At 52.3% G+C, this 69203-nt stretch overlaps 4 protein-coding genes across 6 annotated transcripts in view; 3 read left to right on the forward strand and 1 right to left on the reverse strand.

Moving 5' to 3' along the window:
- The first annotated feature begins 7321 nt into the window (after nt 1-7321).
- Nucleotides 7322-9344, forward strand: NKX2-6 (NK2 homeobox 6). The gene is made up of 2 exons (XM_036396554.1): nt 7322-7409; nt 8806-9344. The coding sequence occupies exons 1-2, from the start codon at nt 7322-7324 to the stop codon at nt 9342-9344; spliced, it is 627 nt and encodes a 208-aa protein (XP_036252447.1).
- A 3579-nt stretch (nt 9345-12923) lies between these two features.
- Nucleotides 12924-16926, forward strand: NKX3-1 (NK3 homeobox 1). Its single transcript, XM_036396553.1, is given in 3 exon segments — nt 12924-12993; nt 12996-13235; nt 16544-16926. Coding segments are annotated over 3 exon segments (693 nt in total).
- Nucleotides 16927-35554: 18628 nt separating this feature from the next.
- SLC25A37 (solute carrier family 25 member 37) lies at nt 35555-54244 on the reverse strand. 2 transcript variants are annotated; one of them, XM_036396681.2, is made up of 4 exons: nt 54044-54236; nt 42441-42669; nt 39944-40000; nt 35555-37824 (listed from the first exon to the last, which is right to left on the reverse strand). In XM_036396681.2, the coding sequence occupies exons 1-4, from the start codon at nt 54224-54226 to the stop codon at nt 37340-37342; spliced, it is 954 nt and encodes a 317-aa protein (XP_036252574.1). In that variant the 5' UTR covers nt 54227-54236; the 3' UTR covers nt 35555-37339. The 2 variants fall into 2 exon arrangements, with proteins under 2 accessions (XP_036252574.1, XP_036252573.1); XM_036396680.1 differs by having other exon boundaries at nt 37344-37964; nt 54044-54244.
- Nucleotides 54245-65836: 11592 nt separating this feature from the next.
- ENTPD4 (ectonucleoside triphosphate diphosphohydrolase 4) overlaps nt 65837-69203 on the forward strand; it is a 25821-nt gene continuing 22454 nt past the window's right edge. The window contains exons 1-3 of one of the 2 annotated variants that reach the window (XM_036396710.1): nt 65837-65892; nt 66974-67079; nt 67825-68010. In XM_036396710.1, coding sequence (XP_036252603.1) covers nt 67006-67079; nt 67825-68010 — 260 coding nt within the window. In that variant the 5' untranslated portion in view covers nt 65837-65892; nt 66974-67005. Of the gene's footprint in view, nt 65893-66913; nt 67080-67824; nt 68011-69203 lie in introns of those variants that run through there. The other variant, XM_054517520.1, reaches the window with a different exon arrangement.

Consider the following 69203-nt stretch of genomic DNA (forward strand, 5'->3'; position numbering starts at 1 on the left):
CTGGAAATCCCAGAAAACCACGGAGCCATGGAATGGGTTGGGTTGGATGGGACCAGATCCTCCAGCTCCATCCCTGCTGTGTTCCTGGGCAGATCATAGGGAGGATTCCCTGCTTCCAGACTCCCAAAAAGTCACTTTTCCCAATAAATTTCCACCTTTTCCAAGGAGCCAACCCTTCCTCAGTGCACAAAGCTGGATTTCCAAAGGCTTTTCCTCCCCAAAAAAGCCAAAATCGGTGTTGGAAAGAACATCAGAGAGATTTTCTGTGACCCCCCAGATCCAGCCAGAGACGCTGGAGAACCTCAGGCACAAAATACTGGAAGAGACCCAGGAGTTTTATTTCAGGAGAAGTTGGAATAACCAGTAAAACCAGTATGAGCTTATGGGGGGATGGCATATTTCCCCACAGACGGAGTTTTTTTGTTTTTCCTCTTTGATTTCCATTTTTAAGCGGAGTCAAAGTCCAGGATAAGGCGGATTGTGGCTCCAAAGGATGATCCCTGTTTCCTGTGCATCCATGTTTCCCTCTCCAGCCTTTCCCCTGCTCTAGATGGAATCTTCATGTCCTAAAAAACCAAACTGGTCATGGTTAGTTAAAGGGAAAAGGGTTAAGGTTAGGGTTGTGGGTTAGGGTTAGTGTTTAAGGTCATGGTTTAGGATTAAGGTTAAGTTAAGGTCATGGTTTAGGGTTAGGGTTATGGTTAGAGTTAGGGTTAAGGTCATGGTTTAGGATTAGGTGTAGGGTTAGAGTTAGCGTTAGGGTTAAGGTCATGGTTTAGGATTAGGTTTAAGATTAGGTTTAGGGTTAGAGTTAGGGTCAGGGTTAGGGTTAGGTTTATGTTTAAGGTCATGGTTTAGAGTTAGGGTTACGGGTTAGGGTTACAGTCTGGGTTTAGAATTAGGTTTAGGGTTAGGGTTAGGGTTACAGTCAGGGTTTAGGGTTAGGGTTAAGGTCATGAGTTTGGGTTAGGTTCAGGGTTAATATTAGTGTCAGTTTTTGGTTCATCCACCTCCACCTGGGACAGGAGGCTCAGTCCCAGTTTGGAGTTCTTGGGTTAGGGTTAGGGTTAGGGTTAGGGTCAGGGTTGAGGTTAGTGTCAGGTTTTGGGTCATCCACCTGCGCCTGGATTCAGGAGTCGCTGTCCCAGTTTGGAGTTCTTGGGATGCTCAAGCTCTCCCAGCCATTCCTCATCTTTTGATCAATTTCTGTCCATCTCTGACCTTGGGTTTGATTTCTTACCCTCATGATGGAGTTTCTAGCCCTGAGCAGGCTCAGCTTTCACCCTTCTGGTCTGAAGGAGCCTCTTTGTCTTGGCAGCCTTTGGAAGACCCCAGCTTCTCCTCAGAGTCTTGGCCTTCACCAGGGTTTTTCAATTTTTTTTATTTTAATTCAATTCCTGGGCTTTTTGGGGTGACCTCCAGCAGGCTCAGAGGTGTCCGTGCCCACAGGTGGATTTGAAGTGTGGGAGAGGTGCAGAGTCAATAACTCCTGAGGCATTTCCCTGCTCTGGGAGTTCTGGGGTTGGATTTAAGCTGGGCCATGCTTGGGATTTCAGCGTGGGATGACATCAGAGAAACAGAAATGAAGCAGTTCTGGGTTTAGGAGCTTATTTAATCCAGATATTTTCAGTTACGTTTTTGGGCCAGAATCCAAGGGATCTTTCCTTAATCTAAATAAATCTCCCGTTAAAAAACAACAAACCCAAAAGCAAAACAAAGCCCAAACCCAACAGATGTGGCCAGAGTTCCAGAGCTGGAAGCAAATCCCAGCACTCCTGCCATGGCTTTGAAATCCCAGAATCGTGGAATTCTGGAATAGTTGGGCTTGGGAGGGGCCTCAGAGCCCGTCCCGTGCCCCCCTGCCATGGGCAGGGCCACGGAGAAATTCTCTGGGAATTCCATTCCTGTCCCACCCCACCCTCTGAGGGGGGAGAACCGTGCCCTTCCCACCTCCACTCAGGGATGCTCCAGGCCGTTTTCCAGCAGGGAATTTCCGGGAGACGCCGGCCAGGCTGGAAGGGACCCACGCCTGAAGCACCCCAGGGGTTTTAGCCTGGATTTTATTTTGGTTTGGTTTGGTTTTTTTTCCCCAGGAGATTTTTATCCACGGCTTTTAGTTGTTTTCTTTTTTTTTTTTTTGTTTGGTTTGGGTTTTATGTTATTTTGGGGGTTTTTGGGGTTTTTTTTGTTTTGTTTTGGTTTTGGTTTTTTGGGGGGTTTTTTGTTTGGTTTTTGGGGTTTTTTGGTTTTTTGTTGTTGTTGTTTTTTGGGGGTTTTTTTTGTTGGTTTTTTGTTGGTTGTTTTTTTGTTATTGGTTTTTTTGTTGTTTTTGGGTTTGGTTTTTTGTGGGTTTTTTCTGTTTTTTGGGAGTTTTTTTGTATGTTTGTTTTTGGTGGTTTTTTGGGGTTTTTTGGTTGTTGTTTGGTTGGGGTTTTTTTTTGTTTTTTTTGTTGTTGTTATTGTTTTTGGCGGGTTTTTTGTTGGTTGTTTTTTGTTGTTGGGGTTTTTTTTTGGTTTTTTGGCGGGGCTTGTTTGGTTTTTTTATTTGTTTGGTTGGTTGGTTGGTTTTGGTGTTGTTTGGGGGTTTTTTGGTAGTTGTTTGGTTGGGGTTTTTTTTTGTTTGTTTGGTTTTTTGGTTTTTTTGTTGTTGTTTTTTCCACTCCTCTTGTGCCACCTGCTGACCGAGGGCTCCGTGTCCCCGCAGCCCCGGAGCCTCCCCGCTCCTCCCCCGGCATCTCCCGCTTCCTTCCCTCCCTCACCCCGCTCCCACCGCCAGCCCCCACCCCAATTATCCACGAGGCTTCACCGAAAAAATCCCCTTTAAAAATAACTCCGAGCACTTTGAACCCCGCTGGATTTTGTCTCCCGTGACACAGCAAAGCCCCAAAAATCAGCAATTCCCGCTCGCAGCCGCCACTGCCCCGCTGCTCTTTAACGGGGGCTGGATGAGCACAGAGGGATTTTCCCACCTTTTCCGTCCCCGATTTTGGGGATTTGGAGAAGAAGCAAAGCTGCAGATCCCGGCTGGCCAAGCAGAGGGCACTGCTGGCTCACGATTCCAGCCAGGGCTCTGCTCTTTGAGCCCATCCCAAAGCCCAGAAATCCCAGGAGCAGCAGCTGAGAAACCAAACCTGTGTCCCCTTCATCCCCCTGATTCCAACAGGTCCTAAAAAATCCAGGAATAATAAGTTCAAAAGTGGGAATTACTCCCAGTCGAACAGTGAGCAGTGATGGAGAGCACTGGGCAAGTGCTCAAAATTGAAAAATTGGGGAAAAAGAGATTAAATGGCCACAGGAGATGAGAGCCTGGCCCAGTTTGGGGTTCATCAGGATGTTCTGACACCCAGCTCCATCCCAGAGTCACAGAACGGGTTTCCCAAGAAAATGCACTAAAGTTTCATATTTTTATCCCATGGATTCTAAAATGGAAGATTTTTTTCTTCTTTTTCCCTGCTGATGTTCATTAGAAAGCCCTGGGGAGGGAATGTCCTCCCCTCATCCCCCTGCAGCTCCTTCTCACTCCCATCCTCTCTGCTTTTGCTTTTATTTTGCAGATGGAAAAGGACAGAAAGCAGCCGGGAGGAAGCAGAGGATGCAGAAAACCCCTTCAAGTTGGATTTCAGCTGCACCAGAGCATCCCCAAACCCCTCGGAGGTCCCCCCAGCCCCCTGTGCACCACCTCATTACTCCTTTCATTTATTCACTCCTAGCATTCCCAGTGTCCATATTCCCATGATTCCCTCACTTCTGACCGCTGAAAACCCCAAAATGCGGCAGGGCTGAGGTTCTGGGGGGGTGTTGGCTCTCCTGAGAGGCGGATTCGGGTTTCCAGCGCTTCGGATGCTGCTCGGCCGCCGCAGCTCCTGATGCATCCCAGCGATAGCTCCGAAATCCGACACCGCGGGAGCTGCGGGGATGCGGCTGCCATGGGAACGCTCCCGTCCCAGCCCAAAGTGGTTTTCTCCCTGTTTCATCTAACCTGGTTAGAGAGAGGAGTAATGGCCCTGGAGAGCCGTAACCGGATCAGCCCCGCCCGGAGGGAGCCGGGATTGAGGAGCGCCGGCCATGGATCCTGCCAGGAATTTGAGATGGATCCTGCCAGGAATTTGAGATGGATCCTGCCCGGCTCTTCCCAGGAACTCCCCGGGGACATCCCGGCCCAAACTCCGGCCCAGAGCTTTGGGAAGCACTTGGGAAGGGCCTGATCCCCCTTGGGAAGGGCCTGATCCCCCTTGGGAAGGGCCTGATCCCCCTTGGGAATGGCCTGATCCCCCTTGGGAAGGGCCTGATCCCCCTAGGAAGGGTCTGGTCCCCCCTGGATGGCGTTTGGGAAGAGCCTGAGACATCTGGGAATGGTCTGAGCCCCTTGGGAAGGGCATGGTCCCTCCTGGATGGCACTTGGGGAGGGTCTGATCTTCCCTGGGAAGGGTCTGATCCCTCTGTGAAGAGTCTGATCCCCCCTGGATGGCACTTGGGAAAAGCCTGAGACCACTGGGAATGGTCTGAGCCCCTTGGGAAGGGCCTGATCCCCCCAGATGGCACTTGAGAATGGCCTGTGTCCCCTGGGAAGGGTCTGATCCCCCTGGGAAGGGTCTGATCCTCCCCTGGATGGCATTTGGGAAGAGCCTGAGACCCCTGGGAATGGCCCAAGCCCCTTGGGAAGGGTCTGATCCCCCTAGGAAGGGTCTGGTCCTCCCTGGATGGCACTTGGGAAGAGCCTGAGACACCTGGGAAGGGCCTGAGAACCCTGGGAGGGGCCTGATCCCCCGAGATGGCATTTGGGAATGTTCTGATCCCTCCTGGATGGCACTTGGGGATGTTCTGATGCCCCCTGGATGGCACTTGGGAAGGGTCTAGTCCCCCTAGGAAGGGCCTGATCCTCACTTGGGAATGGTCTGAGTCCCCCTGGGAAGGGTCTGGTCCCTCCTGGATGCCACAGGGAAAACCCCAAAAAGGCTCCAGGAAGGCTCAGCAGCAGGTTTTGGCCTGTGAGGTGATTTAGGAGCCTCACGCAAGGCTCTGGATGCTGCAGAGGCCGCCTGCCAGCAGGGGAGGGCTGGATGTGACCTGTGGGATGCACACGGAGAGGGGTGGGGGTGGCCACAGCCCCAGAGCCATCCTGGGACACCGATGCTGGGTGCAAATCCATTTTCCATCCCTCAGCCCGGCCGTGCCTCGTCTTCCCGCGGGGGCCGAGAGCCAAACCCCGCCCGCCCCTTAACCCCGGAGTCACCAGGGGCGGATGAAGCCACTTCCCCCAATTCCTTCCTGCTCGGCTCCATCCCAGCCGAGCATTTCACCTCGGCGCCGAGGTGGAAAATGAGCCCTGGTCGCTCGCAGCCCCAAACAAAGCGGCCAGAGCCGGCCATGGATCCCCGGGCACCGGGAAAGGGCTGGGGGCGAGCGGGACACGGGCCTGGGCTGGGGAGGGGCAGGGAAACTGAGGGAAGGGAAGGGAAGGGAAGGGAAGGGAAGGGAAGGGAAGGGAAGGGAAGGGAAGGGAAGGGAAGGGAAGGGAAGGGAAGGGAAGGGAAGGGAAGGGAAGGGAAGGGAAGGGAAGGGAAGGGAAGGGAAGGGAAGGGAAGGGAAGGGAAGGGAAGGGAAGGGAAGGGAAGGGAAGGGAAGGATCAGGGAGGGGAAGGGAAGGGAAGGGAAGGGAAGGGAAGGGAAGGGAAGGGAAGGGAAGGGAAGGGAAGGGAAGGGAAGGGAAGGGAAGGGAAGGGAAGGGAAGGGAAGGGAAGGGAAGGGAAGGGAAGGGAAGGGAAGGGAAGGGAAGGGAAGGGAAGGGAAGGGAAGGGAAGGGAAGGGAAGGGAAGGGAAGGGAAGGGAAGGGAAGGGAAGGGAAGGGAAGGGAAGGGAAGGGAAGGGAAGGGAAGGGAAGGGAAGGGAAGGGAAGGGAAGGGAAGGGAAGGGAAGGGAAGGGAAGGGAAGGGAAGGGAAGGGAAGGGAAGGGAAGGGAAGGGAAGGGAAGGGAAGGGAAGGGAAGGGAAGGGAAGGGAAGGGAAGGGAAGGGAAGGAAAGGAAAGGGAAGGGAAGGGAAGGAAAGGAAAGGAAAGGAAAGGAAAGGAAAGGAAAGGAAAGGAAAGGAAAGGAAAGGAAAGGAAAGGAAAGGAAAGGAAAGGAAAGGAAAGGAAAGGAAAGGAAAGGAAAGGAAAGGAAAGGAAAGGAAAGGAAAGGAAAGGAAAGGAAAGGAAAGGAAAGGAAAGGAAAGGAAAGGAAAGGAAAGGAAAGAGGAGAGTGTAAGAAAAAAGAAAAAACCGTGCAGAGTCTGGGCTTCCCCCACCAAAGGGATTCAGGAGATGCTGAGGGGATGCTGAGCCCTGAGCCTGAAAACCTGGGGAGGGGAGCTCGGTGATTCCCGTGATGTGTCCAGCCAAAATTCTCACCTTACACTGGGAAATGGGAATGGTGGAATACGGAAAGGCTGGGAAATGCCTCAGATAGGACCCCATGGGCAGGGATGTGAACCCGACCCGTGGGGGGCTCCGAGCCCTTTCCTCCCCCAGCCTCTGGATTTATTTTCCCTCCTGCTGCAGCCCCTCACTTCCCTGCCTGCCTGGGGCCGTTTATTTACCCACCCTCCCCTCCTGGGCCGCTTTCCCTGGGCGGAGGCACCGGCTCAGCCCGGCCGCGGCCGGCCCGGCTCTGTCAGGGCTATCAGCGAACACCCGCCCTGAGCCCGGCTGGAATTTTAATGGCAATCGCCGCTCCCTGGGCTCAGATAAGGCGCAGCATCACCCCCGGCCCGAGGGGCTCCCCAGGACCCCCGCGCTGTCCCACGGGGTACCAGGACCGCAATTCATGGGGGTACCCTGACCCCTCTGCACGCCCAGCTCTGAGCTCTGCCAGCTCAGCCGAGGAAGCGCTGGGACAAACTGGGACAAACTGGGAGGGATCTGGGCCCGGAGCTGTCCCTGTCGCAGCGTCCCCTCCCCTCCCGCAGGAGCTTGGTGGTCTGCGCTCCTTATCAGCGCTTATCTGCCGGAGCCGCTGGCTAATGTGACCTTAATGGAGCTCAAATGGACTCGATTTGTTTTATTGCGGCTCAACCCAAAGCCCGGCACCCCCTGCCCCCCTCCCTCCGCTCCCTTGTTTTGGAAACACGCAGGGAAGGGAAGGGAAGGGGCTGCTCCTTCCTGGGGCTCAGGGGGCAGCGCATGGGGAGCCGGAGCCCCCCGGGCGGCAGGGAGAGCCCCCCCAGCCCTGCCCCTGCTCCCCCCGCTCCCCCCGGGCCCCGCGGAACCCCCGCGCCGGGGCTGCTCCGTGCAGGGTCGGAGCCGGGAGCGGGGCTGGCAGCGCCCGGCGCCCCCCGCGCTCGGAGATGCTGCCCACGCCCTTCTCGGTGCGGGACATCCTCAAGCTGGAGGCTCCCGGGGACCCCCGAGCCGGGCAGGACGAGCCGCGGCCGCGTAAGTGCCCGCGGGACCCTGCGGGACGGGCGGGGAGGCACCGGGGGGACCCCGCGGAGCCGCTCTCGTTCCCCCGGCGCGGATCCCGAGGGCAGCGTCACAGCCTCGCCCCCGCCGGTCCCGCTGGTTCCCCTTTTCCCTCCCTTTTCCCTTTATCTCCCTCTTTTTTACTCGCAGGTTTGGTTTTTTACGGTTGTTTGGGGCATTTTCGCGCATCCCCGCAGCTCCGGCTGCTCTCAGGGAAACGGGACGGTCCGGGGGTGGATGGAGCTGGGGCTGGATTTGGGATTTTTAGGAGTTTTTCCTGCCCCAAGTCGCCCATGGCCGCCGCTTTCGATGTCACCCCCGTGTCGCGCTCCGTGAGCCGGCCCCGCTGGGGACACGCCCGGCCGGGAGCGCAGGGGATCCCCGAGGAGGATCGGGGCTGTCCCGCTTCTCTAAAATCCCCAAATTTCCTCTGCTCCCGTTTCCCGAACCCCCGGCGGCGGCAGAGGGGGAAACCAGTGGGGACAGAGCGGGAGCACTGGGCAGACTGGGAGAGGGGGACCCGGGGCGGATTCTGGATAAATTCTGGATAAAATTAATTCTGGATAAAAATCTCCTTTTTTCCCCCCTCCTAATGACGCCTCTGATGTTTTGGGGCTGCCACTGTCCGAGGGGTACAAAGAAAGGCGGGTACACAGCAGGTTCGAGCATTCCAGATCCCAAATCCCCTTTCCCCACTATCCTGCTTCCAGAGCCTTCAGCACCGCCTGGAACTCCCGAATTCCCTGCCGGGGTGTCCCAGAGCATCCCAGCCGCAGCCGGCCCTGATCCCGGCAACTCCTCTGCCGCACAAATTCCTTAAAAAATCAGAAATCCCCCTAAACCAGCAACTCCTCTCAGATTTAAGGATTTTCCCTCCTCCACTCCCAGCTCCTTCGGGGGTTTTTGTTTTGCCGAAATCCAGAGAAATGTGGGATTCTCCTTTCCTGGAGCTGGAGGCAGATCCTGCCGGAGGTCGGGATTCCACAGCAGGATAGTGGGGAAAGGGGATTTGGGGTCTGGAATGCTCGAACCTGCTGTGTACCCGCCTTTCTTTGTGCCCCTCGGACAGTGGCAGCCCCAAAACATCAGAGGCGTCATTAGGAGGGGAAAAAAGGAGATTTTTATCCAGAATTAATTAAAAAAAAAAAAAAGGAAAATAGAAAAAAATGGGGGCAATTTATTGAGTTCTCAAGAAATATTATGGGAAAATTCATATTAAATTTACCACGTCTCAACCTTTACTTTATGAACTGTCAGCCCTACTCCATCCTGTTCCCAGGGGGTTCCATTCCCGATTTGAGCCCTCCCTGTCGCTGGGAACAGAGCCGGATTTGGGTCTGACTTTGCTTTGTTTTCCTCCCTGCCGCAGGGAAATCTCTGCTCGCCCCGCGCTTGGAGGCCGAGGAGGATCCGGGGGAGCCCCGAGAGGCGCCGGGGCAGCGGCAGCGGCGGAGGCCGCGCGTTCTGTTCTCGCAGGCTCAGGTGCTGGAGCTGGAGCGGCGCTTCCAGCGGCAGAAATACCTGTCCGGGCCCGAGCGGGAGCAGCTGGCGGCGCTGCTGCAGCTCAGCCCCACGCAGGTGAAGATCTGGTTCCAGAACCGGCGCTACAAGAGCAAGCGGCAGCGGCAGGAGCCGGCGGTGCCCGCGCTGCCCCCGCGCACGGTGCCGGTGCCGGTGCTGGTGCGGGATGGCGAACCCTGCCCGGGGGGCTCCCGGCCCTTCCCGGCTCCCTGGGCAATCCCGGGCCCTTTTTCCTTCAGCTCCTGCCCCGGCGGCGGCGCTTGCGGGGCGGGGTGCGGGTACCCCGCGGTGTCGCCCGGTGCCGCCCCCGGCGGTGCCACCCCCGGCGGTGCCCAGCGCCCGCGCCCGGCCCTGCCCGCGGCAATCGGCGCCGGGAGCCGGGGCTGAGCGGGGACGGGCACCGGGAGAGCGCCCGATGCGCCAGAGCCCGGCCCCGACCGGGCAGCGGCCACATCCAAGGGATTCCCGCCGGCCCAAAGGATTTCAGCATCCACACCCAGAGGATTCCTATTATTGACGATATTAATGCTTTGTGTTCCTGTAATTTCTAGATTTATTTTTGAAATCTCAAAGGATTTCAGCCGCCAAATCCAAAGGATTCCTGCCACCCCAAAGGATTTCACCATCCAAATCCAGAGGATTCCCGCCAGCCCCAAGGATTTCACCATCCAAATCCAAAGGATTTCTGCCACCCCAAAAGATTTCAGCAGCCACATCCAAAGGATTCCTGCCAGCCCCAAGGATTTCAGCATCTGAATCCAAAGGATTTTTGAAATCCCAAAGGATTTCAGCAGCCACATCCCAAGGATTCCTGTCATCCTAAAGGATTTCAGCAGCCAAATCCAAAGGATTCCTGCCAGTCCAAAGGATTTCACCATCCAAATCCAGAGGATTCCTACCACTCCAAAGGATTTCAGCAGCCACATCCCAAGGATTCCTGCCACCCCAAAGGATTTCAGCAGCCAAATCCAAAGATTTCTCTCAGCCCCAAGGATTTCATCATCCAAATCCAAAGGATTTTTGAAATCCCAAAGGATTTCACCATCCAAATCCAAAGGATTCCTGCCAGCCCGGACAGTGGAACCACCCCTGGAAAGGGAGAAGGGGACGCTGCCCCACTGCCCCACAGCCCCACAGTGACTTCTGGCACACAACAATTATAAATTATTTATTATTAAACAATAATTCGGAGTCTGGCCCCTCTCGCTCCCGAGGGATTTGCTCTCCCAGGATGCCACCAGGACTTTTCCTTCCTCAGGATAACGGGAAAACAGGGGCTGTGCACATCCCTGTGCTTTTTTTTTTATATTACTGACAATATTTAATGCTTTGTGTTCCTGTAATTTCTAGATTTATTTCTGGTTTGTTTTTCTTAATAAGTCTCAGCACAGGTATGGATTTCTGCCTTTATTATTAATATTATTGTTACTATTATTATTGTTATTATTTGCAAGTAAAAACTAATCAGTGAAATTGTGGTTTCACTCTCTCGTCATTTCTCACTTTGTATTTTGAATTTTACCATCTGCAATTTGCACCTGAGCCTCCAAACCTGAGCCAAAGAAAAATAAAAATCAAATCAAATCATAATAATCCAGGCAAAAATTACCTTGTAGTCCAAGTTTGGGAATTCCACAGGGTCCTTTTCCTTGCAGTTCCACAGGGAATTCCTTTCCCCTACAATTCTACAGGAAAATCCCTTTTACCTGTAATTTCACAGAGAATTCCCTTTTCCCTGCAATTCCACAGGAAATTCATTTTCCCTGAATTCCACAGGGTCCTTTTCCCTGCAGATCCACAGAAATTTCCCTTTTTCCCTGCAATTCCACAGGGAATCCCCTTTTCCCTTCAATTCCACTGGGAATCCCCTTTTCCCTTCAATTCCAAAGGGTCCTTTTCCCTGCAATTCCACAGGAAATTCCCTTTCCCTGCAGTTCCCCAGGGAATTCCTTTTCCCTGAATTTCACAGGGTCCTTTTTCCTTCAATTCCACTGGGAATTCCCTTTTCCCTGTAGTTCCCCAGGGAATTCCCTTTCCCCTGCAATTCCATAAGGAACTCCTTTTCCCTGCAATTCTACAGGGAATTCCCTTTTCCCTGCAATTCCATAAGGAACTCCTTTTTTCCCTGCAAATCTACAGGAAATTCCCTTTTCCCTGCAGTTCCACAGGAAAATCCCTTTTCCCTGCAATTCCATAGGGAACTCCTTTTCCCCCTGCAATTCCACAGGAAATTCCCTTTTCCCTGAAGTTCCACAGGGAACTAATTTTCGCTGCAATTCCACAGGAAAATCCTTTTCCCTGTAATTCCACAGGGAATTCTCTTCACCCTTGAATTCTCAGGGAATTCCCTTTCCCCTGCCCTGGGAGTCGCTGCTGGCACTGGGACAAGCCCTGGGCTCACCTGAAATCCCCAACAGCACCGGGAGTTTTCCTTGCAGGTCCAGCCACAAATCCCGGGAAACTCTCCCAGATTAAGGCAGAAATAAAGCAGGGAATGGCTTCCCTCAGGAAATAAAGCCTGGAAATGGGAATGGTGAGAGCTGGAGGAGCTCCGGGCAAAGCCCCCAGGGATTGCTGGGATTGCCCAGGGCAGGGCCAGGATTTGGACTCGATGATCCCTTGGGTCCCTCCCAGCTCAGGATATTCCCAATTCCTTCATAACTCTGCCCAAATTCCCTTTCTCTGCCTAAACCCAGGCTGAGCCATTGCAGCTCCTGAGCTTTCCCAAGCGTTCCGTGAGTTTGGGGGGACAATTCCCAAACCAGAGGCTGCGGAAGGAAAAAGGGCTGGGAAAGCCAAGTTTGGGGCACGTTTGCTGAAGCGCTGGCGGCTTCGGGCGGCCGTAACCAAACACCTCCTGTAAAATCAACAAAGTCCGCAGGGGATTTGAGGAAATCTTTTGTTTCCCTTTTTAAGGGTAAAAAACCCCAGGCCCGGCTGAAGGGGCTGGGTTCGGGAATTAAAGAAGGCATCAGGGCTGATATTCCAGCAGGAAAAGGGGCTTGGAGCCAGCAGAGCTGCAGGAGGTCACTGATAAATTCGTATTTAGAGATTTAGAGATTTATTTAAAGAGAAACTGCCCGCAATTCCCAGGGATTCTGCTCATGAGCATCACCAGAGCTCCCACGGGACCTTCCCCAGAGATGGATTTGCCTTGGGATGGCGCAAGGGGAATTTTTAATCCCGTGTTCCCCACACTGGGGTTGTTTTCCAGCAACCACAAATCAATCAGGTCCTCGGGACAGAATCTGTTCCTGCAGGCGCCTCCCCTCGTGGTTTTTCTTGGGTTTGAGAAGGTTTTGCTCCTTTTGGGTGACCACGACTTTGTTGTTAAAGTTGTTCAGGCTTCTTACATGAATTGAGGGATTAGTCTGAGCTGAAGACTTAAACTTTCAGCCTTTTCCATGCCAGGATTTGCCTCTGGAGCTGCTCTGCCTGGCTTTTAAATCATCCCCAGGCTCTCGTTGGAGCAGCTTTGCAAAGCTTTGACATTTCCCCGTTTTCCGACACGCTCTGAGTGCATCAAAGTGGAGGCATTTGAGGAAAACCCTCAAAATAAATGTAAAAACCACCCAACCCTTTTATTTCTCTACTTTTCCCCCTGGAAGCAGCATTTTCCCGAAGAGCTCAGGGGTGGAAATCATTCCCATCAGCAAGGGAAGCAGAGCTGGGATTGGGGTGATGGATGCATCCTCCAAGGATGCTCTTCCAAAAAATCCCAGTCTGGACTCATTTGATCCCGAAATCCGCGTCCCCATCTTCAGGTCCGGGGGGGATCTGTGAGCAGAGAGGGCAAGGGAGGCGCAGAGGGGCGGTGGGACCCCACAGATCCACAGGAGGGGGAAGGCAGCGCCCGAACCCGGCGGGAGCCGAGCCCCGGCCGAAGGGCGTGGACCGTGCCGGGCGCTCCAATCAGCCCCGGGAGGTTTGGCCCGGGCCGGATAAATGCGGGCCCGGGCCGGATAAATGCGGCGAGCCCCGGGCAGCGGCAGCAGCCGGGCAGGAGCGGCCGGGACGCGGCAGAGCTCGGCCCGCACCCCCCGGCCATGAGCGGCTCCCCCGGGCCGGCCCCGCGGGCCCAGCCCGGCCCCGCACGGCCCCGCAGCTCCTTCCTCATCCAGGACATCCTCTGGGAGCCCGAGCCAGCCCCGGGCAGCGGGAACGCGCAGCTGGGAGCGGCCAGCGAGGAGAGCGGCGCGGCCAGCCCGGCCACGGGAGCGCCCCCCGCGGGTCCCCAGCGCCCCGGAGCCCCGGGGACAGCGCCGGGAGCCGAGCCAGGTGACACCGGGGAGCGGGAAGGGCTGGGCTGGGCGGGGAGGGAGCGGGGATGGAGAGGGGATGGAGCAGGAATGGATTGGGAATGGATCAGGAATGGATCAGGAATGGATCGGGGATGGATCGGGGGAGGGATCGGGGGATGGATCAGGGAATGGATCGGGGAGGGAGCAGGGATGGAGAGGGGATGGAGCAGGAATGGATCAGGGGATGGATCAGGGGATGGAGAGGGAATGGATTGGGGATGGATCAAGGATGGATTGGGAATGGATCGGGGAGGGAGCGGGAATGGATCAGGGGATGGATCGGGGAGGGAGCAGGGATGGAGAGGGGATGGAGCAGGAATGGATCAGGGGATGGATCAGGGGATGGAGAGGGAATGGATTGGGGATGGATCAAGGATGGATTGGGAATGGATCTGGGAGGGAGCGGGAATGGATCAGGGGATGGATCGGGGATGGAGCAGGAATGGCTGTGCTTGGATCAGGGAATGGATTGGGAATGGACCAGGGATGGATCGGGACAGTCTGTGCTTGGGTCAGGGAATTGATCGGGGATGGATCAGGAATGGATCAGGACAGTCTGTGCTTCGGTTGGGGATGGATTGGGAATTGATCAGGAATTGTCTGAGTCTGGGATAAGGAATGGATCAGGAAGGGCTGTGCTTGGATCAGGGATGGATCAGGGGATGGATCAGGGATGGCTGTGCTTGGATCAGGGAGTGGATCAGGAGTGGATCAGGGATGGATCAGGGGATGGATCAGGGATGGATCAGGGATGTCTTAGCATGGGTCAGGGAATGGATCAGGATCCAGACCTGGAGCTGCTCCCAGATTAAACTGCAGGAATGTCTGAGCTGGAGCAGAGGAGAATAAGGAATTCAGAGACTGAGTGAGAACCTTTCCCCAGTGTCCCAAAGGGCTCCAAGCTCAGAATCTGCCTCAAATGTTGCTTAAAAACCCAGTTTGATGCATTTCTACAAAAACTTCTGAAAAAAATTCCCTTTAATGCAGATACCAGGAAAGGCCCCTTAGGAAGGGGCTGCCCAGAGGGGGAGAAGCAGCGTCCCAAAGTCCCAGTGGGACACAGGATTTTGGGACAAGATTTTTGGGGAGGGGACTCAGCCTTTCCCTGCCCAAACATCCCAGGCCAAGCTCAAACAGCCCCAAATCCCTTTGGAATTCCCCAGTGCCAGCTCTCCTCAGACAGCCCTCCCTGCCAGGGGAATTTTGGCTTTCCAGCCCAATTCTGTGAGCAGAAATTCCTACATAAAAGCTCTGGGGTTCCAGGGACAACCAGGATTCACAAAGTTGGGAATTCAATCCCTTGGTTTTTTCTTGAGCTTCTGTTCACACCTTAAGAAAATAAACGGAGAAATGACCAAAAGCCAAAAGAATTGGCCGATTTCCATTTGGATAACGCTCAAAAAGGGATTAACTCCAGAAGTAAATTTATCTGAGGGGTTTTAGCTCTTGTGGGTGAGACTTCCCTGGAGCTCAGCACCTTCCTGGCTCCTGACTCTGGTGATCCATCAGGAATTAGCTGGAGATCCAAGGCCAGGTCTGAAGTTTGAGATGCAAAGGGTTAAAACTGCCCCAAAATCTCTTGGCATTGCCTTGGAGTTATGGGATGGAAAAGGCAGGAATTCATTCCCTGCTCTGCCCCTGCACCCTGCCCTGAGCTGCTCCCATTGCCCGTTCCCATGAGGACCGAGGAGCTGGAGGATCCATTTCCTTTGGGAATTCTGATTTTCCCACAGGGAGGATATTCCAAAGCAGGGCTTGATATGAATCCTGCAGAAAAAAATCCTTTGGTACCATTTTGGACATAACAACAGAACCTTGGGATTGAGGGAGACGTCCACCAGCACTGGAAAATTTCCCTTTTGGGGATTTAATTCCATCCTATCCTATCCTATCCAGAGATTTTATTCCATTCTGTCCTATCCTTTTTTATTTTAGGATATTATTCCTATCCTATCCTTTTTTATTTTAGGATAGTATTCCACCCTATCCTATTTCATTTGGGGATATTATTCCACCCTATTCTATTTTATTTCGGGATATTTTCCCATCCTATCTTATTTTATTTGGAGATATTTTTCCATCCTATCCTATTTAATTTGAGGACATTATTCAATCCTATCCTATTTTATTTGGGGATATTATTCCTATTCCTGCACTGGAAAATATCCCTTTTTGAGGATTTTATTCTATGCTATCTCCACTCTTATCCCTATTCCCATCCACCCCTTGGATCTCGGTTCCTATGGAATTCTGGAGGATATTAATTAAAACCTGTAATTTAGGAAGACAAAACTCCTCTACATGACTCTCCCACCATCAAATTAAACCACAGGAAATATGAAAAATTGGAATAGAAAATAGGAATTTTTTTCCTCTCTGTAAGGAGGAAAACCAAGTGATTTTGGTGGGATTTTGTTTCCGAGTGGGCATTTTTGTCCAGGTGAGGATTTTTGTCCAATTGGGAATGTTTTTGTCCAATTGGGAATGTTTTTGTCCAGGTGGGGATTTTTGTCCAATTGGGAATTTTTTTGTCCAGGTGGGGATTTTTGTCCAGGTGGGGATTTTTGTCCAAGTGGGAATTTTGTCCAAGTGAGAATTTTTGTCCCAGTGGGGATTTGCGACCAAGTGAGAATATTTTATCCAAGTGGGGATAAATTTTTGTCCAGGTGGGGATTTTTATCCAGGTGGGGATTTGTATCCAAGTGGGAATTTGTATCCAAGTGGGAATTTTTGTCCAGATGTCCTGTCCTATCCTATCCCAGGTGGGAATTTCTCTCCCAGTGGGAACTTTTGTCCAAGTGGGAACTTTTGTCCAAGTGAGAATTTTTGTCCAGGTGGGAATTTTTATCCAGGTGGGAATTTTTGTCCAGATGTCCTATCCTGTCCTATCCTGTCCTATCCTGTCCTATCCTATCCTATCCCAGGTGGGAATTTCTCTCCCAGTGGGAATTTTTGTCCAGGTGGGAATTTGTATCCAAGTGGGAATTTTTGTCCAGATGTCCTATCCTATCCTATCCTATCCTATCCTATCCTATCCTATCCTATCCTATCCCAGGTGGGAATTTCTCTCCCAGGTGGGAATTTCTGTCCGGGTGGGAATTTTTGTCCAGATGTCCTATCCTGTCCTGTCCTATCCTGTCCTATCCTGTCCTCTCCTCTCCTCTCCCAGGTGGGAATTTCTCTCCCGGTGGGAATTTTTGCCCAGCTGGGAATTTGCGTCCGAGCGGGGATTTTTCTCCATGTGGGAATTTTCCCAAGCCGTTCTTTCCCGTTTCTCCCTTCCAGAGGTGCCGCTGCAGCCGTTCCTGCCCGAGCGCGGCCCCGCCGCGGCCCCGCCGCCCCCCAGGCCGGGCAAACGCTCCCGAGCCGCCTTTTCCCACAGCCAGGTGATCGAACTGGAGCGCAAATTCAGCCACCAGAAATACCTGTCAGCCCCGGAGAGAGCGCACCTGGCCCGGCACCTGCAGCTCACCGAGACCCAGGTCAAGATCTGGTTCCAGAACAGGAGGTACAAGACCAAGAGGAAACAGGTGGTGGCCGGCATGAGCCGCTCGGACTCGCGCCAGGAAGCGCCAGAATTCCCGGGAATGTCGCTGCTGGCGCTCAGGGGTGCCTGGCCCTACCTGCCCTGCCTGTACTACGTCAATTCCTGGAGCCCCTCCTGGTAGAAATGGCTTTGTTAGGTGGCTTTTCCTTCAATCCAGAAGGGAGAGATTGCAGTGGCAGCGTCTTGTACACTGAAATAAGTGAAAAAGAGCCCAAATTTTCATTGCAATGCCCTGGGAATTCCCAGGGAATCCGTGGCTGCCCCATCCCTGGAAGGGCCCAAATCCAGGCTGGAGCTGAGGGCACCTGGCCTTACCTGCCCTGACTCTACTGCGTCAATTCCTGGAGCCCCTCCTGGTAGAAATGGCTTTTTTAGGTGGAAAATAGAATTTTCTCCCTAAGTTTGGGGTGGTTTAGCTCTGTGTTGCTCTTCCTAGAGCAGATATGGGGTGGGACTTTCAGTGGCAGCAGACGCCACTAACACTGAAATAACCAAAGAAAAAACAAACCAAAATTTTAATAACAGTTAATTCAGTGTTTGATTGCAGTGCTCTGGGAATTCCCAGGGAATCCGTGGCTGCCCCATCCCTGGAAGTGCCCAAATCCAGGCTGGAGCTGAGGGCACCTGGCCCTACCTGCCCTGGGGAATTCCTGCAGCCCCTCCTGGTAGAAATGGCATTTTTAGGTGGAAAATAGAATTTTTTCCCTAAATTTGGGGTGTTTTAACTCTGTGCTGTCCTTCCTAGAGCACACTGAGGGTGGGATTTTCAGTCCCAGCACAAACCACTAACACTGAAATAACCAAAGAAATTTTAATTGCATTTAATTCAGCGTTTGATTGCAACACTCTGGGAAGTCCCAGGGCTGCCCCATCCCTGGCAGTGCCCGGATCCCTCCCGCAGCCGGAGGTGCCCCGGTGCCAGCCCGCAGGGACAATGGGGCGGTGACAGACGAGCTTTGCACATCCGGCTGCTGGCCCTGCCGAGCAGCAAATCCCCGCCGCAGCTGCAGCCTGGGGCTTGCAGTTGTGTTTTCCCGGCCCAAATCACCCGGGATTCCGTGGATCAGCCCCATTCCCAGCGCTGGGGCACCACAACAGCAACAGGATCATCCCAACAAGTCTTTTTTTAGGGGGAAATTTCCCATTTGCACTCAGAGAATAGCAAAAATTCAAAATTTCAGAAACTAATTTTCCTTAAAGTCTCATCAATTCCATGAGAAAAGGAGATTTCCTTTATTGCTTCCCTTTTTTAGATGGAAAATATCCTTAACATTGGATATTAAGGAGTATTTCCTTAAATATTTCCTGAATACTTCCTTGCATGAATTTTAATGGACTTTCTCAGCTGAAAGTGCATTTTCTCAGCTGGACTAACTCAGCAAACTCTGTTGGAGCAGATTTCATCTCCTGGGACTAAAATCCACCGAGGTTTCTTCCCTGGGAAGCTCCAGGAATGTTCCTGTGATTCCTGCTCTTCCCATGGAAATGAAAATTCCCTCCTGGAGCAGGGAAATGCAGCCAGCAGAGAACGGGAAGGATCTGCCCGGATTTTCCCCTTTTCCACGGGATTTTTTTGGGATTTCTCTTTCATCTGCCGAATCCTCCGAGCTCCCAGGCAGAGGAGGCAAAAATTCCAGGGGCAAAATTGCAGGGAAGGGAGGGCAGGGAGTGGAGGACACCGAACTCAGAGCCGGGAATTTTTCTCTCGCTATCAGAATTCCTGTGCTCCGGAGGCCGAGCCGTGCCTCTGGCATTGCCTCTTTTAGGACAGGAACTTTTTAGAAAAGTAACTTTTCCTATCTCCGGCTCCATTCTTCTGCCGCCCTCGGGCAGCCCCCGAGGATCCCGGATTCCAGAGGGAAGGACAGAGGGAAGGACAGAGGGAAGGACATCTCCTCTCGCTGTTGCAAAATGTTCCCATCCCTGCTCTTATCCACTGGCAACAACAAAAATCCCTTTATTCACCTCCAAATAAAAATAAAAATAAAAATAAAAATCCCTTTATCCCCCCCCGAGGGCACCTCCTGCCCAAATCCCGCGGGTTTCGCTCCCAGAGCCTCGGGGCTGCTGGGATCCGGCACGGACCGGGCTCAAGCTAAAACCGGCTCGGACACCGAGCTTAAACTAAAACTGCCACGGACACCGAGCTTAAACTAAAACTGCCACGGACACCGAGTTTAAACTAAAACTGCCACGGACACCGAGATTAAACTAAAACTGCCACGGACACCGAGTTTAAACTAAAACTTGCACGGACACCGAGCTTAAGCTGAAACCGACTCGGACACCAAGCCTAAACTAAAATTTGCACGGACACCGAGCTTAAACTAAAACCTGCTTGGACACCGAGTTTAAGCTAAAACCGGCTCGGACACCGAGTTTAAGCTAAAACCGGCTCGGACAGGCACGGACACTGAGCTTAAACTAAAACCGGCACGGACAGAGTTTAAACCCAGCTCGGACAGGCACGGACACCGAATTTAAGCTAAACCCAGCTTGGACAGGCACGGACACCGAGCTTAAACTAAAACCGGCACGGACAAAGAGTTTAAACTGAAACCAGCTCGGACACCGAGTTTAAGCTAAAACCAGCTCGGAGCATCCCGCACTGCACGGGCTGGGATGGGAACGTTAAACTGGGAGGGGCTGGGCTGGGAAAAGGGGATTAAACTGGGAATGAGAGCTGAACTGGAAAATAAATCTAAACTGGAAATTAAATCTAAACTGGAAATTAAATCTAAACTGGAAAATGAGATCTAAACTGGAAATGAGATCTAAACTGGAAAATGAGATCTAAACTGGAAAAGAGATGCAAAATAAAAATTAGATTTAAACTGAAAAAATCTAAACTCAAAATAAAGTCTAAACTGAAACTGAGATCTAAACTCAAATGAGATCTAAACCGGAAATGGGAAATAAATCTGAACTGAAAATTAAGTCTAAACTGGGAATGAGATCTGAACTGAAAATTAGAACTAAGCTGGAAATGAGATCTAAACTGGAAATGAGATCTAAAATAAAAATGAGATCTAAATTGAAAAAATTCTAAGCTGAAAATAAAATCTAAAATAAAATTGAGATCTAAACTGGAAATGAGACCTAAACTAAAAATGAGGTGTCAACTGAAAATAAAATCTAAACTGAAAATAAAATCTGAACTAAAAATGAGACCTGGACTAAAAATTAGATCAAAACTGAAATTGAGACCTGAACTAAAATGAGCTCTAAGCTGGATTTCCTGGGTGCTTTTTGGGAAATGTCTCTGTCACAGCTGATTTTTGTTCCTGCTCGGGGTCTGCGAGCCCAGAACTCCTGGTGGTGCTGCAGGTCCCGAAAGCTCTGCCCAGACCCCACAGTTTTATCTGGTTTCATCTCTGGTTTTATCTCTGGTTTATCTCTGGTTTATCTCGGGTTTTATCTGGTTTTATCTCTGGTTTATCTCGGTTTTATCTCGGGTTTGTCTCAGGTTTTATCTGGGTTTTATCCCTGGTTTTATCCCTGGTTTATCTCTGGTTTATCTCTGGTTTATCTCTGGTTTTATGTGGGTTTTATCTCGGGTTTTATCCTGGTTTTATCCCTGGTTTTATCTCTGGTTTATCTCTGGTTTATCTCGGGTTTTATCCTGGTTTTATCTCTGGTTTTATCTCTGGTTTATCTCTGGTTTATCTCGGGTTTTATCCTGGTTTTATCTCTGGTTTTATCTCTGGTTTTGGCCCCGTTCCCGCTGCTCTGGGACCCTCTGGAATAAAACTGCAGGAGCTGGGCCAGGAATGAGCGGCTGCCGAGGGTTTCTGTCCCGGCTTTGGGGTTTTTATCCTGGCTTTGGGGTTTTTATCCTGGCTTTGGGGTTTTTATCCTGGCTTTGGGGTTTTTATCCTGGCTTTGGGGTTTTTACACTGCGGTTAGGGGTTCTTTCCTGCAGTTGGGGGTTTTATTCCAGGTTTGGTGTTTTTATCCCAGGTTTGGGGTTTTTTCCCTGGTTTTGGGGTTTCTGTCCCGGGTTTGGGGGTTCTGTCCCGGGTTTGGGGGTTCTGTCCCAGGTTTGGAGTTTTTGTCCTGGGTTTGGGGTTTTTTGTCCCGCCTTTGGGGTTTTTATTCAAGGTTTGGAGGTTTTTGCCCAGGTCTGCAGTTTTTATCATGGGTTTGGGGGTTTTTATCCCAGGCTTGGGGTTTTTGTCCCAGGTTTGGGGTTTTTACCCTGGGGTTGGTGGTTTTATCCTGCCTTTGGGGGTTTTTATCCCAGGCATGGGGTTTTGTCCTGGGTTTGGTGTTTTTATCCCAGGTTTGGGGTTTTATCACAGATTTGGGGATTTTGTCCTGGGTTTGGGGTTTTTATTCCAAGTTTGGGATTCCTTCCATCCCTGTTCCTGCTGCGAGTGACCCTGAGTGTCGCAGCAGCACCAAAAACTGGGACACAACTCCCTGGAGTGAGGTTTGAGTGAGGAATCATCCCAAAACCCTCATCCATCCCTATTTTTAGGTACTCAGCACCCAATCCTGCCCATCCCTCCTCCAACCAGGCAAAAATCATCCCTGAGCACCCCTGATCCCATTTCCAGCTGATTATTCCCCAAAGTTGGGATTTATGAGTGAAATTCTTTCCTTATGACACCCAAACCCCACAATTTCAGCACCATCCAGGGTTTTGGAAGCCCCATCCTGGTTATTTCTGGTCCTGCTTTCCACAGTCCTGGAATCCCAGTCAGGGGCAGGTTTGGGGTTTTTTTAGGACCATAAATTCAGGGATTTGTCCTGGGAATTCTCGCTGTGGATGTTCCCCCTCGGTCCCAGCTGGCCCCACACTCCCTCCCTCCCTCCTGCTGCTCTTCCCAGATGGGAAATCAGCCCCAGTCCCTTCCTTATTCCCAGGTTCAATTCCTATTCTGGTAAATGAAAAAAAAAAATTACCAAAAAAAAACCAAATCAGGAATTAAATGGGAAAAAGGAGCTGGAGAAGGAGCCCAGCCCAGCAGATCCCATCAGTGGGGATGGGAAAAGCTCCTCTCCAGGGAGGGATGGTTTGTCCCGGGACACCCTCGGCCCCACAGCCAGCCTGGATTTGGGATTTCCTGCTGGAAAACCCTGCTGAGCATCCCCTGCTCCCTAATCCAGCTGCATCCCAAATTTGGCTGCCAAACACAAAGTGCAGGTGGGATCCTGCCAAAAACTCCTGGGATGAGCCCGGCTGGAGCAGGGATGAGGCAGCAGCCCCAGATCCAGCCCAGCTCTGTTGGGAGAAGCCCCTCGGGTGCCTCTGCCCTGCCCTCCCGGCTCCCCTCCCATCCCAAGGGGGTTTTATGGACATAAATCACACCTCCAGGCAGTTTTCCCTTTATTTTCCAAGCACAAAACAGCAGGACAAACAAAGAAGGGGCCGAGCTGTTTGATAAGGAAATCCCTGGGGAGTGTGAAGGCATCAATCACTCCCAGGGGATAAATATCCCCGTGATTAATGGGGACTGGGAAAACCCCACACCTGACTCCAGAGCCAAGGGGCTCCACCCGCCCTGAGGAAGCAGAATTCCTGTTTGTGCCCAAGTGGGAAGGGAAAACATCCTTTAAATCCCTCCTGATCCACGGGGATTATCCCAGGGCTGGTGCTGACACAACGCTGCCCCTGCTCGGGGCCAAAATCGTTTCTTTAAAGGATAAAAAAACTCCCCAAAAATACAAGAGGGAGGGAGGAGGCGGCCTGCGGATAATGGAGCTGCTGAGCAACATTTGCAGGGCCTGAACCGCATTCCTGGCAGAAACCCAGGGACCGGAGCCAAGGAAAGGCTCGGCTGAAGGGCTGGCAGGGCAGCGGGAACGGGTTTGGGGACGGAGCTGGGGAGGGGCAGGAAGGGCAAGGACACCCCTGGGGCTGCAGCAGGGAGGGATCAAAACTCTTGGGAATGGGAATGGATCCTCTGGGACGTGGGGATCCTCCAGGGGGAGAGTGGGAAAGCTCTTGGGAATGAGGATGGATCCTCTGGGATGTGGAGACGTTTCCCAGGAGAGGAGCAGCAAAGCTTTCAGGAATGAGGATGAATCCTTTGGGACGTTTTCCCAGAAGAGCAGGAAAGCTCCTGGGAATGGGGGTGAATCCTTTGGGATGTGGGGGTGTTTTCCCAGAAGAGGAGCAAAGCTTTCAGGAATGAGGATGAGTCCTTTGGGATTTTTTCCCAGGAGAAGATCAGGAAAGCTCTTGGCAATGGGAATGAATCCTCTGGGATGTGGGAATGCTCTGCCAGGTGAAGAGAGGGAAAGCTTTCAGGAATGAGGAGGAATCCTTTGGGATGTGGGGGTGCTCTCCCAGGAGAGCAGGAAAACTCTTGGGAATGAGGATGAGTCCTTTGGGCCGTGGGGATCCTCCAGGGGAGAGAGAGAAAGCTCTCAGCAATGGGAATGAATCCTTTGGGATGTGGGAAGGAGAGCAGCAAAGCTTTCAGGAGTGAGGGGGAATCCTTTGGGATGTGGGAAGAAGAGCAGGAAAGCTCTCAGGAGTGAGGATGGATCCTTTGGGATGTGGGAATGTTCTCCCAGAAGAGCAGGAAAGCTCTCAGGAGTGAGGACGGATCCTTTGGGATGTGGGAATGTTCTCCCAGAAGAGCAGGAAAGCTCTCAGGAGTGAGGATGGATCCTTTGGGATGTGGGAAGAAGAGCAGGAAAGCTCTCAGGAGTGAGGACGGATCCTTTGGGATGTGGGAATGTTTCCCAGGAGAGAGGGAAGCTGAGCCATGGGGACTCCCCAGCCCTGGCAGTGTCCAAAGCCTGGAGGAGCCCCCAGGGATAGGGGAAGGTGTCCCATGGGAATGGGAGGAGTTCTAGGGTCTGTCCAACCCATTCCATGATCCCACAGGGATTTCAAGCTCTTCAAATCCCCCAAGGATTTTCCGTGCTGATTATTCCCATTGTGGGTGCTCCTGTTATCCATGGAAACTCCTCATGGATCCACCTGGTGCTTCCTCCACCCTTGGAAGCAGCAATGCCAAAGGGATTCAGGGAAGAAGGGGAAAATCCAAGTGGCACAACCATCCAGGCAGATTTCCACCAAATAAAAAAGGGGGAAAAGGGAGAAAAGGGGCTTGGAGAGGTGGAAAATGCAGCTTTGGGGATTGGCATTCCCATGGGAAACTCCTGCAAAAAATCCAAGGTGAATTCCTCATCTCCCGTCACAACCTGGGCACCTCAATTCCCAAAAAACAGCGACAAGCAGGGAGAAATCCAAGGGAGAATCCCTGGAAGTGCTTCCAAAGCCAGCAGGAATTTGTGGTGGCTGCTGCCAGGAGGGAAAGTTGGGAGATAAGAAAAGGATTTTTATGGGAAAAGGAGTTTGGAGCATGGCTGGGTTTGTGTGGGAATGCTCTGAGCTTGGAGCCAAGGGAAGGATCTGGGGGATGGATTTGGGTTCGTTGTTGTCCCTCATCCCAAAATGGGAAAGGGAGGGATAAAAGGGACCTGGGAATCCTCTGGGAATGGGGACAGGGACGGGGGGGAAAGCAAGGAAAAAAGACAGAAATCAAAGAAGGGTGGAAATGAAGGAAAAGGGGTGGGAATCAAGGAAAGGGGGTGAAAATCCAGGAAAAGGGACAGAAATGAAGGAAAAGGGACAGAAATCAGGGAAAAGGGACAGAAATCAAGGAAAAGGGACAGAAATCAAGGAAGAAGGGTGGAAATCAAGGAAAGGGGTGGAAATTAAGGAAAATAGGTGGGAATCAAGGAAAAGGGACAGAAATCAAGGAAGAAGGGTGGAAATTAAGGAAAGAGGTAGAAATAAAGGAAAGGGGGTGAAAATTTAGGAAAAATTGCAGAAATTAAGGAAAAGGGACAGAAATCAAGGAAAAGAGGTGGAAATCAAGGAGAAGGGACAGAAATCAAGGAAGGGTGGAAATGAAGGAAAAGGGGTGGGGATCAAGGATGGGACCCAGGACCCAGCTCTGCCTCCCCCCACAAATCCCCCGAGGACCAGGGATGTTTCCCACCCGCATCCCAACCATTCCCTCCGTGCCGGGGGTTTCCCAACCCAAACATTGCCGTTGAAATTCCCATTTTTCCCCCTCTGGAGCCCACCCCGGGCTCGCCTTTGCCAGGCAGAGCCGCAGCCCGGGATGGTCCCGGGGGAGTTGGGCTCTGCCTGGGCCCCGGGAGCTGCCAGGGACTCCAAGGACACCGGGGAGGCTCCGGGAATTTCCCGCTGGATGCCGCTGGAGGCGCGGGAGGATCCTCCCGCTTCTGTTCCCACCGAGGGCTTTTCCCAGCGCCGATTCCAGGGTCTCCAAGAGGCACCAGCAACGCAGAAATCCCAGGAATTTGGCCCCACAGCCAAATTTGGGGCTGGATTTGGGGTTTCCTGCTGGATTAGCCCTGCCAGGATAATCCTGCTGAGCATCCCCGGCTCCCTAATCCTGCTGCATCCCAAATTTTGCTGCCAGACAGCAAAGTGCAGGTGGGCTGGGCTTTGGCTGTCCTAAAAACCTCATCCAGGGGTTTTTGGGACAGACAGATTTCCAAAAAAAAAAAAGGTGGTAAAACTTCAGAGCAAGGTGCCCACATCCCCTCCAGCCCTGGCTTCCTACACAGAGATTCCAGGGGAATATTCCCAGATATTCCCAGATTTTGCAGCACAGTTTGGTTTGCCATGAAGAGTTCAAATCTCCCAGAACTCCTGAGGCTGAAGCAGGAGCTCAAAGGAGGAGAAAGGGAAAGGGATCCTGTCCTGGGAATGGGATCCTGCTCTGGGAATGGGATCCTGTTTTGGGAATGGGATCTGGTCCAGGGAAAGGGATCCTGTCCTGGGAATGGGATCTGGTCCTGGAAATGGGATCCCGTTTTGGGAATGGGAGCCTGTCCAGGGAATGGGATCCTCTTTTAGGAATGGGATCCTCTCCTGGGAATGTGATCCTGTCCTGCAGAGCCTGTGGTGCTGAAGGGGTAAAATCAGGGACCCTCCATTCCCAGATTCCAGGATTTCTCCTTCCATCCCTCAAGCCTGGCATTTTTACAGTTATTATTTCATTTTGCCCTCCAGACCCGCAGGAGAAGCAGCCCTGGGAATTCTGCCCCACCCAGACACTCCCTCGGGAATCCTGCAGCTCCAAGGAGCTGCTGGGGTGTCTGGGATGAACAAATCCCATAAAAAACCCTTCCAAGGATATTTACCCATGGATTTCTCCTGGTTCCAAACATCCCGTGAGCTCCCAGGGCCCAGCCATGCCCGGCCCCGAGGGGACAGCGGCGCCACCAGAGCCAGGCTGGCAGCTCCAGCAGGAGCAGAGCGGGATGGGAGCGGGACCCTTCTCCCAGTAAGGGATCCCATTCCCAGTAAGGGATCCCATTCCCAGTAAGGGATCCCATTCCATGGCCAGATCCCATTCCCTGGGGTTAGATCCCATTCCCCTGACAGGATCCCATTCCCAGGACAGGATCCCATTCCCAGGACAGGATCCCATTCCTATGACCAGATCCCATTCCCAGAGCCAGGATCCCATTCCCAGAGCCAGGATCCCATTCCCAGGACAGGATCTTATTCCTATGACCAGATCCCATTCCCCTGACAGCATCCCATTCCCAGGACCAGATCCCATTCCCAGGACAGGATCCCGTTCCCAGAACAGGATCCCATTCCCAGAGCCAGGATCCCATTCCCCTGACAGGATCCCATTCCTATGACCAGATCCCATTCCCAGGACAGGATCCCGTTCCCAGAACAGGATCCCATTCCTATGACCAGATCCCATTCCTATGACCAGATCCCATTCCCAGAACAGGATCCCATTCCCAGAACAGGATCCCATTCCCAGAGCCAGGATCCCATTCCCAGGACAGGATCCCATTCCTATGATAAGATCCCATTCCCCTGATCAGATCCCATTCCCCTGACAGGATCCCATTCCTATGACCAGATCCCATTCCCAGGGAGGGCAGGAACTTTCCAGGGCCATTTTCCGGGTCCCTTTCCCCCCGGGCTGCTCCGTCCCACCCCGAATTCCCGGGGCCGGTCCCAGCCGGGCGCTGCCCTCGCTCTAATCCAGGATCTGGGCTGGGTTTGCGCTGCTTTGCGCTCCCCCAGGCGCTGCCCAAACAGCGCAGCTCGCTCGGGGCTGCCGAGCACCAGCGCAGGCGCCTCGCCCCCGCTCTCCCCTTCCCTCTCCTGTTTGTCTTGGAGGGCTCCAAGGAGGGAAAAGTTTTCCGGCCGCTCCTTCCCCTCCCTCCGGCTGATTCTGCCCCGCTCGGCCACAAAGGGAATCAAAACATTCGTGTTTGGCCACGGGATTTGATTCCTTTGAGCAGCTCCGGGAGCGGGGAAAGTGTTTTCAGCAGGTGTAAAACTGCCCTGGAGCGGGGCCAGAAATTCCGAGCTGAAATTCCTGATTTTAGCCCAGGCTGGGACCCCAAATCCTGGATTTTAGCCCAGTCTCTGCCCCAAAATTCCTTAATTTAGTCCGAACTGTGACCCCAAATCCTGGATTTTAACCTGGTCTGCGACCCCAAATCTTTCATTTTAGCCCAGTCTGTGACCCCAAATCCTGGATTTTAGCTCAGTCTGTGACCCCAAATCCTGGATTTTAACCTGGTCTGCGACCCCAAATCTTTCATTTTAGCCCAGTCTGTGACCCCAAATCCTGGATTTTAGCCCAGTCTCTGAACCAAAAATCCTTAATATTAGTCTGGTCTGTGACCCCAAATCTTTCATTTTAGCCTGGTTCATGACCCCAAATCCTGGATTTTAGCCCAGTCTGGGACCCCAAATCCTGGATTTTACCTCAGTCTGTGACCCCAAATCCTTTTAGCCCAGTCTGTGACCCCAAATCCTGGATTTTAGCTCAATCTGGGACCCCAAATCCTTGATTTTAGCCCAGTCTCTGACACCAAATCCTGGATTTTAGCCTGGTCTGTGACCCAAAATCCTGGATTTTAGCCCAGTCTCTAATCCAAAATTCCTTAATTTTAGTTCAGTCTGTGACCCCAAACCCTTGGTTTTAACCTGGTCTGTGACCCCAAATCTTATTTTAGCCCAGTCTGTGACCCAGATTCTTGACTTTAGCCCAGTCTGGGACCCCAAATCCTTGATTTTAGCCCGGTCTGGGACCCCAAATCCTTGATTTTAGCCCAGGCTCTGACCCAAAAATCCTTTATTTAATCCAGTCTGTGACCCCAAATCCTTGATTTTAGCCCAGCCTGTGGTGCAAAATCCTTGATTTTAGCCCAGGCTCTGACCCAATCCTGCCACTTCAGCTGCCACAAATGCACGGTGTTATTCAAGGGAGGATGGGGACCTTTTGCAGTTCTTAATCTGCTTTTTTTTTTTTTTGGCTTTTTGCCTTGGCCAAATAAAATAAATGGGGTTTTTAAAGTGTTTTCTTCACTGCCTACCAGTGTGGGACCCAGGTGGGAAATGCTGCTGCAGTTGTGTCACTGGAGCTTGAGGAAATACAAACATCCCGATGGAATTCCAGCCCTAATATTGTCAATTTTGGGCTTTTTTGTGCTGGAATTCAGCAGCTCCAGCCCCCTCAGAGCATCCCCACCTTTGCCTCACTCAGCTCCTGCTTTGTTTCCCACCCCAATAATGCCAATTTTGGCTGGGAAGAGGAAAACCAGGATTTCCTGCTGCTTTCTCTTGCACCTGCTCCGAGGTTTGCCAAACAAAACTCAATTTCTCATCACCTGCAGGAAGCTGAGCCCTCCAAAAACTCCTGGGAGCTCCTCAGCCCAGCCCACACCAACCCATCCATCACCTCTATTTAAATTTTTATTATTATTTTATTTGCTTTCGGCCAGGCCCCAGCGAGGTTTGGAGCAGGTGACAAGAGCAAGGTGCAGATTGATGCTCTGCCCAGGAGAGGAGTGGAGAAATGTGGATAAATAGTGGAGAAATGTTGGATAAATAGGGAATTATCCCTCCTTTCAGCGGCTCCAAAGGGGCTGAGGAGGGTGAGGTGCCAGGGAAAAACTCCAGCAAAAATCTTGGAGGGAGGGGGGGGAATATTGGACATTTCTGAAGGATTTGTTGGCAGTGGGAGCAGGGAAAAAGGGGGCAAAGGAAATGGGTGGGAATGGGTGGAAATGGAGATTCTGGTGGTCCAAGGAAATTCTCCTTCCCAACCCTGGGAGCTGCAGGCCCTGGGCAGGGAGAGGAACCTCCAGGAATTCCCAGATTCCCGCGCCAGGATTCTGGCCCTGAGCTTTTCTCAGCGATCGATGGGAAAAGCTCCAATACTCCCACGGGGCTGAGGCTCTGGATTCATCCCTGCGGGTTTTGCTCCCGGGTTTTGGGGTGGAATTCCTGGGCTGGGATGGGAATGGTTGGAACCCGCCTGGATCTGGGGCCTCTCGGGGCTCATCTCACCCGGGACATCCCAATTTTGGGAATGTCAGGGACCTGAATCCCCCGGAGGGGTTTCATGGGAGTTTGGGGGATTTGGGAACCTGCAGCAGGAATAGGGAAGGATTGGGTCCAAATTATCCTCATTCCTTCTTTTCTTTATGGAATTTTGGGGATTTTGAGGATCTGCTGCAGGAGCAGGGAAGAATTGGTGCCAACTTATCCCCATTCCCTCCATTTTTTAATGGAAGTTTGGGGGTTTTGAGGACTTTCTGCAGGAGCAGGGAAGGATTTGTGCCAATTTGAGGCTTATCCCCATTCCCTCTTTTTTTTATGGAAGTTTGGGGTTTCCTGGGAACCTGCAGCAGGAGCAGGGAAGGATTGGTGCCAATTTATCCCCATTCCCTCCTTTTTTTAATGGAATTTTGGGGGTTTTGCGGATCTGCTGCAGGAGCAGGGAAGGATTGGTGCCAATTTATCCTCATTCCTTCTTTTTTTATGGAATTTTGGGGGTTTTGAGGACTTTCCGCAGGAGCAGGGAAGGATTGGTGCCAGTTTATCCCAAATCCCTCCTATTTTAATGGAAGTTTGGGGGTTTTAAGGACCTGCAGCAGGAGCAGGGAAGGATTGGTGCCAATTTGAGGTTTATCCCCATTCCCTCTTTTTTTAATGGAAGTTTGGGGTTTCCTGGGAACCTGCAGCAGGAGCAGGGAAGGATTGGTTCCAAATTATCCTCATTCCTTCTTTTCTTTTTAATGGAAATTTGGGGATTTTGAGGATTTTCTGCAGGAACAGGGAAGGATTGGTGCCAATTTATCCCCATTCCCTCCCATTTTTTATGGAATTTTGGGGATTTTGAGGACCTGCTGCAGGAGCAGGGAAGGATTGGTGCCAGTTTATCTCCATTCCCTCCTTTTTTCATGGAATTTTGGGGGTTTTGAGGACCTGCTGCAGGAGCAGGGAAGGATTGGTGCCAAATTATCCTCATTCCTTCTTTTTTTAATGGAAGTTTGGGGATTTTGGGGACTTTCTGCAGGAGCAGGGAAGGATTGGTGCCAATTTGAGGATTATCCCCATTCCCTCTTTTTGGTTTTTTGGGGGTTTTTTGTGGGGTTTTTTGTTTTGTTTTGTTTTGTTTTGTTTTTTTTTTATAGATGTTTGGGGGATTTTGGGGACCTTCTGCATGAGGACTGGATCCTTTCCCAGGATTTGGTCTCTTTCCCAGGACCGGATCCCTTTCCCAGGATCCCTTTCCCATTATTTGGTCCCTTTCCTTGGACGAGATCCATTTTCCAGGACTTGGATCCCTTTCCCAGCACTGGATCCCTTTCCCAGGGAGCACTTGGAGAGACTGAAAATCCCAAATTTGGACAAAACCACCCCAAAAATCCCAAAGGAGCTGAGGGATCCCTGCTGCCCCCGCGCCGGCCTCAGGAACATCCATGGCACAGATTGGGGGCTCCAGAAATCCCTGGGGAAAACCAGGAATTGTCCATTTGGAGCTGAAACGCTCCTTCCACGGCGGATAATTCATAATTTCAATATTTTGGTGAAGATTCCCCTTTTTTTTTCCCCTTTAGATCCCACCTTGGGATCTCCTGTGCCTCAGGGAGAGCTGAGTCCCTCTGAACCTGAGGGATTCGCTCAGCCCAAATTCCAGGGAATTCAACCTCCAGGGAATTCCACTCCCAGGGAATTATTCCCCACTCAGCACCAGCACTGGGCAGAAACTGCTCCAATAAATGGAATTTTCCCCGTTTTTATTCCAGAAGAAGGGAAAATCCAAAGCAGCCCCAGCATTTCCTGGGGTGTTTTTTCCTTCAAATCCTGCAGGGAATTTAAGAGAAACCTCAGCAAAGAGCAGCTCCCTCCCCTCACGCTGATTCCAGGGGAGGGAAATTCCCAGTTCTGTGGGAATTTGGGAATTTTTGCTGCCGCAGGAGCCGCAGTTCCCGAGTTCGGGTCGGGAATTCCCGGCCAGGAGAGATCAAAACCTGCAGCGGCTCCTAGAGGAGCGTCAGGAGCTGCCAGCCTGGAAAACTCCTCCCAGAATGGATTTTCCCCCTCCCAAAATGGATTTTCCCCTTCCCAAAATGGATTTTCCCCTTCCCAAAATGGATTTTCCCCCTCCCAGAATGGATTTTCCTCCTCCCAGAATGGATTTTCCCCTTCCCAAAATGGATTTTCCCCTTCCCAAAATGGATTTTCCCCCTCCCAGAATGGATTTTCCTCCTCCCACAATGGATTTTCCCCCTCCCAAAATGGATTTTCCCCCTCCCAGAATGGATTTCCCTTCTCCCAGAAGGATTTTCCTTCTCCCACAATGGATTTTCCTCTTCCCAATTCAGATTTTTCCCCCTCCCAGGATGGATTTTCCTCCTCTCGAAAGGATTTTCCTTCTTCCAGGATGGATTTTCCTCCTCCAAGGACGAATTTTTCCTCCTCTTAGAAAGATTTTCCCCATCCCAAAATGAGTTTTCCTCCTCCCAGGATCCATATTCCCCCTCAGAAGGATTTTCCTTGTCCCAGAATGGATTTTCCTCTTCCCAGTTCAGATTTTCCCCCTCCCAGGAGAATTTTCCTTCTCCTAGAATGGATTTTTCCCCTCCCAGAAAGATTTTCCTCCTCCCAAAATGGAGTTTCCTACTCGCAGAAGGGATTTCCCTTCTCCCACTGTGGATTTTTCCCTTCCCAAAAGGATTTTTCCCTTCCCAGAATGGATTTTCCTCCTCCTAGAACAGATTTTCCTCCTCCCAAAATGGATTTTTCCCCACCCAGGAGAATTTCCCTTCTCCCGGAAGGATTTCCCTCCTCCCACAATGGATTTCCCTCTTCCCAATTCAGATTTTCCCTCACTCAGGATGGATTTTCCTCCTCTCAAAAGGATTTTCCTTCTTCCAGGATGGATTTTCCTCCTCCCAGAATGGATTTTCCTTTTCCCAAAATGGATTTTTCTCCTCCAAGGAAGATTTTCCTCCTCCCAGGATGGATTTTCCTCCCTCCCACAATGGAATTTCCCCCTCCCAGGGTGGATTTTCCTCCCCAGGAGCTCAGGCACCGCTGGAAGGCGCCATTCCCTCAGGGATCAGCCCCTCCCTCATTCCCAAGGAAACAACTCCAAAAGGACCAAAAAAATCCGGATATTTTTATTTCCTCGAGCTCCAGTGACACAACTGTAGCAGCATTTCATACCCACATCATCCTGCATTGGTAAACGGTGAAGAAAACACTTTTAATTTTTAATTTTTATTTTTTATTTTATTTTTGCCAAGGCAAAAAAATCCAAAGGGAAAAAAAAAAAAAGGGATTAAGAACTGGGCAAGTTCCTCATCCTCCCCTAAAATCTTTGTGCGTTTGTGGCAGAATTGGGTCGGACTGGGCTAAAATCAAAGATTTCAGCTCAGAATTGCAGCACAACTCCCAAAGGCAAACCTGGCAGGGGTCTGTGGGATGGGGAAGGGATTTGGGGATTTTCCCTGCGGATCCAGCAGCAGCAGCTGGAAAATTGGGAATGTTCCTGGGAATGTTCCTGCTGCAGTGAGGCCTCAGGAATGGCGAGAGCTGGGCTGGGGCATCCAAGGGGATTTTCCTTTCCAGAAGGGATTTTCCTCCTCCCTGAATGGATTTTCCTTTTTCCAAAATGGATTTTCCTTTTTCCAGAATGGATTTTCCTCCTTCCAAAATGGATTTTCCTTTTCCAGAATGGATTTTCCTCCTCCCAGGATGGATTTTCCTTTTTCCAAAATGGACTTTCCTCCTCCCATAACAGATTTTCCTCCTCCCAAAATGGGTTTTCCTTTTCCCAAAACGGATTTTCCTTTTCCCAAAATGGATTTTCCTCCTCCCAAAACAGATCTTCCTCCTTCCAAAATGGATTTTCCTTTTTCCAGAAGGGATTTTCCTTTTTCCAAAATTGATTTTCCTTTTTCCAGAATGGGTTTTCCTTTTTCCAGAATGTATTTTCCTTTTCCAGAATGGATTTTCCTTTTTCCAGAAGGGATTTTTCTTTTTCCAGCATGGATTTTTCTTTTTCCAGCATGGATTTTCCTCCTCCCAGGATGGATTTTCCTCCTCCCAAAACAGATCTTCCTCCTTCCAAAATGGATTTTCCTTTTCCCAGAATGGATTTTCCTTTTCCCAGAATGGATTTTCCTTTTTCCAGAAGGATTTGCCCACTCCCAGCCTGAGGAGGAGCCAATTCCCAACAGATCCTGGCTGATGATTTTTGCTCCCATCCCTCGGGATCTCCTCCTCTCCAGGGTGCCCAAACCCCTTCCCCACATCCCACACTCAGCACTTTGGTGTCCCTACTCCCAGGTTACTCCGAGGAGCAGCTGAGCTTCTCCCAAGGCAGGAATTTCCAAGGAGCATCCATAAGAAGAGGAGGACGGAGCAGGAATTCCAGAGGCTGCACCAGAAGCTGGAATTATCCCACATTATCCCACATTTTGGCTCTTCAGCATTCAGTTCCCCAAATTCCATCTCCAGGGGACTTTTCCAGGCTCTTCTGGCCCTGGGAGTGACTCTCCAGATTCTCAAGGGAAAACTTCAGCTCTGAGGCCTCCAAGCCCACCAAGGGCAGGAGAATCCAGTGGGATTTCCCCACTTTAAGGCACAGGGAGCCTTTGGTGAAGGGATTTATTCAGGTTAAGACACAAAACAAGGCAGCAAAAAGCTCATTTCACGCTGGGATCGCTCCCACAAGGCACACGCGGCACCCCCGAGGGGGATCCTGCATTTTCCTGCTCCAGAAATTGGGGGAAAGGATGAGAAGTGCTCAGGGTCACCCTAAAAACCAGAGCTGGGTGATGGGACAGCCCCAGAGACCCCAAGGGACATCCCAGGGAGGGGATCCTGGAACTGCTGCCCAAAAATCCCTCCCTGGCTGCCGGAACTCCAATGGAGCAGCTAAACCATGGAATCTGGTTTGGGAAGGATGGAACTGATCCCTGGGACTCGAATTTGCACATCCAGGATCCCAGAATCCCTCCTGATCTCCCAAGGGAGCAGCTGAAGGATGGGATTTGCTTTGGGAAGAGCAATTCTCAAATGGGAAATGGACTCTGGGATTTGAACATCCAGGATCCCAAAAATCCCTCCTGATCATCCAAGGAAGGGTTAAAGCATGGAATTTGCTTTGGAAGAGCCATTCCCAAATGGGACATGGACCCTTTTACTCGAATTTGCACATCCAGGATCCCAAAAATCCCTCCTGATCTCCCAGAGGAGCAGCTGAAGGATGGGATTTGCTTTGGGAAGAGCCATTCCCAAATGGGAAATGGACTCTGGGAGTTGAATTTGCACATCCAGGATCCCAAAAATCCCTCCCTGGCTGCTGATATTCCAAGGGAGTGGCTAAAGGATGGAATCTGGTTTGGGAAGGATGGAATTTCTCCCTGGATTCAAATGGGAAATGGAGCCTGGAAGTGGAATTTGTACATCCAGGATCCCAGAATCCCTCCTGATCTCCCAAGGGAGCAGCTGAAGGATGGGATTTGCTTTGGGAAGGATGGAATTGATCCCTGGATTCAAATGGGAAATGGAGCCTGCAATTTGAATTTGCACATCCAGGATCCCAAAAATCCCTCCTGATCATCCAAGGAAGGGTTAAAACATGGAATTTGCTTTGGAAGAGCCATTCCCAAATGGGACATGGACCCTTTTACTCGAATTTGCACATCCAGGATCCCAAAAATCCCTCCTGATGTCCCAAGGGAGCAGATGAAGGATGGGATTTGCTTTGGAAGAGTCATTCCCAAATGGGAAATGGACTCTGGAAGTTGAATTTGCACATCCAGGATCCCAAAAATCCCTCCTGATCATCCAAGGAAGGGTTAAAGCATGGAATTTGCTTTGGAAGAGCCATTCCCAAATGGGAAATGGACTCTGGGATTTGCACATCCAGGATCCCAAAAATCCCTCCCTGGCTGCTGATATTCCAAGGGAGTGGCTAAAGGATGGAATCTGGTTTGGGAAGGATGGAATTTCTCCCTGGATTCAAATGGGAAGTGGTCCCTGCAATTTGAATTTGCACATCCAGGATCCCAGAATCCCTCCTGATCTCCCAGGGGAGCAGCCAAAGGAAGGGATTTGGTTTCGAAAGCCATTCCCAGCTGGAGCAGGGAGGCTTCCACCCTTCCCACTCATGGCAAGCAGGAAAACCAAACCCAGGCAAGGAGGAGCTTCTCCAGGTGGGAATTCCCCCTCCAGGTTGGGTTTTCCCCCTCCAGGTTGGGTTTTTCCGCTTCCAGGTGGGGTTTTTGTCCATCCAGGTGGGAATTTTCCCCCTCCAGTGAGAATTTTCCCCCTCCAGGTGGGACTTTCCCCCTCCAGGTGGGAATTTTCCCCCTCCAGGTGGGATTTTCCCCCTCCAGGTGGGATTTTTGTCCATCCAGGTGGGAATTTTCCCCCTCCAGGTGGGATTTTCCCCCTCCAGGTTGGGTTTTCCCCCTCCAGGTGGGGTTTTCCCCCTCCAGGTGGGATTTTTCCCCCTCCCGGACAGGGATGAGCAGCAGGGAGGGCTGGGAGGTGCCTCTGGAGCTGCACTGGGATTTTCCCAAGGGTTTGGGGCTGGTTTGGAGCTGCCAGGGGCTCTGTAAACAGCAGCTCCAGGGTCTGGGAGCAGAGCAGCTCCAGGCACCCCCTGGGATCCCAGGAGAGCTCCTGGGATGGGATCAGGGCTTCAGAGAGGAAAATGTGGGAATAAACTCAGCGAGGACGAAGGCAGGTCAGCTGTCCCTCCCATAAAAATGTACCTTTAGCATCTTTAAATTGAAAAATAACGACATTGGTTAAAAATCTACATCTTCAAGAGTTGTAAAAAAATGGAATTGAGATTTCCCTCTCTCCCCACAAAGGGATTTTGGGATGCCCCAGGTGTTCCCAAAGTGATGTCCCCATTCCTTGTCCCCTCAAGGGGCTTCCAAGTACCTTGACACCCAGAGGAGAGGCCAGGCCACCACCTGGGTAATTAAAGCCAATCTGGCCATAAAATCAGTGATTTTGGGTCTTCCTTATAGGAGGGAAGAACTGAGCCCTTTTAAAGCAGCTTTGCACCCAGCTGTAAAAGCATTTTAAAACCACCCAACTGCCTACATAGAAAAATAAAGGATAAACATTATCCAGCTATTTTATATTTATATAAAATTAACTTCTGTGCCAGGACATTTTTGTTTCTCTGCTGTAAAAATAAAAAAAAAAAAAAAAAAAAAAAAAACAGCTTAGGTTGGGTAACCTAAACCTTCAGCAAGGAGTAAACTCCATCTTCCATCCTATTTCCAGAAAAAGAGAAGCTTGAGATTTCACTGCTTCAAAATAAAGTTATTAAATAGATATATATTAATATCAAAGTCTGTATAAACTCTTTTTTGTTGTTGTTGTTTAAGGGAGGGAAAGGGGCACTCAGGGACCAGGAATCCCAGGGGGACACTGAGTGACTGGGGACCCCCGGGGACACCCAGTGACAGGGGGGACACTGAGTGAGCAGGGATCCCCAGGGACACCCAGTGACGTGTGATCCTGGAGGACACCGAGTGATTGGGAATCCCTGGGGACACTTGCTGACAGGGGGATGCTGAGTGAGCAGGAATCCCTGAGGAGCACCACAGGAATCCCTGGGGGAGCACCATGGCAATCCCCTGGGACACTGAGTGACCAGGGATCCCCAGTGACCGTGCCCAAGCACCACAGGAATCCACGGGGACACCCAGTGACCGGGAATCCTGGGGGGGACACCATGGGAATACCCAGGGACACCCAGTGACCAGGAATCCCTGGGGACACTCAGTGATTGGGAATCCTGGAGGGCATTGAGTGACCAGGAATCCCCAGAGACACTTGGTGACAAGGGGACACTGAGTGACCAGGAATCCCTGAGCACCACAGAAATCCATGGGAAACACCATGGGAATCCCCAGGGACACATTCAGTGACCAGGGATCCCGGGGACACTCAGTGACAGGGGGACACACTCAGTGACCAGGGACCCCCAGGGTCACTCAGTGATAGGGACACGCTCAGTGACCAGGGATCCCTGGGGACACTCAGTGACCAGGAATTCCCAGAACTCCTCAGTGACAGGGGGACACTCAGTGACAGGGGGACACACTCAGTGACCAGGAATCCCCAGGGTCACTCAGTGACCAGGGACACACTCAGTGACAGGGGGACACACTCAGTGACAGGGACGCACTCAGTGACCAGGGATCCCCAGAACCCCCGGGGGCACTCAGTGACTGAGCACCAAGGGATGTGGAAATGTGAATCCAGCAGAATTCCAGCGGGGCTGCCCGGGAGGAGCCCCAGGGAGGCTCCCACTCCCTTTTCCCAGGAGGGTTTTTATGGTTTTTTCTCCAGCGCGCGCTTGGTGAGGAAGTACTTGAAGAACTCGTACACGGACCAGGCGATGGCCGTGGAGGGCATCTGGTAAATGACCCTGGCCTGGACGCCCTTGAAGAAGCCGGGGAGCCCTCCCAGCTGGTAAACGGTGCTGAAGGCGTTGGCCATGCCCGACAGGTGCCCCCTGATCTTGAGGGAGCTCAGGGCCGTGTTCTCCTGCGTGTTGAGCAGCGTCTTGCACACGTCCAGGGGCGTGGTGGCGGCGGCGGCCACGGCCCCGGCCACGGCGCCGGCCACGATGTGGGACTGGGGGTGGTACTGGCGGTGGGGGTTCAGGTGCTCCTGCATCAGCTCGTAGGTGATGAAGTGGATGGCCTGGAAGGGCACGTTCATGGTCAGCTGCGTGGTGTAGCTGCGGTAGAAGGCTCCCAAGCCCTCGGTCCTGTGCACCGTCCGCACGCAGCCCAGCACCGACGTGTACGGGGAGTTGAACATCTGCAGGCGCTGCTTCACCACTGCTCGGGGACACGGGGGGACAGGGACACTGCTCAGCTGGGGCCAAGCCTGCCTGGCACTGCCATAGCCTCCCCTTCCCTGCCCAGACTGATCCCCCCGAGCTGCCCAGAGCTCAGGACAGGGACTGAGCTGGGGCTGGCACAGCCCTGAGCGCCCCTTCCCCACCCAAACCAAACCCCCCAAGCTGCCCAGTGCCCCCAGAGCTCAGGACAGGGACTGAGCTGGGGCTGGCACAGCCCTGAGCGCCCCTTCCCCACCCAAACTGATCCCCCTGAGCTGCCCAGTGCCCCCAGAGCTCAGGACAGGGACTGAGCTGGGGCTGGCACAGCCCTGAGTGCCCCTTCCCCACCCAAACCAAACCCCCCAAGCTGCCCAGTGCCCCCAGAGCTCAGGACAGGGACACTGCTCAGCTGGGGTCAGGCCTGGCTGGCACAGCTCCCAGAGTGACCCCAGGCACAGCCCTGAGCTGCCCAATGCCCCCAGAACTGAGGACAGGGACACTGCCCAGCTGAGGGGCCGGGCCTGCCTGGCAGAGCCCCGAGCTCTCCTTCCCTACCCAAACTGATCTCCCTGATCAAACTGATCTCCCCAAGCTCCCTTTCCCTGCCCAAACTGACAGCCCCAAACTGCCCAGTGCCCCCAGAACTGGGGACAGGGACACTGCTCAGCTGGGGTCAGGCCTGGCTGGCACAGCCCTGAGCTCCCCTTCCCCACCCAAACCAAAGTCCCTGAGCTGCCCAGTGCCCCCAGAGCCCAGGACAAGAATGGGGACAGGGACACTGCTCAGCTGGGGTCAGGCCTGGCTGGCAGAGCCCCCAGAGTGACCCCAGGCACAGCCCTGAGCTCCCTTTCCCCACCCAAACTGATCCCCCCGAGCTGCCCAGTGCCCCCAGGGCTCAGCACAGTGAGGGGACAGCTCAGAGCTCACTTCCTAATGATCCCCTCGCCTCATGGTCAATTAATGACCCTTTAGTTCTAATGAACCCCTCTCCTCACAGATAATTAATGACCCTTTAGTTCTAATGAACCCCTCTCCTCACAGTTAATTAATGACCCTTTAGTTCTAATGAACCCCTCTCCTCACAGTTAATTAATGACCCTTTAGTCCTAATGAACTCCTCAGGGTTAATTAATGACCTACTAGTTCTAATGAACCCCTCTCCTCAGGGTTAATTACTGACCCACCAGCTCTAATGAACCCCTCCCCTCAGGTTAATGACTGAGCCCTCAGCCAGGCTGCTCAGGAGGCACAAACACCCAGCAGTGATGAGGGCAGAGGGTGAAGTCCCACCCGAGCATGCCCAGGGTGCCACACACCCCCTCCAGCCTCACTGGCTGCAGTGCCTTCCTCTGACTAACGAGGCCAATTAATGTAACTGATTTAATCAAGGTGTGATTAACAGGATTGATTTGATACACTGGAGGTTTCTCCTTCAGAGATTCCCAACTGTGGGCCCACTCAGGAGCACAGCCCAGTGACACTGAGGAGCTGGCAGGTGGCAGCATTGTCACTTGAGCTGCATTTTCCTGTCAATCCTCATTTTTCTGTCAATCCTCATTTTCCTGCGGCCTTCTCCTGCCACTCCACTCCCCAGGAATCTCAGAGCCCCTCTGTGCTCATCCAACACCCTGAGCTCAGCTTGGTTAGTCCAAAGCTTCAGGAACACCGGAGCCACTGCCCCAGGGAGCAGCAGAGTGGTGACAGTAAAGGGGACACCTCCCCTGCAAAGTCCCCGTGCACCACAAAGATCCAGGGACAATAAATCCCTCCTGGCTGCTCTCCCTCTCCTCCCCAGGACAGAGGAATGAGGTCCCTGGGGCTGGTGGGTTTGGAGGTCTCCCAGCCTGGGGCAGCCCTGGATTCCTTCCTGCTCTTGCCAAGGGACAGAGGGACAAGGGCCAGGAGGGATCCGTGCCTGGATTCACTGAGGGCCCGGGGCGTCCCGAGGGAGCAGCACTGCCAGAATGCCAGGGTTACCTTCAGCAGGGTTCATCACGGCGTCGTGGAGCAGCGTGGCCACGCTCCCAGCAATGCCTGCAAGGAAGAGCAGCCCTGAGAAAACAAATCCTGGCTCAAAAGGGATCGCTGCCATCCAGGGGGATCCATCCATGGGGATCCCATGCAGGGGGGCTCCATCCATGGGAGATCCCACCATGGGGGGGCTCCTATCCATGGGGAATCCAACCATGGGGGAGCTCCATCCATGGGGATCCATCCATGGGGATCCATCCATTGGGGAGCTCCATCTATAGGGATCCCATCCATGGGACAATCCATCCAGGGGGGTTTCATCCATGGGGACCCCATCCAAGGGGATCCCATCCAAGGTGGATCCCATCCATGGCAGGGGGGGGTTCCTATCTATGGGGTATCCACCCGTTGGGGAGCTCCATCCATGGTAAATCCATCCACGGGGATCCATCCATTGGGGAGCTCCATCCATGGGGATCCATCCATTGGGGAGCTCCATCCATGGTAAATCCATCCATGGGGATCCATCCATTGGGGAGCTCCATCCACGGGGATCCATCCATTGGGGAGCTCCATCCATGGTAAATCCATCCATGGGGATCCATCCATTGGGGAGCTCCATCCATGGGATCCATCCATTGGGGAGCTCCATCCATGGGGATCCATCCATGGTAAATCCATCCATGGGAATCCATCATTGGGGAGCTCCATCCATTGGGGAGCTCCATCCATGGGGATCCATCCATTGGGGAGCTCCATCCATGGGGATCCATCCACTGGGGATCTCCATCCCTGGTGGATCCCACCCATGCTGAGGGAGCAGCCCAGTCCCAGCCCCAGGGCCAAGCACAGATTCCCAGGGCAGGATCCCCATCCTGAGAGAGCCCTGGATCCACTGCCAGCCCCCACCTTTGCTCTTCCCACAACAATTCCCAGGATCCATCCACCCCAGACACCGGCGGCGCCTGAGCCAGCCGTGAGCAATGTTTACCCTGCCCTCAGCACGTCCCTAATTAGGGATTTTCATCCCTTTACTCAGCCTGGGCTCCAGTGCCCAGGCTGTGCCAAACCCAGCCAGCCCTGACCCATCCCTGCTCCGCTCTGGGATGAGGCTCTGCAGCCACTCCTTCCCTTTGATGTTGGCTCCCACCTCCAATTCCCTCTGGCCCAAATCACTTTTGGTCATTTGGTGAATCCACAGCTCTGATTTTCCTGCTGGCACCTCAGGCCTGTAGCTACTTGAAAGGCAAACACAGGAATGTGTTCCCAGCAAAGAGGAGTGAGGAGAAGGGATTTTATTCCCTTCCCTGAGTTCAGTGACCCCATGGCACATCCCAGAAAAACCATGGGAATCTCCAGCACAAACCCTCTGGTAAAGCCCTGACTCCTCAATTCCAGGCTTTCTGCTGGCTTTAAAAGTGAAATATTCCTGCTAAAAATTAAAGCACACAGAGGATGGAGGGCACTCTGTGCTCCCAGGGACACCTGAATTCAAACCTCCAGAGGTTGAGGTGATGCCTTCAACACAAGATCACCCCTTTGGGTGATACCTTCAAAGGTGGGACTTGATCCTCAAGATCTTTCCCAACTTTAAGGATTCCATGGCAATACAGGAACAGCACAGCTGCACCTGAACACCTTTCACCCACTAAATCAATGATTTGTGCTGGAAAAATATGAGATTAAATACGAATTTAGATGGGGAGGGGCACTAGGCTGAGTGAGAAGCAAGCAAGGAATAGGTTGATAACCACAAATAGGTTTGGTTGGTTTTTTTTTTAGGGCAAACCCCAAAAATACCATTGGCCAAGTGGCCATTTCCTCCACTAAATTGATGATTTGTGCTGGAAATTTTTGAGATTAAATAAGAATTTAGACTGGGAAGTGCACTAGGTTGAGTGAGAAGCAAGGAATAGGTTGATAACCACAAATAGGTTTGGTTTGTTTTTTTTTTAGGGCAAACCCCAAAAATACCATTGGCAAATTGGCTGTTTCCTCCTCTAAATCAATGATTTGTGCTGGAAGAATTTGAAATAAAATAAGAATTTCGATTGGGAGAGGCACTAGGCTGAGTGAGAAGCAAGCAAGGAATAGGTTGATAAGCAAGGAATAGATTGATAACCACAAATGGGTTTTTTTTAGGGCAAACTCCAAAAATACCAATGGCCAAATGGCCAATGGTATTTTGATAATTTGTGCTTGAAAATTTGAGATTAAATAAGAATTTAGATTGGGAGAGGTACTAGGCTGAATGAGAAGCAAGGAATAGGTTGATAACCACAAATGGGGTTTTTTTTTTAGGGCAAACCCCAAAAATACTGTTGGCTAAGTGGCTGCTTCCTCCACTAAATTGATGATTTGTGCTGGAAAATTTGAAATAAAATAAGAATTTAGATGGGGAGGGGCACTAGGCTGAATGAGAAGCAAGGAATAGGTTGATAAGCAAGGAATAGATTGATAACCACAAATAGGGGGTTTTTTTTAGGGCAAACCCCAAAAATACCATTGGCCAAGTGGCTGTTTCCTCCTGGCTGGAAAACGTCACTGAGAGCCTTTTTCATCTTCTCGTAGCAGGCGAAGTACAAGGCGTGGGCAGGGCCCGCCCCCAGCATGGTGACATCGATCCCTCGCAGGGGCCTCCAGAAGCCCTCGGTCAGCACCATCCTCCTGAGGGCCTCGTACACGCCCCTGTACTGGGCCTTGGGGTCTGGCTGCAGGCTCTGCATCCGCGTCTGCAACAAAGCACAGCGGGGACGGCCCCTGGTTACCCCTGCAAACCCAGGCAATGCCTCTGGGTCGGCTCTGGGCTGCCCTGACACCCAGGGCACCTCTGACTTTGGCCCTCATTCGTGGAGAAAGTTCCTGGACTGGAATCCACAAAAGCGTGGAATAGATTCTAGAGGAGTGTAGGAGTGTCACTGGGTGAGGAATGGAGGGTTTGGGGTTTTAGTGTGTTGGGGATGGAAGCAAGGTGGGGGGCACTGGGTGTCATCCTGGGTTTCTTCTTGGGGTTCGCAGGGGTCCCAGGATGAGGTGAGAGATGAGAATCTTGACTCCATGTTTCAGAAGGCTGATTTATTATTTTATGATATATAGTATATTAAAAGAAAATGATATATTGAAACTATACTAAAAGAACAGAAGAAAAGATTTAACCAGAAAGGAAGAAAAAAGGAAAGGGGAGAGGAAAGGGGAGAGGAAAGGGGAGAGGAAAGGGGAGAGGAAAGGGGAGAGGAAAGGGGAGAGGAAAGGGGAGAGGAAAGGGGAGAGGAAAGGGGAGAGGAAAGGGGAGAGGAAAGGGGAGAGGAAAGGGGAGAGGAAAGGGGAGAGGAAAGGAAAGGAAAGGAAAGGAAAGGAAAGGAAAGGAAAGGAAAGGAAAGGAAAGGAAAGGAAAGGAAAGGAAAGGAAAGGAAAGGAAAGGAAAGGAAAGGAAAGGAAAGGAAAGGAAAGGAAAGGAAAGGAAAGGAAAGGAAAGGAAAGGAAAGGAAAGGAAAGGAAAGGAAAGGAAAGGAAATCAAAGGAAATCAAATCAAAGGAAATCAAAGGAAATCAAAGGAAATCAAAGGAAAGGAAATCAAAGGAAAACCTTGTGACTGACCAGAGTCCGAGCCAGCTGACTGTGATTGGCCATTAATCAGAAACAACCACATGAGCCCAATCCCAGATGCACCTGTTGCATTCCACAGCAGCAGATAACCATTGGTTATATTTCATTTCTAAGGCCTCTCAGCTTCTCAAGAGAAAAGGTCTTGGCAAAACAATTTTTCATAAAATATGTCTGTGACATTCATGCTTTTCTTCCCTCTTCTCCTCCATGGGTTTGGGTGGCATTTTGTAATTGGGCAGAAAAGTCCCCATTGCAGCTCTTTGGGATCAGTTATTGGGTTAAAAGGGGAAATAATCCAGGTGTCAGCTCTTAATTGGATAGTTTAATCTTGAAAGACCTTGGAACAAGAGATTATTATCCATTTTGTGCCCTCTAATGAAAAGCTGCCCCACTCACAGCAGTGAGACTGTTTTACTGATAAGAAATAATGAACATTTGAGTCCAAACATGAACCAGAGTCTCAAGTGCCCTCAATCCCAACCCAGAGAACCCCACAACTGGTACCCCAGAACTGGGACCCCCCCAGTAACCCATCCCATGCAACAAACCCCAGGGTTCAGAGCCACCAGAATCCTGAGATCACTGAGGGGTCACTTTGGCCCTGATGTCCCTTATTTATTCTGATTTTTTATTTATCCTGCTGGATGGAGCCCACACTCCACCCAAGAGGATAAATAAGCTCTGAACCCCCGTTTTGGGGGAGTTCAGCTGGAATAGAGAAGGCACAAGCCAGGCCCAAGCTCTGAACCCCAATTCTGGGGGAGTTCAGCTGCAATAGGACGAGGCTCAAGCCAGGCTGTGACAGCCAGGCTGCTCCTGGAGGGAAGTGCAGCCTCTGCTCTGCTTTATCCATGGAAATCCCAAGGAATGAGGCTGCTCCAAAGGCTGGCTGAAGAAATCCAGGGAAGGCTGTAATTTTCTCTGCTTTCAACACCCTGACTCTGCCCCAGCTTGTCCCTCCTGCAGCTGCCCAGCAGCTTGGGACAGTTCCTAGAAGGGCAAGCTGGGAAAACTGGGAATAGGCAGCAATTCCCTGAAAAGGAGAAAATGCAGAGCCAGGGTCCCCCAGAGGCTCTGGGAGGTTCCTTGTCCCAGTTTTCCCCTCAGCTCCCAGTGGTTTTCTCCCCCAAGGGCCTGGCAGGGAATTCCAGCTGCATTTCTGTGCCTCGGGGCTTTTTTCTAGCACAGATTTTGAGCCAGCTGAGCTCCTGGCACCCAAACCTGCTCCTGGCACCCAAACCTGCTCCAAAGTTCACTGCCACCACTTCATTACACAACATTCCCTCAGGAAAATTCCCTGGAGCTCTTTCCAGGGCTCCAAGGCCTGCAGGTGACAATGACAACATTGAGGGGTCCCAGGACCCCGATCAGCCCTGGGTAAAAACCTCAAACCTCCACAGCCATCCCTGGAAATCCAGAGCAGCAAAATGCCCACAGATCCTTCCTGTGGAAAAGGTTAAAAACTGACACAGGCCATGGAGCCACAGCCCTGGGGGAGGCCAAGGAAGGCCTGAAATTCCAGCCACATTTTTTAAGGTTTTTCAAGTGTATTTACTCCAAATTCCATCACTTGGTTGGCCTAGACTTGAGTAAACCCAGCTTGGTTTTGTTGCCTCTGCATTTTCTCCTTCTCAGGGAATTCCTGCCTGTTCCCAGTTTGCCCAGCTCGCCCTCCTTGGAACTGCCCTGGGCTGGGGACAAGCTGGGGATGGGCCACAGGATGGCCTTGGAAAGCTTTTCCAGCCTCAGGAATTCCAGGATTCTGCAATTCCAGCCCATGGCACCGACAGCAGGCCCTTGGAGCAGCCCCAAAACAGCAGCACTGGGAAGGCCTCAGCCCTGGGCAAGGGGCGTCCAGCAAATTCTGGAATTCTGCTTTTCCAGGGAGAGGCTGCAGAGCTGCAGGAGGATTCCATCCTCAGCAGGAACCCTTCAGCTCATCAAGCCCTTCATTAATTACCCATCCCATAAAAACCTTTAAGGTTTGAACCTTGGAGCCCCCAAACCCTTCCACAGCCCCTCTGTGAGCCCAAGGAAGAACCAGAGCTCGGGTCAGGACTTTCACCCAAAACAACAAAACCAAGTTTACTCAAGTCTAGGCCAACCAAATGATGGAATTTGTAGTAAATACACTTTAAAATCCCTAAAAATTTGGCTGGAATTTCAGCTCATGAAAGGCACCACCCTCTCCACCAGGGAATTGGGCAGGTTGTGCAAAGCTCCCTGTTCCACATTCCCTGGGAGCTCCAAACAAACCCAAAAACTCAGGAAAATCCCCCAGGGAGGGCAGCAATGCCCTGGATTTTAGCTCAGAATTTAAAAGCAGGTTTTATATCCAGCTTTCCATGCGACCCCTCATGGTCTCTGCACCTTCCCATCCTGTGGGGGCTGCTCAGGATTTCAGGATGCCCTGGAGAAAATCCCAGTTGCTCCCAGTTTAGGGCAGCAGCAGGGGACATTTATGTGCAGGACCAGTGTGGTTTTTGAAGTAAAGCCAAGGAAGCCATTACTGACGATCCAGGTTTTTCCACTTTCCCCCCTGCAGCTCCCATGAAGGAACAGAAGCTCCTGTAGCTGTCAGGGCCACCCAAACCCCAGAAAAATCAATTTACAGACACCCTGCTGCTGCAGCTCGGTCAGGTACAGGGCAGCTTTTCATGGCAAAGGGATGTAAGGTGGGCACAGCTCTCACAGGAGGATGGACAAATAGGATTTCTTTTTATTTCTGTGGATCTGAGCTGCTCTGAAGGGGTTCAAAACTCACCCCACAGCCCAGAGGAGCCCACAGAGGCTGCAGTTTGCATCAGCCACCCATCACTCGTGGGTGAAACAGGACTAACAGGCCAAGGGACAGATAAAACCAGCACTAACTGCCCATAAAACCAGCACTAACTGCCCAAGGAATAACCAAAAGCCAGGTTCAACAGGACCAACAGCCCAAGGAATAACCAAAACCTGGGTGAAACAGGACTAGCAGCCCAAGGAGGAGATAAAACCAGGACTAATTGCCCATAAAACCAGCACTAACTGCCCATAAAACCAGCACTAACTGCCCAAGCAATAACCAGAAACAGGACTAACAGCCCAAGGAATAACCAAAACCTGGGGAAAACAGGACTAACAGCCCAAGGGACAGATAAAACCAGCACTAACTGCCCAAGGAATAACCAGAAACAGGACTAACAGCCTAAGGAATAACCAAAACCAGGATTTGACAGGATAAAACCAGGACTAGCTGACGAAGGAATAACCAAAACCCAGCTTCACCAGGACTAACAGCCAAGGAGCAGCCAAAAGCAGCATTCAAGAGGAAAAACTACCCAAAGAATAACCAAAATCAAGAAAAACAATCCAAGGAATAAGCAAAACCTGATTCAACAGGACAAACTGCCCAAGGAATAACCAAAATCTGGGTTTAGGAGGACAAACAGCTCAGGGAATAACCAAATCCAGATTTAGGAGAACAAACAGCCAAAGGAATAACAAAAATCAGGATTTAGGAGGACAAACAGCCCAAGGAATAAGCAAAACCTGGGTTTAACAGGACAAACAGCACAAGGAATAATCAAATCCAGATTTAGGAGAGCCTACAGCCAGAGAAATAACCAAAATCAGGATTGAATAGAACTAACAGCACAAGGAATTACCAAAATCCAGGTTTAGGAGGACACACAGAGGAATAACCAAAATCAGGATTGAATAGAACTAAAAGCACAAGGAATTACCAAAACCTGGATTCAACAGGACAAACTGCCCAAGGAATAACCAAAATCTGGGGTTAAAGGGATAAGCAGCCTAAGGAATAATCAAAACCAGACTTAGGAGAACAAACAGCCCAAAGAACAACAAAAATCTGGGTTTAACAGGACAAACTGCCCAAGGAATAACCAAAATCCAGGTTTAGGAGGACACACAGAGGAATAACCAAGATCAGGATTTGGGAGGACAAACAGTCCAGGGAATAATCAAGATCAGGACTGAATAGAGCTAAAAGCACAAGGAATAACCAAAACCAGGATTGAACAGGAAAAACAGCCCAAGGAATAAGCAAATCCAGATTTAGGAGGCCAAACTGCCCAAGGAATAACCAAAATCAGGATTTAGGAGGACAAACAGCCCAGGAAATAATCAAATCCAGATTTAGGAGGGCAAACTGCTCAAGGAATAATCATAATCAGGATTTAGGATGGCAAACTGCCCAAGGAATAACCAAAATCAGGATTTGGGAGCACAAACAGCCCAAGCAATGACCAAAATGAGGATTTGGGAGCACAAAGAGCCCAAGCAATAACCAAAATCAGGATTTGGGAGCACAAACAGCCCAAGCAATGACCAAATCCAGATTTAGGAGCACAAACAGCCCAAGCAATGACCAAATCCAGATTTATGAGGACAAACAGCCCAAGCAATGACCAAATCCAGATTTAGGAGCACAAACAGCCCAAGCAATGACCAAAATGAGGATTTAGGAGGACAAACAGCCCAAGCAATGACCAAAATGAGGATTTGGGAGCACAAACAGCCCAAGCAATGACCAAAATGAGGATTTAGGAGCACAAACAGCCCAAGCAATGACCAAATCCAGATTTAGGAGCACAAACAGCCCAAGCAATGACCAAATCCAGATTTAGGAGCACAAACAGCCCAAGCAATGACCAAATCCAGACCTCCCCAGGCCGGAGCTGGGAGCAGCTCTAGGGAGGGAGCTGCACTTTATCAGGGCTGGAGGAGATGATTTCCCTGCCTGGGCAGTGCCCCCAGCTCCTCTCACCTATCTGAGGCCACCAAGCAGCTCCTGGAGCCTCACCCCTGATAAGCAGCCAAGAAATTCTTCTCCACCTACTCCAATTAATCCCCGTTGCATAAGGCAGCAGTGCAGGGCACCCAGCTTGTCCTGGCTGCAGCCTGGGCAGGAAAAAACCAAAACCACCACCACAAGTGCCAGGCTCAGGTTGAGGCAGTTCCCTGCTCCTGGGGAACAGCTCTGTGCTGCTGGATGCACGCTGGGAAGAGCCCCAGTGCTGTTTTCTGGCTGGTTTTTAGCCAGAATTGGTTTTTTCCAGGTCTGTTTTGCACATGCTGGAGGAGGGTCGCTGGCTTGACACCCTACAAACACCCTCAGACCTCATGTGCCACCCTACAAACACCCTGAGACCCCATCTGCCACCCTACAAACACCCTGAGACCCCATCTGCCACCCTACAAACACCCTCAGACCTCATTTGACACCCTACAAACACCCTGAGACCCCATCTGCCACCCTACAAACACCCTCAGACCTCGTTTGCCACCCTACAAACACCCTCAGACCTCATTTGACACCCTACAAACACCCTCAGACCCCATCTGCCACCCTACAAACACCCTCAGACCCCATCTGCCACCCTACAAACACCCTCAGACCTCGTTTGCCACCCTACAAACACCCTCAGACCTCGTCTGCCACCCTACAAACACCCTGAGACCTCATGTGCCACCCTACAAACACCCTCAGACCCCATCTGCCTTTTGTTTGGGGTGTTTTAATTTCTATTTTCTCTGAGCACAACCTGCTGTTCCTGGGTTCATGTGACACAGGGGCACAAAGGGAACACAAAATGCTCTTAGCAGGAAACCTGCAGCATTTCTGCAGGGATCCAGCAGACCCTGCCAGCTGGGCAAGGCACGAGCCAGGCTCAGGCTCTGAACCCCAAGTTTGGGGGATTCAGCTGGAACAGGACAAGGCATGACCCAGGCTCAAGCTCTGAACCCCAATTTTGGGGCAGTTCAGCTGGAGCAGGACAAGGCATGACCCAGGCTCAGGCTCTGAACCCCAGTTTTGGGGTATTCAGCTGGAACAGCCCCAAATGAGCAGCACACCCATGGGAGGGGAGCAGAGGGTCAGTCCAGCAGGTTATCCAGGAATTCCCAACATCCCCAAACTCCCCCTCGGCTGGAAGATGAGGAACTGCTCCTCCTGGAGCAGCTGGAAACGGGGGGGATGCAGAATCTCCAGAGAATGCACAGCTCTGCTCCCTCAGGTGTTCTGCTGGGCTTCCAGGAGCTTTGTGACCATAGGGCAGCTCCAAGGGCAGGCCAGGTTTTCATGGAAAAGGATTTTATTGGTCCCCAGAGCCATCAGCAGCCTCTGCCAGAAGGGAGGGGCCAGATCTGCACGGCTCCAGTTTCTCCCCACAGCGATTAATGAATCCCCAAGGGAACAAAACTGTTCCTCAAACCCCTAAGGGAGCAAAACTGTCCCTCACATCCCCAAGGGAGCAAAACTGTCCCTCACATCCCCAAGGGAGCAAAACTGTTCCTCATATCCCCAAGGGAACAAAACTGTTCCTCACATCCCCAAGGGAGCAAAACTGTTCCTCAAACCCCTAAGGGAACAAAACTGTTCCTCACATCCCCAAGGGAACAAAACTGTCCCTCATATCCCCAAGGGAGCAAAACTGTTCCTCACATCCCCAAGGGAACAAAACTGTCCCTCACATCCCTAAGGGAGCAAAACTGTTCCTCACATCCCCAAGGGAATCCCATCCTTTGTTTTCACAGCCTTTGGGAAACCAGCTCCAGCAGAAAAATCACCCAACAGATCAGGGCAGGAGGAGGAGGCTGCAGGGGAGCCCTCCAGGAGCTCCTTTGCTGCTGCCATCAGGAGTCCCTGACACGCTGATCCCTCCAGGTCACTTGGGGATGGATCAGGGCTCCCAGCACAGCTGGTTCTTGCAGCAGCCACAAACAACAACAAGCCTGAGAAGTGTGAGAAACACCCTCAGCACCAGCAAAAACCCAGCCCAGGGCGTCCAAACAACCAGAGCTGAGGGGGAGAGGCAGGGGGAAAGTGCAGGTGAGGCTGGAGCTCAAAGGGTAAAAAATAAATAAATTATTATTTATTATGCAACACTGGAAAATAATGGGGAGGAAAAGAGGGTAGATTGAAACTGGATATTGGGGAGGAATTCCTCCCTGTGAGGGAGGACAGGGATGGAATTCCCAGAGGAGCTGTAGCAGGCTGAGCACCCGGGGACAGCGGGAGGTGGCCCTGCCCTGGGGTGGCCCCGGGGGATTTTAAGGTCCCTTCCCACCCAAACCATGCTGGGATTCTGTGAGCCCATCAGCCTCAGGGGTTGTGCAAGTGTCTGCAGCAAACAATTCCCCAAATGACGACATTTTCAGTTTCTCTTTGGGAGGAAATGACTCGCTGAAGGCAGACAGGAGGAACCTCAGGGCCGGAGCTGCCCGGGTGCTCCTTCTGCACCTGCAGAAAAACCCGACCTGCCCAAGGCTGGAACTGTGCCCCAGGAAGTGCCATGGAGGAAAAGCTTCGCTCCTTTTCTGCAGGATGAAGTGAAAGAGCCGAGCTGTTACTGGATTACAGCACCACAAGAAAACAAAACCTCTTTAGGGATGAAAATCTCCCTTTTTGGGGTCAGCCGTCCCCTTTGCCCACAGCAGGCAGGTGGAGCAGGGTGAGTGCCCGGGCAGGAGCAGATCCCAGCGGGGTTTTGCTGTGCCCCAGCACACAGGGGACCCTGGCCGGGCTCCAGCGTTGAAATCCAGGGATTTCCCCGCTCCCGGGTTGGGGATTGGGGATGGTCCCGGCCCGGCCCCGCCGCAGCTCCCGGAGCTTTTCCCGCAGAGCGCCTCCCCCTCCAGGAAACCGGCCCCGCTTTCATTTCTGCTCGGCTCTCCCGCCGAGGAAAGAGCTGCACAATTGCGGAGGGACAACACCCAGAGCCGTGCCAGGAGCGGGCACAACCCCCCTGAGCTGCCTGTGCCACGCTCAGGGTGGGCACCGACCCACAGCCACGGGGACATCCCCAGTCTGTGAGCCAGGTGCTGCAGGGACAGACCCAGAGGGGAGACAGGGCAAGAAAACCGGGAATATTCCCTTCGAGTGCTTGCAACACTGGCAGGAGCTGCAAAAGCCAAAGCATTTCCTCTCCCCTGCCCTTTCTACTCTTTCAGGGAGCCCTGGATGAGAAGGAGAAGGGATTGCAACATCTCATGATTCATCGAGGCAGTTCGGCTTTTCCCGGCTTTCCCTCTTCTTTTGAAGGCCCCACAGCAACAAAGCGGCAGGGCAGAGCCAGGAATTATCCTTCAGGATGATTCCCACACTCTGCAGACACTGGGAAGCCTTCCCTGAGTGTGCTCGAGCATCAGCAGCTCCAAAATCCACTGGGCAGCTCCTCCTCAAACACCCTGACCCCACCAAAGCCACTCACCCATCCCGGTGTGGCCCCATCCCAGCGGCTCTTCCCTCCTGAGCTGGGATCCCAAAGCTCCGGGAGGGAAAAGCGCCCAGGGAGCTCCTGATCCCAGTTCCTGAGCTGGGATCCCAAAGCTCCAGGAGGGAAAAGCGCCCAGGGAGCTCCTGATCCCAGTTCCTGAGCTGGGATCCCAAAGCTCCGGGAGGGAAAAGCTCCCAGCAAGGCCCTGATCCCAGTTCCTGAGCTGGGATCCCAAAGCTCCAGGAGGGAAAAGCTCCCAGGGAGCTCCTGATCCCAGTTCCTGAGCTGGGATCCCAAAGCTCCAGGAGGGAAAAGCTCCCAGCAAGGCCCTGATCCCAGTTCCTGAGCTGGGATCCCAAAGCTCCGGGAGGGAAAGGCTCCCAGGGAGCTCCTGATCCCAGTGCCAGGGATGCCAGCGGGGCTCTGGTGGCACCGGGCTGGCATCTCCCGGTCCAGGGAGCAGCTCCGGGGCTGTCACCTCTGCACCAGCGCTGTGCGAAGACCCCGGGGCTGCGGGACAGCCCCAGAGCCAGCGGGGATTTGGGGGTGACACCTCGGGGACTGCCCGGTGCCTTCCCTGCCCCGGGAACCTCGGGCACCCCAGCATTCCATGGGCACTTTGCCCATTTGCACCCCAACATTCCATGGACACTTTGCCCGTCTGCACCCCAACATTTCATGGACACTTTGCCCATTTGCACCCCAACATTTCATGGACACTTTGCCCATTTGCACCCCAACATTCCATGGACACTTTGCCCATCTGCACCCCAACATTCCATGGGCACTTTGCCCGTCTGCACCCCAACATTCCATGGGCACTTTGCCCATTTGCACCCCAACATTCCATGGGCACTTTGCCCGTTTGCACCCCAGCATTCCATGGACACTTTGCCCATTTGCACCCCAGCATTCCATGGGCACTTTGCCCGTCTGCACCCCAACATTCCATGGACACTTTGCCCATTTGCACCCCAACATTCCATGGACACTTTGCCCGTCTGCACCCCAGCATTCCATGGGCACTTTGCCCATCTGCACCCCAGCATTCCATGGGCACTTTGCCCATCTGCACCCCAAGATCCCTTACACATCCCCACCTTTCCTGCACCCCAACATCCCCCCCCCGCTCTCCCCCCCTTGCACCCCAATTTCTTGCAGATTTTCCTCCCTTGCACCCCAAAAACTCTTACACATCCCTTAGGCCCCAACAACCCCCTGAACCCCCAGCACTCCTTTCACCCCAAAGACTCCTTACACACTTCCCCTTTGCACCCCAACAACTCCTTGCTCACCCTTTACACCTCCCCTCTTCTTGCACCCCAAAACCTCTGGCACACCCTTCTGTTCTCTCCCCTCCTTGCACCCCAACATTCCCTTGCACACCTCTTACACTCCCCCCTTGCACCCCAATAACCGCTTGCACACTCCACTCCTGCACCCCAAAGAAACCTGACACCCCAAAACCCCTTGCACACCTCTCATACTGCCCCTCCCTTGCACCCCAGAAGTTCCTGCACCCCAACAACGCTTGCACACTCCCCTCTTGCACCCCAGAGATGCACCCCCAGCACTTCTTGCACCCCAAAACCCCTCACACACCTCTCACACTCCCTTCTCCCTTGCAGCCCACAAGTTCCTGCATCCCAATAACGCTTGCACACCTCTTACACTCCCCTCTCCCTGCACCCCAAAAAAAACCTTGCACCCCCAAAACCCCTCGCACACCTCTCGCACTGGCCCTCCCTTGCACCCCACAAGTGCCTGCACCCCAATAACTGCCTGCACACCTCTCATACTCCTCTCTCCCTGCACCCCAATAACTGCCTGCACACCTCTCACACTCCCCTCTCCCTGCACCCCACAAGTTCTTGCACCCCAATAACGCTTGCACGCTCCCCTCTTGCACCCCAAAGAAACCTTGCACCCCCAGCAAAGTTTCCCCAGAAGGAACCCCAAAACCCTCGCACTCCCTCTCCCTGCACCCCACAAGTTCCTGCACCCCAAAACCCCTCGCACACCTCTCATACTCCCCTCCCTTGCACCCCAGGAGTTCCTGCGCCCCAATAACTGCCTGTCACACTCCCTCTCCCTGCACCCCAATAACCGCTCGCACTCTCCCCTCTCCCTGTCCCCCCGAACGCTCCGCTCCCCTCGCCGCTGCCCCGCTCCCCTCAGCATCCCTCGGCCGCCCCTCCCGTGTCCCCCCGGCCCATCCCGGACCGCCCGCCCCCCCCGTGCGCGGCTCCCCCGGCGCTCGCCGCGTTCCCCGCGTACCTTGACCGAGTCCACGGGGTACATGATCGTGTGCTCCATGATCCCCGCCACGGCCCCGGCCACCATGTGCGTGCCGAGCGCGACGCCGCTGGGCAGGCTCTCGTACTCCTCGCTGTCCGCCAGCCCGGCCCCGGCGGCGGCGGGGGGCCCGGGGCCCGGCGGGGCGGCGGCGCTGCCCGCCATGGCACAGCCCAGCTCCATCCGCCGGCACCGGGGCCGCGGGCCGGGCTGGGACACCGGTACCGGGGGGGAAGGGGGGGGGGAGGGCTGAGGGGGGCACTGGGACCGCGCGCCGCCCAACCGCCTTTAAAGCCGCGCTCGCCACGCCCATTCCGGCCTTACCAATCAGCGTGGCGCGCATTCGTGACATCACTGGGCGGGAAAGTGATTGGCAGGAGTTTTAACCAATGGAAAGTGAGAAGCGAGAAGCAGAGTGCTGTGATTGGCTGTAGTAGTGGAGGATGGGCGGGGCGTAGCTGTGAGGGCGGGTGCGCTGTGGCGGCGCCGTGAGGGGGACGCGGTGGTGGAGCTGTAACTGTCACCTGGAGCGGCCGGCGCGGTGTCACACCGAGCCAAGGGCGGCGGTTTGTGTCCGCCTGAGGGGGAAAGTTGTGCTAACCCCGCGGTGCTGCCACGGGGAAAGCTGGGGGTGAGCAAAGGGAGATGGAGCCCTCCTGTTGTCGGAGGGGGTTTTGGTCGCTGTTGGATGGTGGCACGGCTGGGACTCCCGGGGTGTCGCCTCTGCACGTCCCCCGGCAGAGCGGGAGTGCCCCTCAAGGCTCGCACTAAGTCCTTGTGCCGGGACGGGCACCCTCGTGCCAGGGTGTGCCCCTGCAGTGACCCCCGGTGGAGCCGGGCAAGGTGCAGTCAGACCTGGAGATGGAGATTCCCTGGGCAAAGGGGCTGTGTTCCCTGCAGGGACCCCAAAGCAGCCCCAAAGTGTCCCCAAAGCAGCCCAAATTGTGCTCAAACAGCCCCAAATTGTCCCCAAAGCAGCCCCAAAGAAGCCCTAAATTGTGTTCAAAGCAGCCCCAAAGTGTCCCCAAAATAGCCCCAAATTGTGCCCAAAGCAGCCCTAAATTGTGCCCAAAGCAGCCCCAAACTGTCCCCAAAGCAGCCCCAGATTTTGCCCAAAGCAGCCCAAATTGTGCCCAAGCCAGCCCCAAATTGTCCCCAAAGTAGCCCCAAAATAGCCCTAAATTGTGTTCAAAGCAGCCCCAAAGTGTCCCCAAAATAGCCCCAAATTGTGCCCAAACCAGCCCCAAACTGTGCCCAAAGCAGCTCCAAATTGTGCCTGAAACAGCCCTAAATTGTGGCCAAAGCAGCCCAAAATTGACCCCAAAACAGCCCTAGATCTTCTCCAAAGCAGTCCTAAACTGTCCCCAAAACAGCCCCAAATTGTCCCCAAGGCAGCCCTAGATTGTCCCCAAAGCAGCTCCAGGTTGTCCCCAAAGCACTCCCAGGTTGTCCCCAAAGCAGCCCCAGATTGTCCCCAAAACAGCCCCAAATTGTCCCCAAAACAGCCCCAAATTGTGCCCAAAGCAGCCCCAGGTTGTCCCCAAAGCAGCCCCAGATTGTCCCCAAAGCAGCCCCAGGTTGTCCCCCAAGCCCAGAGGGGCTGTGCTCAGCCCCAGTGCTGCTGATCAGGGCAGCTGCCCAGAGCAGGGCTGGTTTGGGGCTTTGTTTGGGTGTTGTGGGCAGTGCTGGGGGTGTCTCTGTGCCCCCAGTCCCCTGTCCCCCCCTGTGCTGCCACGGCCACTCCCCTGCCTGGGCTGTGCCTCGCTGTGGGGACAAAACCTCCTGGAGGGGTTTGGAAACCTTCCTGCCCCTGCTTTCCTTGGAGAAGGGACCCACAGCATCCCCATCCCTCCTGCTGATCCCACTCCTTGTGTGGGGGAGCAATGAGCTCCCCTGGTGCCCCCGCTCCCCAAAAATGCTTCTCTTCCTTCATATTTTCCATGATTTCCTTGTTCCACCACCAAACCAACCCGAGCCAGGTGAATTTGGTGCTCTCCAGGAGGAGGAGGCAAAGTCTTTGTGGCCCAGGGAGCAGCCCTGACTTTTATTTCATTCCCCTCCAAAGGATAATTTGGAATTCGACCTTGCAGGGAAGGAGGTGTTGCATGAGCTCAAATCAAGGTTAACCATTCCTGTGATACTGCAGGGCAATTTATTGCTGTGTGGGCCTTGGGAAGGAGGAAAACCCCCTGGAAAAAGCAGGAAAATGAAGTGTTGGGTTTGGAAATGAGCACACACGAGGTGAGAAAATCCAGGTGTGGTCACATCCTGGGTTCCTGGAGAGGTGCTGGGGGCAGCACGAGCTGTTCTCCTTCCTCCTTGCCTTATTTGAGCAGGGCATTCTCTGTTCCCCGTGGGAACACGGAGCTGCTGCAGAAAACAACAATAAATGACATTGTCACGCATGGGACTCGCTCCTGATTGATTCTGGGGACCTGGCAGCATTTCCTGCACTTGGCAAAACACTTCTGCAGGGTGTGGGAGAGCTGGAGGTGACAGCCAGCTGCTGTCCCGGGCTGTCCCAGCCATCCCCCTTCCCTGAGACCTGTGCACAGCTGAGAGCGTCAAACCCTTCAAGAACACAACATTTTACCCAGGAATTGCTCCAATCTCCCCTTCTTGCCCTCTGGAAGAAGCCATGGGATCATCACACCTTTATTTCCTTGGAGAGAGACCAAAGCTATGCTGCTGGCAGGGTTTGGCACCGTGTTTTCCATGAAATTACATTTAAATTCAACAACAGAGAGCCACGATCCCCAGAGCAAAGCAGGCACGGGAACTTCCCTTGCTGTAATCCAAGGAAATAAAACTGGCAGGGACACATTTCCCAGCATTGCTCCACAGGCTTTATCGAGGTTTTCCTCTCCCTGAGCAAGAACTTTAATCTCCTTCCCGTGCCTCTGGCAGGGCAGGGAGGGGAATTAGAGTCACCTTAATGAGCCCTTTCTCCTGCACTCTCAGGTGGAGCTCCCTGATGATGACCTGGATCAGGCTGGGATTCTGCTTCCAGGTTACATTTTAACCCTGGAGCAGTGCCACGGAGAATCCTCCTGCTCCAAAGCTCAGGTGCCACAGCAGAGGCTCAGCCTGAGGGGTTCCCCCGTGTTCCATGGGGTTATCCATGATTTCTGCCAGGGAAACGGGGCAGACAGGTGTGGGAAATAAATGTTTCAAGTTTGATAGAGGATTCCTATAATTTGCATAGGTTGTGGCCAGGAAAAGGAGGAAAAGGAGCAGCCTGTGGCTCTGGGATGGATTTCTGCCATCCCTGGACAAAAGGAGCTCAGCTTCCCTGGAAAAGCTTCCTGTGGGACCAGGCTTGTGCAAGGATTCCCTGGCTCCTCCCTTGCCACCCTCTGCTCCCTGCATCCCATCCTGGAGCTCCCCAGCCTTGGGGGTCCCTGGGTGCTCCACGAGCCCCAAATTCCATGGGAGCAGGGAAACAGGGAAGGGCACAGCTAAAATCACCTTTGGGCTGCAAAGCCTCAGCCTGGGAGCGTCCAGGGCCACTTGGACGGGCTGGGAGTGACCTGGGACAGTGGGAGGTGTCCCAGGGGTGGCACTGGATGGGAGTTAAGGTCCCTTCCCACCCAAACCATTCCAGGATTTTGGTTTCCCATCCCTCTGCGGGTGCTGCAGGAGCAGCCCTGGACACTGGGAATGTGCTGGGCAGGAGGGCCTGGAGGGACAGGAGCCAGGGAATGGCTTCCACTGCCAGAGGGCAGGGATGGATGGGGTATTGGGAATGGGGAATTCCTGAATTTGGGATGGAATTCCCAGAGCAGCTGGGGCTGGCCCTGGATCCCTGGCAGTGCCCAAGGCCAGGGACCCCAAACAGCCCCAAATTGTGCCCAAAGCAGCCCTGGGGCAGTGGGAGGTGTCCCTGCCAGGGCAGGGGTGGCACGGGATGGGCTCTAAGCTCCTTCCCACCCAAACCATTCTGTGAATCCACAACTCTGTGATCCACACCCCAGCAAGTCACAGCAGAACCCCCCAAAGTTCACCCTGATCCCCAAACAAATCCAGGAATCAGCCACAGCCCCAAGGCCGGGGCAGCAGCTCCCTCCTGCAGCCTGGGGCAGCCGTGGCACAGCAGGAACAGAGCCCAGAGCCAGGAATTGCAGGAGAAAGGAGGAGCCCAGGCTCAGAGAGGAGCCCAGGCAGGGGGAGGAAGGCGCCTGCTGGGCTGGGGCAGCACCCCAGCCCCTGAGCACCTCCCAGCTGATAAGGAGCACCTGGAGCTCCTTATCCAAGCCCTCCCCACCGTGCAGGAGTGCCAGAGGCAGAAGCTGCAGGCAGGTTGATAAGGCAGCAGTGCCCAGCTGGGAGGTGGGCACCCAAACTGGGCTTTATCTCCTGCATCCAGGGGTTGGTATTTACATCTTTGTCACTCTGCAAATCTCCAGCTTCTCTAACAGCTGAGCACCACCTGGCTCAGGGGGTTTATCCTCCCCACCAGCAGCACGGGGCTGCCCTGGTAGCTGCCAAAGCCACAGAGCAGCAAATTCAAAGTCATTTTGTTAAAAAAATAAATTAAAAATTGGTTCAGCATCAGATATTAGTGGTTTTCTTCCCCTGGCATGGAATTCCCAGAGGAGCTGTGGCTGCTCCATCCCTGGAAGTGTCCAAGGCCAGCCTGGAGCAGCCTGGGGTGGTGGAACCAACCAAACCATTCCATGATTTTTAATGTGGAAAGGAAAAGGCCCTGGTTTATGGCATTTTATAAAGGCTTTAGAAGAGGGATCAGAGCGAATAGAAATGGTTGATTTGATTTTAATCTTATTTGTAGCAACAGCCAGCTGGAATTTTATGTCCTCACTGCTTTTTTTTTGGCAAGTTTGGGTGCCAGATCCTCATAGGAAAGACAGATTCCATGGGGGGATAAATTTCCCATCCCAGGGACACAGACCAGCCCCTTTCAGCACATCCTTCCTTAGAAACACCCAAAATGCCCCAAAATACAAATTTAACCCTGAGTCTGAACCTCTTTCCCAGCCCCAAAATACAAATTTAACCCCAAGTCTGGAGCTCTTTCCCAGCCCCAAAATACAAATTTAGCCCTGAGTCTGCACCTCTTTCCCAGCCCCAAAATACAAATTTAACCCTGAGTCTGGAGCTCTTTCTTAGCCCCAAAATACAAATTTAACCCCAAGTCTGGAGCTCTTTCCCAGCCCCAAAATACAAATTTAGTCCTGAGTCTGGAGCTCTTTCCCAGTCCCAAAATACAAATTTAACCCTGAGTCTGCACCTCTTTCCCAGCCCCAAAATATAAATTTAACCCCAAGTCTGGAGCTCTTTCCCAGCCCCAAAATACAAATTTAGTCCTGAGTCTGGAGCTCTTTCCCAGCCCCAAAATACAAATTTAACCCTGAGTCTGCACCTCTTTCTTAGCCCCAAAATACAAATTTAACCCTGAGTCTGCACCTCTTTCCCAGCCCCAAAATACAAATTTAACCCCAGGTCTGGAGCTCTTTCCCAGCCCCATCCTGAGCTCCAAGGCAGTGCCAGCCTCAGGAGATCCCTGGAAATGGGTCCAGCCTGGATTCTCCTGGGAATGGAGAGCCCAGGGAGATTCATCTGCTTGGAAACCCAACGTGTCCCAGTTATTTTTTATCTTTACATTTGCAAACTCCAGGAATATAAACAAACAATTCTGTTTTGTCTTCGGGGTGGCCTGACCCACTTTGGGAGCAGCAGCTCCTGGTTTGAAGCCTCCATGAGGTGCTGCTGTTGGGATCAGTGCTGGGAAATCATGGAAAACAGGAATTCCTGCTCTGCTGCAAGCTCAGGGTAGGGATTAATGCACTTGAGGTGCTGCTGTTGGGATCAGTGCTGGAAAATCATGGAAAACAGGAATTCCTGCTCTGCCACAAGCTCAGAGTAGGGATTAAAGCATTTGAAGTGCTGCTGTTGGGATCAGTGCTGGAAAATCATGGAAAACAGGAATTCCTGCTCTGCCACAAGCTCAGGATAAGGATTAATGCACTTTTTAGTGCTGGAGCCCATCAGAATGAAACAATTTGATGTTTGGAATGTAGGCAGAGCAGGATCGTTCCTTTAACCACATTCCTGAACTTTCTCAGCACCCAAGAGGTGATGCCAGGGAGAGTCACCAGCAAAGAAAATTGGAAAGAATTGAGCCCTGATGTTCTCCAGGGGGTTTTTCCAGCCCCAAACCATCCCAGGATGGGAAGAGGCAGCGCTGGAGCTCCAGCCCCTCTGACTTTGTGCAGCTTTGAGGGAAAGGTGTGGACTGCAGGAATGGTGTTGGAATGGGACTGGTGCTGGAAAATCACAGAAAACAGGAATTCCTGCTCTGCCACAAGCTCAGGATAAGGATTAATGCACTTGAGGTGTTGGGATCAGTGCTGGGAAATCATGGAAAACAGGAATTCCTGCTCTGCCACAAGCTCAGGTAGGGATTAAAGCATTTGAGGTGCTGCTGTTGGGATCAGAGCTAGAAAATCATGGAAAACAGGAATTCCTGCTCTGCCACAAGCTCAGGATAAGGATTAATGCACTTGAGGTGCTGGTGTTGGGATCAGTGCTGGGAAATCATGGAAAACAGGAATTCCTGCTCTGCTACAAGCTCAGGGTAGGGATTAATGCACTTGAGGTGCTGGTGTTGGGATCAGTGCTGGGAAATCATGGAAAACGGGAATTCCTGCTCTGCCACAAGCTCAGGTAGGGATTAAAGCATTTGAGGTGCTGCTGTTGGGATCAGTGCTGGGAAATCACGGAAAACAGGAATTCCTGCTCTGCCACAAGCTCAGGATAAGGATTCATGGGGTTCTTTGCCCCCAAAAGTGCTGGAGCCCATCAGAATGAAACAATTGGGGCGTGTAGGCACAGCAGGATCGTTCCCAGCTTTAACCACATTCCTGAACTTTCTCCTTTCTGCCTGAGTCACCCAGGGATCGGTTTCACCGCCGGGATTTTGTGTAGCGTCACCACAGCGTCACTCGCAAGAAAGAAACCAGAAAGAGCCAAGCCCTGGTGGTTCTCTGGGGGGTTTTTCCAGCCCCAAACCATCCCAGGATGGAAAAGGGTAGCGCTGGAGCTCCAGCAGAGCCAGGCAGGGAGCTCAGCCCCTCCAAGTTCAAGGTGTGACTCCCGGAATTTCCGAATTTCCTTGCAGTGCTCACATAACCTGACCCAATTCCCCCTCCCCGAGCGGGCGCAGGGAGAGGCAGAGCCCGCCGCGTGTAATTAAAGCTGCTTTGGGATTATTTCCTGCACTAAAGTTGTTGTTTGGGTTTTTTTTTTTTTTTCCCAACTCACCTTTCTGGTTTGGAGCCCTGGGGGAACAATGGGAGGGCGCAGCTGGAGGTGATTCTGGGAGGGACTGGTGGCACCGGGCAGAGAGGAGCCCTCAGTGCTGGAGCTCCTGGGCTTGTCCTGGCTTCATTTCCAGAAATGAGCAAAATTAGAGGCAAAAAAGGAGGGGAAAAACCTGGCTTGGGATGAAGGGAAGGGAAGGGAAGGGAAGGGAAGGGAAGGGAAGGGAAGGGAAGGGAAGGGAAGGGAAGGGAAGGGAAGGGAAGGGAAGGGAAGGGAAGGGAAGGGAAGGGAAGGGAAGGGAAGGATCTGGAGAGATTTCAAGGCAGTTCCCCGGAGCCTAAAAGGGCTCCAGGAGAGCTGGAGAGGGACTGGGGACAAAGGATGGAGGGATGGGACACATTCCAGGATTTTATCTCCCCATCCCTCTGCAGGTGTGCAGGAGCAGCCCTGGACACTGGGAATGTGCTGGGCAGGAGGGCCTGGAGGGACAGGAGCCAGGGAATGGCTTCCACTGCCACAGGGCAGGGATGGATGGGGTATTGGGAATGGGGAATTCCTGGCTGGGAGGGTTGAGGGGCTGGGATGGAATTCCCAGGGAGCTGTGGCTGCCCCTGGGTCCCTGGCAGTGCCCAAGGCCAGGCTGGACAGGGCTTGGAGCACCTGGGACAGTGGGAGGTGTCGGGGTTGGAACAGGATGGGATTTAAGCTCCTTCCAACCCAAACCATTCCAGGATCCTGCTCTGGCCTGACCCCTCACATGGCCTGGGTCAAATTGGTTATCTCTGATGGGTTTCACCACTTCAGGGCAAATAAACCTGTTTGAAATGGGATTAAAAACAATCAGTCCTGGAATGAGGACTGATGCATTCTGAGCCTTCTGCCACAACACAAGCAGAGAAAAAAATCCCCTTTATTAACCCCAAAGCCAGTGCAGCTCCGGGAGCTTTGAAACCGGAACATTTAAACGAATAAATGCAGAAATCTGGGAGGAAAATCCCACTGGGAGACGATAAAAATGAGAGCAGGCTCCTGGTACTAAAGAAAAAGAAAGGCCTAAAGCAAGGGGGCCTGTGGGAATGGGGTTGGGAATGGGAATGGGAATGGGAATGGGAATGGGAATGGGAATGGGAATGAGAAGGGGAATGGGGATGGGAATGGGAATGAGAAGGGGAATGGGGATGGGAATGGGGATGGGAATGGGGATGGGACAGGGACAGGAGCACTCCCTCGAGGATGCTGCAGCGCCGGCGCTGGGGCTCTCAGCAGCGATGGCCCCGATGTCCCAGATGGAGCAGCACAATTCAGTGGGTCAGGAGCCCTTTTTTATCCTGTTTTTTGTCCCTTTGGATTGGTTTCTGTTTGGATCCTTCATTTGCATGAAAGTTTTATGACAGTTCTGTCCAGGCTGGCTTGTTTCCCTTGGGGGTGCTGCGCTTTACTGAGGTGTCACTGTGATATTTTATGAAAAATCCTCTTCACCCAGGATTTTTCTCTTGAGAAGCTGAGAAGCCTCAGAAACGAAATGTAAGCAATAATTATCTGATTACTTGGAATGTGGTCTGAAGATAGTTTACCAACTGGTGCATCTTTGATTGGCTCCATGTGAATTGTTTTTAATTAATGACTAATCCCAGTCCAGCTGTGTTGGACTCTCTGGTCAGTCACAAGTTTTTATTATCATTCTTGTCAAGCCTTCTGATGTCTCCTTTCTCTTTCTTTAGTATAGTTTTAGTATATAATTTTCATATAATATAATATAACAATATAATATAATATAACAATATAATATAATATAATATAATATAATATAATATAATATAATATAATATAATATAATATAATATAATATAATATAATATAATATAATATAATATAATATCATCATATAATCAATCAGCCTTCTGAGAACTTGGAGTCATTTCTCATCTCTCACCTCACCTGGGACCCACAACACCACAATTGGTGACCACCCTGAGGTGTGTCATGGTACCTTGAGCACCATATTCCTTACAACTCCCCTTTTAACCCCTTTTACAATAGAATAACCAAACTAACAGCACGTGCTTAACGAGCTGATGTCGCCATAGGACACAAAAGAACACAAGCGCACACAGCTGCTCTCCAGGTGAAGAAAAAAGGGAAGTTTTATTTTGATTTATTATTATTATCTTTTATTAGATTATTAATTAATTGTTAATATTATTTTATTAATAATTTATTAATAATATTTTATTAATTATTAATTTTATTAAATTATTTTATTAATTATTGTTATCTGACACTGTCACTTCTGGAAAACATTTATAGTTTTCCAGAAGTGACAATGGATTGGAGGGTGACAGTGCCACCTCTCCAATGACACTGCACAAACCAACAGCCCATCAAATTTCTCCTCCTCCTCCAGAAAAGAATGCAAAACTATGAGTTATTTACAGAAAGCGTGTGAGAAAGTCTGTTACAAGAATATAAACATCAGAAGGCTTAGAAAATCTTAAAAAATCAGGGCGACAATCTATCAGCTATTTTACAGCAGTTTCTGACCTGTTGTTAACAGGAGACCCTTCCCCTGCTCCCGCTCACCCCGGCCGCTCCCATCCCTGATCCCCGGCAGGGACACGGAGCCCTGGAGGGCACAGCGGTGACCGGGCCGTGTCCCAGGGCTGATTCCGCCTCGCAGAAACCCCAGCGCTGCTCCCTCACCCCGGCCTTCCCAGCCCGGGTGGGCCCGGGCTGCCCCTCATGGCCCGAGCGGGGCTGGGCCCTCGGCAAACTCCCCCTGCCCGGCTGGGCAGCGCCCGCCGGGGCTGAGGAACCCTCACCGCGCTCCGTCCATTCCCTCCCTTTCCCTTCCCCTAGTCCTTCTCCTTTCCTTATTCCTTTCCCTTTTCCTTTTTCCTTTCCCCTTCCTTTTTCCTTATTCCTTTACCCTTTCCCTTCTCTTTTGAACTTTCATTTCTCCTTTCCTTATTCCTTTCCCCTTCCTTTTTTCTTTTCCTTATTCCTTCCATTTCTCTTTTCTCATTCACCTTTTCCTTTCCCCTTTCCTCATTCCCTTTCTTTTTCCTTTCATTATTCTTTTCCCTTCCTTTCTCTCTTCACCTTTCTTTTCCCCGTTCCTTTTTCCTTTCCTTATTCTGTTCCCCTTTCTTTTTCCTTCCCTCTTCCCTTTTCCTTATTCCTTTCACCTTTCCTTATTCCTTTTCTTTTTCTTTTCTTTATTCCTTTCCCTTCCTTTCTCTCTTCACTTTTCCTTTCCATTTCCTTGTTCCTTTCCTTATTCCATTCCTCTTTTTTTTCTTCACTTTTTCCTTTCCCCTTCCCTTTTCTTTTCCTTATTCCATTCCCCTTTCCTTTCTCTTTTCAACTTTCCTTTCTCCTTTCCTTATTCCTTCTTTTTCCTTTCCCTTATTCCTTCATTTTCGCCTTTCCCCTTTCCTTATTCCTTCCCTTTTTCCTTTCCCTTTCTCTTATTCCATTCCCTTTTCACTCCCCCTTTCCTTATTCCTTTTTCCCCTCCCCCGGGATAATTTCCCACCCCAAACCCCCTCCTCTCCAGCCCCTCCCGGGATGGATTCCACCCCCAGCCCCGCTTCCCCTGCAAATCCCTGACTTTATTCCCGGTTTTTCCACCTCATCCTGGCCACGAGAAACTTTTCCATTTCTCCTGGAGTGGGCACAGGCGGTGCTGCCGCTCAGTGGCAAAACGCAGGAGAATTCCCCTTCTCCCAGTGGAATTTCCTCCCCTTTCTTGTTGTTTTTTTTTTTTAATAAAATTAATGTATTTATTCTTTCTATCGTAAATATTGAGATATTTATTACAGCTGCTACAACCATTGGATATATATAATAATATAATTCAAAATATTTGCATAGTGATAGCTATCAATTGAATTTATTCCAAAATATTGACACACATATAAGTTTATTTCAAAACATTGCCACTTTTAACGCTATAAATTTAACATATTTCAAAATATTGACACATTTATAAGGATAAATTTTATATATTTCAAAATAGTAATACTTTTTTAGCTATAAATTTAATGTATTTCAAAATATTGACACATGTCTAAGTATAAATTTTATATATTTCAAAATATAACACATTTTAGCTATAGATTTTATATATTTCAAAATATTGACCCAGTTATAGCTATGAATTTTATATATTTCAAAATATTGACACAGTTACAGCTATGAATTTAATATATTTCAAAATATTGACACATTTTTAGCTATACATTTTATATATTTCAAAATATTGACACAGTTATAGCTACGAACTTTATATATTTCTCAATTTTGGCATATTTGTAGCCACAAATTCCTAATTCTGCCGTTAACGGTGTTTTTATAGCGATTTTTGGCCGGTTTTACCGGAGCGCACCCGGCTCCTCCTGGCCACGCCCCCTCCTCAATGGCCACGCCCCAAAGCCACGCCCCCGGGGAATCCCTTCTCGGTCCCGCCGTGACGTCAGCGCGCTCTGCGTCACGTCCGGCGGCGCACCCGGAAGTGGCGTGGGGCCGGTTGCCATGGGGCGGCCCGGGAGGTGAAGTTGCGGGAGAGAGAGAGGGGGGACGAAACACTGGGAATGGGACCGAGAATGGGATCGGGAACAGGACCGGGAATGGGAATGGGACCAGTAACGCGAATGGGACCGGGATCGGGACCGGGAATGGGAATAGGATCGGGATCGGGAATGGGAGCGGGATCGGGATCGCCGCGGGGTTCGGGGGGAGCCGAGCCGAGCCCTGCGGGATGGTGGCGGCCGAGGGGAGCTGCACCAGCTCCTTCCGCTCCGAGTCCCTTCCCCGTCCCGTCCTCGTCCTTGCCTCCATCCCGTTTCCCTCATCCCTTTCCCTCATCCCGTTGTTCCCTCATCCCGTTGTTCCCTCACCCCGTTATTCCCCATCCCGTTATTCCCCATCCCGCTGTTCGCTGTCCCCTCCGGCCGCCCGGCCCCGGCTCCGTTCCCTGGTGGCGCCTGGGTCGGGATCTCCCCTTGGGCCGGGCAAGGAGAGGCAGCCCCGGCTGCGTCCCTGGGCTGGAATTCCCTCATTTCCTTGGCTCTTTTGGAGTTTTGCTGGTGTTTGATCCTGGCAGGGGTCCCGGAATCCCGGGATGCTTTGGGTGGGAAGGACCTGAAATAGGACCTGAAATCCCATCCAGCCCCAAGCCCGACACCTCCCGCTGTCCTGGGCTGCTCCAGCCCTGCCCGCCCGGCCTGGGGCACTGCCAGGATCCAGGGATTCCTCTGGGAATTCCTCTGGGAATCCCACCCCAGACCCTCCCCACCGTGCCCGAGGGGATTCAATGCTTCCATCCCCACTGGATCCCTGTTTTCCTTTGGATTCCTGCATTCCTTACCCAGGAAAGGGAAGGGAAGAATCCCATCCCAGGGTGTTTCCTCAGGGATCTCCCTGTGCTGAACAAGGAATCAGCTCCCTCCGGGAATCAGCTCCCTCAGGGGTGTCCCAGGGCTCTGCAGGGAATCAGCTCCCTCAGGGATCTCCCCAGGCTCTGCAGGGAATCAGCTCCCTCAGGGATGTCCCAGGGCTCTGCAGGGAATCAGCTCCCTCAGGGATCTCCCCAGGCTCTGCAGGGAATCAGCTGCTTTGGTTTTCCCTCAGGAGCAGAGCAGGGATGGCCCAGGGGAGCTCGGATGTTCCTGGTCCCTCCGAGGTCACCGGCTGAGGCTCCACAGCTCCTGCTGCTGCCCCATCCCAAAATGGGCAGGTAAGGATCCCAGAGGAACTGTGGGATAAACTGGAAAGGCTTTGGAGGGAAGGACAGGGAACCTAATCAGGAATTCCAGCATGGGAATGGTGTCCTGAGTCCTCTCAATCCACAGCAAAACCCTGCAGTGGGTTGGGTTGGGTTGGAAGGGGCCTTCAGGATCATCCCACCCCTGCCATGGCAGGGACACCTCCCATGTCCCAGGGTGCTCCAGCCTGGCCTTGGGCACTGCCAGGGATCCAGGGGCAGCCACAGCTCCCTGGGAATTCCATCCCAGCCCCTCCCCACCCTCCCAGCCAGGAATTCCTGCCCAATATCCCATCCATCCCTGCCCTCTGGCAGTGGGAGCCATTCCCTGTGTCCCATCCCTCCATCCTTTGTCTCAGGTCCCTCTCCCTGGAGCCCCTTCAGGCCCTGGGGAATTGCCCTGAGGTCCTCCCAGACTTCTCCAGGATCATCCCCAGATTTCCATTCCCTGAATCCCAAGCCAGGCTTTTCCATCCTTCCTGGCTCTGATTTTCCTGAGACTTTGAAAGAAAGCCAGGAGATAAAAAGGAGCTGCAGCCCCAAACCCAGCAAATCCCATGGGATCTTTCCATCCTCCTCAGCCCAGGCCACTCCCAGGGGTGGGGCAGGAGTGGGAATTCCATCCCAGCCCGTCCACACCCTCCAGGCAGGAATTTTCCAGGTGCGTTTAGCACCAAATCCATCCCTCAATCCGCTCGTTTCTCCCTTGGCATTGCAGGATCAGCATCTCCTGCCTGCTCCCGGCCTCGTGGCACTTCAGCCTCTCCCCCGTGGGGTGTCCCCGCATCCTGAACGCGTCCCTGCGGCAGCTGCTGCTGCTGGGGGCGGCCGCGGCCGCGGCGGCGCTGCTGCTCTGCTCCCTGCTGCTGGTCCGGGGCAGGCACCGCGACGGGAAATTCCAGAGGTGAGGGGGAGAGAATTCCATGGGAATGGAGGGGATAGAGCCTGGGGGAAAGGGGAAATGCTGCTCTGCCCCTGATCCGCACCTGGGACGGGAAATTCTAGAGGTGAGAGAGGAGGGAATCCATGGGAATGGAGGGGATAGAGCCCGGGAGAAAGGGGAAATGCTGCTCTGCCCCTGATCCGCGGCAGGCACCAGGAGATTCCAGAGGTGAGAGGGAGAGAATTCCATGGGAAGCAGGGAATGTTTCCATGGCAAACAGGAAAAGGGGAAATGCTGCTCTGCTCCCTGCTCCTGATCCATGGCCAGCACCGCACCCAGGACATGGGAAATTCCAGAGGTGAGAGGGCACAGAATTCCATGGGAAACAGGGAATGGGGAAAGGCTTCTCTGCTCCTGATCCACAGGAAGTACCAAGCCTGGGATGGGAGATTCCACAGGTGAGGGGAGGGAATTCCATGGGAAACAGGGAATGGAGCCTGGGGGAAAGGGGGAACACTAACAGGTCTCTCTGCTCCTGATCTGCTGGAAGTACTGAGCCTGGAATGGGAGATTCCAGAGGTGAGAGGGGAGGGAATCCATGAAAACAGGGAAATGGAGCTTTGGGGGAAAGGGGAAATGCTGCTCTGCTCCCTGGTCCCGATTCCAGCAAGTACAGCTGAGGGTGGGATGGGAGATTCCACAGGTGAGGGGAGGGAATTCCATGGGAAAAGAGGGAGTGGAGCCTGGAGGAAAGGGGGAACAGTCACAGGTGTCCTGGCTCCTGATCTGCAGCAAGTGTGGCCAAGCCCAGGATGGGAGATTCCACAGGTGACAGGGGGGGAATTCCGTGGGAAAAGAGGGAAAGAATTCCCTGGAAAAGAGGGAAAGATTTCAATGGAAAACAGGAAGTGGAGCCTGGGGGAATGGAGGAAATAATTCCATGGGAAAAGAGGGAGTGGAGCCTGAAGGAAAGGAGGAACAGTCACAATGTCCTGGCTCCTGATCTGCAGCAAGTGTGGCCAAGCCCAGGATGGGAGATTGCAGAGGTGAAAGAGAGAGAATTCCATGGGAAAAGAGGGAAAGAATTCCCTGGAAAAGAGGGAAAGAATTCCATGGAAAAGAATGAAATGGAGCTTTTGAGGAAAGGGGAAACGCTGCTGTGCTCCTGATCCACAGCAAGTCCAGCTGGACCTGGGACAGGAGCTTCCACAGGA

This window comes from Molothrus ater, chromosome 28, assembly GCF_012460135.2.
Source record: "Molothrus ater isolate BHLD 08-10-18 breed brown headed cowbird chromosome 28, BPBGC_Mater_1.1, whole genome shotgun sequence".
Taxonomy (NCBI): Eukaryota; Metazoa; Chordata; class Aves; order Passeriformes; family Icteridae; genus Molothrus; species Molothrus ater.

Excerpts from the sequence above, each read along its gene's own strand:
- NKX2-6 (XM_036396554.1), top strand. The coding sequence starts at position 7,322 with ATGCTGCCCACGCCCTTCTCGGTGCGGGACATCCTCAAGCTGGAGGCT. Across the intron at positions 7,410-8,805 it reads GCAGGACGAGCCGCGGCCGC|GGAAATCTCTGCTCGCCCCG; the intron begins GTAAGTGCCCGC and ends TCCCTGCCGCAG.
- SLC25A37 (XM_036396680.1), bottom strand. The coding sequence starts at position 54,244 with ATGGAGCTGGGCTGTGCCATGGCGGGCAGCGCCGCCGCCCCGCCGGGC. Across the intron at positions 42,670-54,043 it reads ACCCCGTGGACTCGGTCAAG|ACGCGGATGCAGAGCCTGCA; the intron begins GTACGCGGGGAA and ends GCTTTGTTGCAG. Across the intron at positions 40,001-42,440 it reads AAACAGCCACTTGGCCAATG|GCATTGCTGGGAGCGTGGCC; the intron begins GTATTTTTGGGG and ends TCTTCCTTGCAG.